At 33.4% G+C, this 71,520-nt stretch overlaps 7 protein-coding genes across 8 annotated transcripts in view; 2 read left to right on the top strand and 5 right to left on the bottom strand.

Moving 5' to 3' along the window:
• Positions 1-18,692, top strand: part of LOC149905198 (uncharacterized) — a 65,850-nt gene extending 47,158 nt beyond the window's left edge. The window contains exons 10-14 of the mRNA XM_090106287.1: positions 5,210-5,399; positions 5,837-5,970; positions 7,800-7,929; positions 9,666-9,756; positions 18,460-18,692. Of these exons, the coding sequence (XP_089962413.1) occupies positions 5,210-5,399; positions 5,837-5,970; positions 7,800-7,929; positions 9,666-9,756; positions 18,460-18,586 (672 nt within the window). The 3' untranslated portion in view covers positions 18,587-18,692. The remainder of the gene's footprint in view (positions 1-5,209; positions 5,400-5,836; positions 5,971-7,799; positions 7,930-9,665; positions 9,757-18,459) is intronic.
• Positions 18,693-20,462: 1,770 nt separating this feature from the next.
• LOC149905197 (facilitated trehalose transporter Tret1-like) lies at positions 20,463-23,420 on the bottom strand. The gene is made up of 7 exons (XM_090106502.1): positions 23,354-23,420; positions 22,893-23,122; positions 22,418-22,741; positions 22,055-22,187; positions 21,615-21,835; positions 21,015-21,209; positions 20,463-20,690 (listed from the first exon to the last, which is right to left on the bottom strand). Exons 1-7 carry the CDS (start codon positions 23,418-23,420, stop codon positions 20,463-20,465), a joined length of 1,398 nt encoding a protein of 465 aa, XP_089962628.1.
• Positions 23,421-24,211: 791 nt separating this feature from the next.
• Positions 24,212-26,580, bottom strand: PCID2 (PCI domain-containing protein 2). Its single transcript, XM_090106602.1, has 3 exons — positions 26,148-26,580; positions 25,470-25,638; positions 24,212-25,138 (listed from the first exon to the last, which is right to left on the bottom strand). Exons 1-3 carry the CDS (start codon positions 26,355-26,357, stop codon positions 24,330-24,332), a joined length of 1,188 nt encoding a protein of 395 aa, XP_089962728.1. The 5' UTR covers positions 26,358-26,580; the 3' UTR covers positions 24,212-24,329.
• A 1,582-nt stretch (positions 26,581-28,162) lies between these two features.
• LOC149905195 (uncharacterized) lies at positions 28,163-34,278 on the top strand. Of its 2 annotated transcripts, none has more exons than XM_090106601.1 (8): positions 28,163-28,317; positions 28,391-28,522; positions 28,916-29,093; positions 29,399-29,499; positions 32,571-32,632; positions 33,018-33,607; positions 33,950-34,012; positions 34,175-34,278. In XM_090106601.1, the coding sequence occupies exons 1-8, from the start codon at positions 28,237-28,239 to the stop codon at positions 34,258-34,260; spliced, it is 1,293 nt and encodes a 430-aa protein (XP_089962727.1). In that variant the 5' UTR covers positions 28,163-28,236; the 3' UTR covers positions 34,261-34,278. The 2 variants fall into 2 exon arrangements, with proteins under 2 accessions (XP_089962727.1, XP_089962726.1); XM_090106600.1 differs by having other exon boundaries at positions 33,018-33,614; positions 33,948-34,012.
• A 6,147-nt stretch (positions 34,279-40,425) lies between these two features.
• Positions 40,426-42,976, bottom strand: LOC149905194 (protein AAR2 homolog). Its single transcript, XM_090106598.1, has 5 exons — positions 42,669-42,976; positions 42,221-42,423; positions 41,738-41,995; positions 41,364-41,490; positions 40,426-41,212 (listed from the first exon to the last, which is right to left on the bottom strand). Exons 1-5 carry the CDS (start codon positions 42,869-42,871, stop codon positions 40,792-40,794), a joined length of 1,212 nt encoding a protein of 403 aa, XP_089962724.1. The 5' UTR covers positions 42,872-42,976; the 3' UTR covers positions 40,426-40,791.
• Positions 42,977-51,562: 8,586 nt separating this feature from the next.
• Positions 51,563-56,560, bottom strand: LOC149905193 (pyruvate kinase-like). The gene is made up of 9 exons (XM_090106163.1): positions 56,522-56,560; positions 55,995-56,127; positions 55,473-55,696; positions 54,707-55,036; positions 54,349-54,495; positions 53,846-53,947; positions 53,465-53,710; positions 52,285-52,507; positions 51,563-51,744 (listed from the first exon to the last, which is right to left on the bottom strand). Exons 1-9 carry the CDS (start codon positions 56,558-56,560, stop codon positions 51,563-51,565), a joined length of 1,626 nt encoding a protein of 541 aa, XP_089962289.1.
• Positions 56,561-57,964: 1,404 nt separating this feature from the next.
• Positions 57,965-63,894, bottom strand: LOC149905192 (pyruvate kinase-like). Its single transcript, XM_090106226.1, has 9 exons — positions 63,780-63,894; positions 63,424-63,650; positions 62,950-63,279; positions 62,570-62,713; positions 61,541-61,651; positions 60,989-61,231; positions 58,653-58,875; positions 58,209-58,404; positions 57,965-58,048 (listed from the first exon to the last, which is right to left on the bottom strand). Exons 1-9 carry the CDS (start codon positions 63,892-63,894, stop codon positions 58,036-58,038), a joined length of 1,602 nt encoding a protein of 533 aa, XP_089962352.1. The 3' UTR covers positions 57,965-58,035.
• Positions 63,895-71,520: the final 7,626 nt, after the last annotated feature.

Here is a 71,520-nt window from a genome sequence, read left to right as displayed (position 1 = left end):
TGAAAGTTTTGTTGGACATCCATTCAGGGGTATCTTTCTTGTTTCTAAATTCTATGGTACTTGTGGTTATTGCTCTTTCTAGCCAAGTATATTTCTCTTGCATTTCAGCGCCTTTTGTTTCTGTACTGTATTCCTTAAGTTTCGAGTTGAGCGAGTTGGCTACTTCTCCTATATTGTTTTTATTGATTTTTAGAATCCCTGGGCTTGTTTTTGGTCTGGAATTCTTTGGTTGGGATGAATTCAGTTCAGCCCTGACCATACGGTGATTAGTGTTGAAGTTAAGGTTGTTGATGACATTTATGTCAAGGAAAAATTTTTGTTTATTAGTCATTATAAAGTCGATTTGGTTTTTTGATTTGCCATCGGGTGACAGCCAGGTCCACATTCTATTTTTCTTTTTCTTGAAGACAGTATTTAATATGGTAAGGTTATTTTCCATTGCAAAGTCTAAGAGCATTTTTCCGTTTCTGCTTCTATTTTTTGAGTTGTATGTGTAGGGGCCTAAAATCTTGTCCTCTTCTTGCTGGCGTTCACCAATTTGTCCATTGAAATCGCCCATCACAATTATGTTTTTGTGGGCGTGTGTCTGTAAAGTTTTGTTCAAATTGTGATAAAACTGGTTAATTTTTTCAATATCTGCTTGTTCTGTGGGTGAGTATACTTGAATAATTGTCCATGGGTCCCTGTAGTCTGGCAGTTCTAAGTTCAATAATGCTATGCGCTCTGATACACCATAAAAACCTTGTATGTGCTTTGTTAGATGTTTCTTTACTAAAAATCCCACACCATATTGTCCTGGGGTCTCTCCTATATGATATAGCAAGTAATCTGGGTGTGCGACAATGTGTTCTCCCATTCTTCTCACTTCACTCATCCCGAGAATATCCCAGTTTGTGTTTTTTAGTGCTAATGATAGTTCTGATAGGTTTTCTTCTAATCTTAGTGTCAAAACATTGAGAGTAGCAATGCATATTCTTGTGCGCTTAGTTGTTGGAATCTCGATTTTGTATTTTTGATTGGGTAGAGTGCTTTTGATGTTGTTTGCTTCTTTTTGGTGTTGTTGATTTTGTATTGGAGGGTTTTGGTCTAATTCCCCACGGGGACCAACCGGATTGGGGAATGCAGGTGTTTTTTGTTTCTGTTGATGTTGAATATATGTTTGATTCCGGTTAGTATTTGAGATAGGTATTTTTGTCGGACATAGAGTAGGCTCGCTCGCGCATGCGTTGAAAAGCATCTGTCTGCTGGATTTTCTTGCTAGTGCTGTTGGCTTTTTCCTTGGGGCTTGGTGTCTCCGGCGTTCTTTTCCTTTTTTCATTTTCACGAAAAATATTGGCTTGTGCTTTGCGTTTCTCTATGGTTTCCTTAGAATAGTCATTTGTAATATAAGTGTTTTCTTTCATTTTTTTCTTGTTTCTTAGGATCTGGATTTTTTTCTGCATAGTCGTTAGTGTTAGCAAGATCGGTCTTATTTTTCCATTTTCCTTTATTTTACCCAGGCGATGCACTTTGTTAATTTCACTGTTTTCGAGAGGCACCTCCAAGTCCGTGATTGTTTTAGTTACCAGAGCGCTTAAATCTTCGTATCTCTCTGTGCTAGGTTCGGCGATTCCATGTAGAATGATGTTATTTTTCCTAGCGGTTAAATCTAATGTTTGTATCTTCTTGTTCAGTGTTTCGACTTCCCGCGAAAGTCTTATATTTTCCGCAATTATGGGCTGTATTTTTTCATCTACCATTTTAAGAACGTTTTCTGTTATTTGAATTGTTTGTTTGGTGAGCTCTTCCTTCATTTTTTCCAGAAGTAACATCATCTCGCCTGACATTTGTGAACTCATAATGGCGGCGGATAAAATTTTATTTCAACTGAACAATGCGAGCCCACGTTTTGAAGACAGCGTTTATGATGTGTTAGTTGTTACGTTGTTTGCCGTTTTTGTTTTTAACTTCTTGGGTTGGTAGTTTGGTACTTTAATTACGATGAAAAGTTAGTTTGATAAATTTCAAATGACAATCGACTTTTTAGGTTAAGTTCGTGTTCGTGCTATTTTTGATACACTTTTTTATTATAAAACGTGTTTTCCGCACTGAATTTATTTGCACTTGATGAAGTTCGACACTTGAATCAACTGGTTTATTCTCGCAATACACTGAACAACGACTTTTACACAGTTATTTTAATGATTTTCGCGGAGCTCGTTATCTGACTTGCTTACGACGCCATTACCGGAACCGGAATCGGTAATTAGATACGACAATCTTAATTGAAAATCTGAATTATAATAAACAGCCTCATCAATGTGTTGTCAGCTGTCGGCAACGTTGTCCACGGTAGCGAAGTAGCTTTATTTTACCATTTTGTTCATCTCTTTAGTACTTACAATAGTATATCTTGCAGTGACAGTTTATATAAGAGCTAGGTGATTATTTAACTCCGCCACATATATCATTAAAGAACTCGACAGTTTTATAAACCATTACAGCAGAGAAAAAGGAAAACTTATAAGTACGTGAGCCGTAAATGCATTATTCAAGATGACACCGAGATTTAACATGTTATACAGAGAAGTAGGTCAGCAAAACCTTATTAGTACAGCGGCCGGGGCGTATAACACAATGGGATATGTGGTTGCTCTCTACAAACTATAAAGCAGAGATTGATCATAAAACTGAATCACGACGCACAATAAACTTTATTGCTAGCGTAATAGGATTCGATATAGCGTGAAGACATCGATTTAAACTGCCGTTTATGTGTCAATTGTATGATATCACGTCTGTTAAAAGTTGTGAGCTTAGTTGTATACAAATAGACCGTAACAAGCACGTTTTATTTACCTATACGGTCGGTATACAATTACTGACGACAAAACTCGTTTGCATTTCAGAATAGTTAAGAGCATTAAAGGGAATGCTGGAATTATGATGATAGTTCATAAAATACATTTTTTATTTATTTTATAGAGATAGCTCGGTTTGTACAATACTGTATTTAATTTAGTTCATCCTATGATTAGTCATTTATTCGTGGTATAAAGCAAAAAAAGCAAAGTAAAGCATTTTCATTCATTAGTTCCCATACATGTGGTCAAGGTATATAAATGGAGGAGTGACCCATCCATTGACCCTAAATAATATGTCAACTATACATCATACTATAAACCTTGAACATCTATTATTTTTAAAGCGTGCTATGCTATTAGCGTTGACATTAAGCTAATAAAATTTTATCGCCGGGAAATATTTCCTGGCTTTGCCGAGATAACATTTTCAGTTTGAGAAAATCGTTTTAAATTGACAGCCTTATATTGGTTTGATAAACACAGTTTTGTACAGAATATTGGGTAATATCTATTACAGGCGTAGGTAGGTAGTGAATACATTTTCGGAGGCTACACGTACACAGGCTACACGTAGTCGAATATTAAATTAATATTTTAACTTAGCATGATATTATGATTTCATTATACTCTCTACTTAGCTTTGTTTAAAAAACCTGGAGTTACTTATTGATGGAAAAGTAACTACGCAAGATTTAATTATTAATCTTACACAAAATATACTACTTATATCAGGAGGAAACAGGATGGCCGGTTATTCTGTAATATGTAAATGTAATTATCAGTGCTTATTTTATTTAATGTTTGAAAAAATGGTATCTTAATACTTTTCAGTGATTTTAGAACTCCTCTCTCTATTTTCATTATTTATCACTCCCACCCAACACGAATAAACTTGCAAAGTTATTTATATTATGTAACTAAATGTTCAAGAAGCTCGCTTCTCAGCGTTGTTAAACAAACACCAATGTAATTAATGTTGCGACCCATTTATGTTTGTGTCTAACATTTTAAAGTTTTGCAGATGTAATTAAAATGGGTAGAGTAAAGATTAGAAAGTTCTGGGTGTTTCGTAATGCTACAATCTGGGTTATCTTTCTACCCATCTGTGTAAAGTTATTTAATGTAACTCTGACTGATGTGGCAATATTAATATCTCTTAAAACTGAAAAAAAGTGTGTTGTAAACACTGCGGTAGGTAGGTTGGAACCGTATTAGTGGTTCAGACATTTATTTAAAGGCTTACTTCGAATTATTATTAGTTTTAATTCAACTCACATTTCGTATTACACTCAGAACATTAGGTCGCTATTGGGAATATTATTATTTATTTATTTATTTACACTTTATTGTGCTGGCATACAAATAAATCCTTAAAATTAAAACTTATAACTAGTCCAGCACAGAAGGCGGCCTTATCACTTAAGAGTGATCTCTTCCAGGCGAGTGAAGTTTGTGAGTTCTAAAATCGCTCAAAAGTATTAAGATACCATTTTTTCAAACATTAATTCTTTTTTTCTCTATTAATATCATAATTGAAACAACCTCCTAGCTCACTCTTGTTAAACACGGTTACGAATATATAAATTCTATGTTTATCAATTTTCCACTTAGATTATAGTGTCTATTTATAAGATCGTCTGAATAAAACAACACTGTGATTTAATGCGAGTAATTGGTATTTCGTTCAACGAAGGCAATGCGATTACTTCGCCCACGCCAACACTTACGTGTCTCTGCATTAATATCCCACTAACTAACTAAAATATTTATTTTGTGTGCTAAGGCTTGGTTAAAAATGCTTTTAAATAGAACATTTTGTTTTTATATACTTAAGGCATAATAAACGTGGTTTTATTTAAAGAACATTGGGGATTGTATTTAAAGAACTATTTTATTTGCAATGTGATTGGTTTTTATAGTGGATTTATTGGTACATTATTGCATTCGTTTTTGTGTTTAAAATTAATGGAATTGAATAAATCTTTGAATAATACATGAAATACATAATAATATATTCTTTGCAATTGTCTGTGATTTTTTCAAAACATTAGCTTAATTGAAGTGAAACTTCATTATCAGGGTTGGAAAAAAATTTGGTGTAACATTTTTTTGTTACGCGTGACATTTTTCCGTTACGCGCCATCTTTTTCTTATCCCCACCACGCGTGATTCGACGTATTTTTGTAAAGTTGCATATAGTAAATTATTTTTTGAAAAATAAAGTCATAAAGAAGTTTCACTTCTTACGTGTGTACACGCACACATTTTTTTGTTTCTAGGCGTATCTTAAGATCTGTACTGATATTGATTTCCTGTTTTACATTAAAATACACCGCAAAAAAAAAGTTAATTAACCGACATTCCAGGAGCTTCAATACCGGCCGATGCAGTCATTTCCGTTCGGCGGCAGCCCTGACATAGTGCGCTCGATCTCCGGCAAGACGTGGGAGATGAGCAACAATCTCGGCGTAGTGCCAGCCCTGCCCGTGTCCACTGATCTGCGCCCGGAGATTGCGAAGCGCGCTTACGACCCTATGATGCAGACTAACGTTATTAGTTAGTATTTGCACGTGTTTGGACACTGTTTTATATCCTTTATATATTTTAATATTATTAATGAAGATTAAAGGAGATTTATTCTTGTATTCAAGTCAAGTTTTGTTTTGCTCTAAGTCAAGTTAAAAAAAAGTTTTGCTTTGCCTGCACATTTAAAAAAATATTTTGTTTATACAGAGGATTGCTGGCTCTTCAAATTCAAACTCTATCTCGTTTAAAAGAAAGGTTTACTGAAACTTATGCATGTTAGGCGGAAAATTTTTGCAATATCAAATGATATTGCAAAAATTTTCTTTATGTTATTATAAATAACACTATATTTAGACGCTAAATAAATGACATTTATCTGATTTCATTACATATTTTTGTATTTTAATATTTGTAAATGTATAACTAACTTTCTTTAGAAAGTATTTAAATATTTAATTTCGACACAGGCACGTCTGATTACGACCGCGATGGTTCAATCGTCAGCGAAGAAGAATACGAGGAAATGATGGAGAAACTGAGAGCCGCTGATACTCTCTATACTGAATACTCGTTGGAGGAAATCATTTATCAACTGGCTAAGGTATGTTTAGCCGCCTGTGTTAAAGAAGGTAGTGGGTTTATGTATACGTATTTATCTATATTATATCCTTATGTATACTTAATATTTTCGATGCGATCTAGAAAGGGATCCTACTAAAAAAGGACCTTTATTGAACATTACGATTTATTTAGCAATCCATTTGCATTTGTAAATCGTTTGATTTTTTTGTTGGCTTAGATACTCCATGATCAGATTTTTAAATACTAATTCCTTTGAATTAACAGTTATGGCACCAAAATATAGCTTTTAATTTCGATCATAACGTACATATGCGAATGTAATGATACGTTTCAAAGATAATTGCGTCGTATAAAAGCGTTATCCTGCTTTAGCTAAAGGGTCCTATAAAGAATTCATCGTTACATTGTAACTATAATAGAATTGATATGAGGATCATCTTTACTTCTATTGGATGGATGAAATATCTTATTTAATGCGTTATAGTATAGAAAAGGGGGAAATATGCATTTCAACTTGTAACTATTACAAACGATGAACGTATCCTGCAAGAGTTGAGCTTGAGCGAATAATAAAATTACTTTCACAAAACTATAAAAGAATGTATTTAAGGCAGATAAATATGTGTCGTGTTTAACAAAGCCAAGAAATAGAAGCTATTTGATCCTTATTCATGCTCTTTGCGTTCTAATTCCGAAGTAACATTATATTACGCTCGAATGATTCCGTATTATTTGAGAAAAAACTCTCTTTGAAATTTATGAAACTGGAGAAAACTTTTTATACTGTCCTGGAGCGTAACGGAAAGGAATATTTTATTCATGGACCTTTGCGATTTTAATGGGAAATACGAGTTAGGTTCACGTTACGTTGTCATCACCTCTGTAATGGTATACTACAGTTATCGAGTGCGTTCACGTCGGGTCTTACTTTTATCGAATAATAAGGGTGTTTAAATCATTTATGGAAAATAATTTATTATTTCCTTTTATTTATAATACATTATACAGCAATTAGGCCAATAATTAATTGATAAGTTCTTTATGAAATGTAACACAGTAACGGCGATGATTTAATAAAATTTGGGTTGTTGAATTGGTCGCTACTTGTAGAATGGTAAAAAAAAACTGAAAACTTATGAAGCACTTGCATAAGGTTTTAATGCCTTTAATTGTAGATTATGACTTACTGATTCACCTGTGCACTAAGTAAATAAATACATAGCTCATTTGTTACTCTATATGTAGATTTACTTGTAGTTGTAGTGGTTTTCACGTGGAAGAGGTACTAACATCCATACATACAGCCTTACTGGTATCGGAACCAGAGAGCAAATATCGATTGCTCTGGCGGGATCACGGGTGGACGAATAGGTCAGGCGACAGGCGTTTGGCCTGGATTGGCAAGAAAGACGCGAGTTCAATTCCCGCGCGCAATTTTTTTCTATCCTTTATAAGTATCACTCTTTCACTGGTTTTACGTGAAAAAGGAACAAATACAGGGTGTAATCGTTAAGTGTGCACAGGCAATAATTCCGTAATTATTACAGATATCAAAAAACTTTAAATTGAGCGTATGGGAGCGTTTAATGTAACATTTTTGGATATTTTTCGTTTTTTTTTAAGTGAAAACTTCTTTAGCGGCGTTGGGTATAAAATCTTAAACTCGCGTCAGGACACGTGGCCTGATCGAAAAAGCGTAACGGATGGATATCAAACATGCTCAACGTTAATAATCAAGTTTTCACTTCTGCCGGCACTCCCGGAGTGCAACCCGTATTTTTTTTAAATTTATTATGGCCATTTTACTCATTACTTACTACTTTTGATATAATTATTAATTGGTCACAGATGATGTTCTCCCAGTCTCTGTCCCGCGACCCGCTGTCCGCGCGCACGTCGATGCAGCGCTTCATGACGTTCCTCGAGCTGGAGGCCGAGCGGGGACAGCTCTCTAGGAACGTCGAGAAGAAAGTGCTGGGTACGTGCAGTTTTAGTCATACGTTCAAATAGCAATAGCACTTGTTATTTTCGATAAAGTAGATAAAAATAAAAAAAAAATTGGTTGTCTGTAAAGTCGGTTTACTGACGATAGTTGAACGTGACAACGTCTTATGGCTGGTTCACACTTTGATCAGTGCGAGTGCAGGTGATGAGTAGTACTACGTGTGGACAGCGACTGTTTAGTGCGAGTGTTTAGTAGGCTGTGTAGTAAAGTGAATAGAAGCGTGTTCTATTTTTTTGCGAGTGGACTGCGAGTAGCCACGTCCCGCGCGCCCTCCCTTCCCCCTCACTCGCAGCGTGCCTGCACTCGCACTAATCACCTGCACTCGCAGTCAATTGGACACTACTCGCACTACACACCTGCACTCGCACTAATCACCTGCACTCGCAGTCAATTGGACACTACTCGCACTACACACCTGCACTCGCACTAATCACCTGCACTCGCAGTCAATTGGACACTACTCGCACTACACACCTGCACTCGCACTAATCACCTGCACTCACACTAATCAAAGTGTGAACCAGCCATTAAGGCCGATAGTGCTTCTTTGTCGCACGTTCCGCGCTCTCGCTTGCACTTCAAGCCTTATGGCTGGTTCACACTTTGATTAGTGTGAGTGCAGGTGATTAGTGCGAGTGCAGGTGTGTAGTGCGAGTAGTGTCCAATTGACTGCGAGTGCAGGTGATTAGTGCGAGTGCAGGTGTGTAGTGCGAGTAGTGTCCAATTGACTGCGAGTGCAGGTGATTAGTGCGAGTGCAGGTGTGTAGTGCGAGTAGTGTCCAATTGACTGCGAGTGCAGGTGATTAGTGCGAGTGCAGGTGTGTAGTGCGAGTAGTGTCCAATTGACTGCGAGTGCAGGTGATTAGTGCGAGTGCAGGTGTGTAGTGCGAGTAGTGTCCAATTGACTGCGAGTGCAGGTGATTAGTGCGAGTGCAGGTGTGTAGTGCGAGTAGTGTCCAATTGACTGCGAGTGCAGGTGATTAGTGCGAGTGCAGGTGTGTAGTGCGAGTAGTGTCCAATTGACTGCGAGTGCAGGTGATTAGTGCGAGTGCAGGTGTGTAGTGCGAGTAGTGTCCAATTGACTGCGAGTGCAGGTGATTAGTGCGAGTGCAGGTGTGTAGTGCGAGTAGTGTCCAATTGACTGCGAGTGCAGGTGATTAGTGCGAGTGCAGGCACGCTGCGAGTGAGGGGGAAGGGAGGGCGCGCGGGACGTGGCTACTCGCAGTCCACTCGCAAAAAAATAGAACACGCTTCTATTCACTTTACTACACAGCCTACTAAACACTCGCACTAAACAGTCGCTGTCCACACGTAGTACTACTCATCACCTGCACTCGCACTAATCAAAGTGTGAACCAGCCATTACATGGAACGCTTCAGAGCGAGGTAACGCCGCATGAGTCATGTTTTTTCGTGCGTGCAGCCGACGCTATCGAATTATGAGACGTTGTCACGTCAAAGATAGTTGGAATAGTGGTATGGATTTCACGTTGAAAATTGTTTTGGTTTGATTGAAGCGGCAAATGTGCTGGTATTCGCTTCAGGTTGTGTACATCTTAGTGGTTCTTCAACGCGGTGGTTCTGCTTAATTTTTTATTCCTACTTCATGCGCTTCCTGTTCATTTATAAATTATAGGACGAGTATTGTCCATTTTATTTGTAACATATTAAAAATATGCATGTAATATTTATTCCTATTATCTTATCAGACATCATGGTCGCGGCTTTGACGGACACTCTGGGTGAACACCCAGAACTATTGCAACAAAGGGAAAGTTTTGGCGGCAATTCTGCTAATCGGTTTGTAGCATTTTATTACATACCTACTCAGAAAACAACACTTTTTTATATTTATTACCTACTAGCTTACGCCTACTGCTTTTTCCATTCTGTGGGATTTTCGGGATAAAACTTATCTACCTATGTCCTTTCTCAAGTCCCGAAGTATCACAATGCGAAATTTTATCCAAATCGATTTATCTACTGAGTTACTCTGTCTGTCTAGACAGAGTAACTTTCGCATTTATAATATTAAGATGATTCAAAACAATCAAATTCAAGTTCTTAATAAATAAAAGAGCTTGTGTGCCGAGAACACGTGTCGGAAGTGAAATTTCTTTGGCAAGATTTAAAGATACCAAAATCGTCGCCTTACTGCATGATGTGGCGGTATTGCCATGACGCAACCTCAAAATTTTAGTCTCCACGCGCCTAAAGAATTTTCACTTCGAAATACAGTTTCTTAATTTGTAGATGTTAATATAATATCAATCTGGATTCTGGACTGACTGGTTGGCTGGTAGTGATCCTGCCTTTAAAGCCTGAGGTCGTGGGTTCAATTCCCACTGTCCGATTGAATTGTCATTTCTAGTCGTAATTAAAGTATCATACAAGCAAGACGTATTTTTCTATATAAAATCATCATTCAGTATATCGCAATCTAAATTGAACCCTAGTGACCGTACATATGGCCTATAACGAGCCGGATAGTTTTGCGATAACGAGAACAATAGTGCATCGGGCCGGCGAGCAATCCTATACAGAAAAAGTTGTTTACGAGTTACAAGTTTGCGACGCTTTGTTACAATTGATGTCAAGACAAAAGAAGTTATAATTAATTATTGAAAATCAAGATTTTGAAGTGAATTGTTGCATTTATAAGAAGATAATATTTAAGAATTTAATAAAACATAATGGCTACTACTATTACTTCCGAACAAGAAAGTTATATTAACATGTTAGAAGATTTAGCATCGAAGTTACAAAAGACACAAATTAATTTTAAAAAATCACCTAAAGTCAGATTAACGGAGGGCTATATTAAAGCACGTTTGGAGTGTATGGAAGACTATTGGAAGTTATTTAATGAAGCACATTTGCAATTATCGAAACGTACGACGAGAGATCAGCGCGGCGTGATTCCTTATTTTTTAAATGAAGAATACTATAAATACGAAGATGTGTATATCAACTTTAAAGCGGACATGATAGATTTATTGGGTGCGAATAAAAACGTGATGCAACAAGGTGAAATGGGTGTTTCAATGGTCGAACCGTGTATTTCGGGGGTGAAACTTCCTCACATCGAGTTACCTACTTTCTCAGGAAGATACGATGAATTTTTATCATATCAAGATTTGTTCACTACACTTGTGCATAATAATTCGTCATTATCAAAGGTACAGAAGTTACATTATCTTAAGTTGAGTGTTACCGGTGAAGCCGCATCTTTATTGAAACATATTAATGTAACCGAAAATAATTATGAACAAGCTTGGGACACTTTAAAGAAACGTTACGGTAATAAAAGGATTATTTTAAACTCCATATTTAAAAGATTTTTTGGAATACGTAAGGTAAATACACAAACATCCATACAAATTAAATTCATTTTGGACACAACTAATGAATGTTTAAATAGTCTACAAAATATGCAAATTTGTACCGATACATGGGGTCCAATTTTAATTTATATTATACTACAAAAATTAGACCAGGAGACACACAAATCATGGGAAGAATATATTTATCAACAAGAATCGGAAGAGTTGCCTAGTTGGAAAGATTTAAATAAATTCCTTGAGTTAAAGTATCGCACCTTGGAAATGATAACATCGAACAATCAACAAACGATAAATAAAGATAGATCGTTAACACAAAAATCATTCCATGCCGCTAAGAATATTAAGAATTCACATTTAATAAGTAACAATCAGCCGATGTGTATCTTTTGTCAACAAAATCATTATATTTATCACTGCAACGAATTTTCTAAACATACTATTGAAGACAGACATCAATTTGCACTCAAGAATAAGTTATGCTTTAATTGTTTAGTTCCCAATCACACCGTTTCACATTGTAAACAACAAACGTCTTGCAGAATTTGTAGAAGAAGACATCATTCCCTATTACACCTAGACAAGAAGCAAGGGATTGATTACACAAACACAACGACTCCAACAAGCGCAACAACATCAGAAGCACAAGTCACAGCGCATTACTCAAGCGAAGCACAATCTAGTAGAAGGGTTCTACTTGCTACGGCGATAGTCTACATACAAGGCAAAGCAGGTGAACTTCACCGTTTTCGTGCACTTGTAGACCAGGGATCAGAAGCGTCTTTCATCACGTCAAGAGTTGTCGATTTACTAAACCTAAAGAAGAAAAGAGTACATGGTACAGTTTCGGGTATAGGTGAAGAAAAACAAGATTTGAAGTATAAGGTTCAATTGTCATTACACACTAAGTCGTCGCCTATCGAAATAGAAGCTTATGTGATGAAAACAATATCATCGATTCTGCCTGCCAAGAAGATTTCACTGCAGATGGAAATAGAAACTATCGATTTAGCTGACCCTACTTACGGAACGCCTGGCAGCATTGACCTTTTACTAGGTGTAGAAGTTTTTACAAAAATTATTGAAGACGGCATCATACGCCTACACAACGGTTTAGTAGCCCAAAAGACTAGTCTGGGTTGGATCTTGTCTGGCCAGACTACACATGCTGACCGTAACAATACGAAAACACTAAGAAGTATGTTCATCAGAGAAGACAATGACTTACTTAAATCTTTTTGGGAAATAGACACGTTCTTATACAACAAGAAGAAGATATTTACAAAAGAAGAAGAAGAATGTGAAGATATATATACAAAAACAACCCAAAGAGATCACGAAGGAAGATATATAGTACAACTACCTTTAAAGCAAAGTTTAGAAGAAACAATTGAACGAATAGGAAATACTAAGGATACTGCAATAAAGAGGTTCAAACAATTAGAAAGAAAATTTGCTAAAGACAAATCACTAAAAGAAGAATACGCTAAAGTTATAAAAGAATATATTAATATGGGTCACATGAAGAAGTTAGAAGATGATGATGATGACAAGAACACTATATACTTACCTCATCATGCTGTCATTCGACAAGACAAAGAGACTACAAAGGTCCGTGTAGTCTTCGATGCTTCAGCGAAGGGCTCCAACGGTCTATCACTGAATGATTTAATGCGAGTAGGTCCTGTTCTACAAAGAGACCTCCGCAGTCTTATTACTTTATGGAGAATTAATAAGATTTGCTTCATTGGAGACATAACAAAGATGTACAGAATGGTTAAGATGTCTGAAGACCACTCAAAATTACAATGCATTGTTTGGAGAGACAATCCAGACGCGGTATTAAGAAGTTATAAACTTTTAACAGTTACGTTCGGAACGGCCGCAGCACCATTCCTCGCCGTCAGAACACTGAAACAATTAGCAAATGATGAAAGTGTAGAATATCCTGAAGCTGCTAATGCGATTCAAACATCATTTTACGTTGATGATCTAATGGGAGGTCATGAAGATGTAGAAAAGGCAAAGAAGCTCTGTGAAGAAATAAAGATTGTATTAAAAAGAGGAGGATTTAACATGCAAAAGTGGTCCAGTAATGCTGAAGAAGTCATACAATACATTAAAGAAGATGATAATACAATTAGAGAAAATTTAGAAATCAAACTAGATAAAATAATAAAAATATTAGGCTTAACATGGGATAGAAGAAGTGATACATTTAAAATAACTATAGACTTACCTGAATTAATACTACCTGTGACAAAAAGGTCTATTCTTTCCGATGTTGCACGTTTGTTTGACCCTTTTGGGTGGTTATCTCCTGTAGTAATAGTGGCAAAGGTCATGATACAAAAACTTTGGCTTTGTAACAAGGGATGGGATGATGAGTTACCCTGCGACATAATAGAAGAATGGAAATGCTATAGAGATGACTTACTTGAATTACAATCGCTTGAAGTCCCACGATGGTTTCACACAGCTCCAAGAAGTAAAGTGGTGGAGATACATGGTTTCGCAGACGCTTCAACGAAATCATACGCAGCTGTCGTTTACCTTAGAGTCGTCGATGAAAGAGATGATGTCTATGTTACCATGATAGCATCTCGCACAAGAGTTGCTCCGTTGAAACAGCTTACCGTACCTAGACTTGAGTTATGTGCAGCAGCCCTTTTGGCAGAAGTCATTGAAGAAACATCAAATCTACTTAAACTGACGAACACGCAGATATACGCTTATACTGATTCAATGGTAGTTTTATCGTGGCTGCAATCTCACCCAAGTAAGTGGAAGACTTTTGTCGCTAATCGAGTGGCTGATGTTTTGAGAGTTGTGGACTGCTGCAGATGGAATCACATACGATCCGCTGAGAACCCAGCAGATATCGCGTCAAGAGGAATTAAAGCTTGCGAATTGAAGAGTGCGAATCTTTGGTGGAATGGACCAGAATGGCTGAAAGATAAAAGTAACACTATCACAACAAAAACGGATATTCCAGAAACAGATTTAGAATTGAAGAGTTTATACAACACAAAAGAAGAAGATTTTGAAGTACCAATTTGGGAAAAATTTTCGAGTTTATCGCGAATGAAAAGAGTTTTGTCATATTGTAGAAGATTTTTGAGACCTAAGGAAGAATGTCAGAAAGAAAGATACATACAAGTAGAAGAAATGGAAGAAGTATTAAGGATGTGTATTAAATATTATCAAGGACTTGTTTATAAAAAGGATTTGGAAGATATAGAGAAGGAAGGAAGAGTAAAACCCAGAAGTACACTAGTCAAACTTTCGCCATTTTTAGATAAAAATGGGATCATTAAAGTTGGCGGAAGATTACAGAAAGCAAATATAGAGGAATCTACAAAACATCCCATAATCATACCACAGAAGGTGCATTTAGCTAAATTAATAATACAAGATGCTCATGTTAGAACATTACACGGTGGTATACAGTTGATGATGTCATTTATACGTACCAGATTTTGGATTGTTAACCTTAAGGCTGCTGTAAGGCAATGCATTCGAACTTGCAAAACTTGCATAATTGATAAAGCGAAGATTAAAACTCAGAAAATGGGAGAACTTCCTGCTATGAGAGTCAATCAAAATAGAGCCTTTTTGAACTCAGGTGTCGACTACGCAGGCCCTATTTATTTGAAAACAGCAAGAGGGCGAGGTCACCATTGCACGAAGGGCTACATCTGTTTGTTTGTTTGTATGTCGACAAGAGCAATACACCTTGAAGCTGTTACAGATTTAACTACACAAGCATTCATTGCAGCATTTCGTAGATTCGTAGCTAGAAGGGGTCACTGTGAAAATTTATGGAGCGATAACGGCACCAATTTTGTTGGTGCCGCTAAAGAGCTTAGAGAATTATTTCATAAAGGACAGGCTAACATTACAAGTGAAGTAGCAGCTATGTTGGCAAATGATGGAACTACATGGCATTTTATTCCACCGAGGATGCCAAATTATGGCGGTTTATGGGAAGCTGGTGTACAATCTACCAAGAGACACTTGATAAGAGTAAACAAAGACGCAAAACTAACATATGAAGAAATGTCTACACTATTGGCCCAAGTAGAAGCGTGTCTTAATTCTCGCCCACTTTGTCAACTAGACGAGACTATCGACACACTAACACCACTCACACCTGGACATTTTCTTATTGGCGAACCATTGATTGGTGTTCCTGATGTTCATTATAAGCAGGCTGATGCTGGCCTACTCACAAGATGGCGATGTATACAAAAGATGACTCAGGATTTTTGGCACCGCTGGAAATCTGAGTATTTAAACACATTACAACAACGAAGTAAATGGCACGCCAACATTCAGTCACCAAATATTGGAGATGTCGTTGTAATTAAGGAAGAGGATTTACCACCTACTAAATGGTTATTAGGTTGCGTGAAAGAAGTCCATCCTGGCTCAGATGGTTTAGTACGAATAGTTACAGTAAGATGTAAGGGCAGTAAAGAGTTAAAAAGACCATTATCAAAGTTAGTTTTACTTCCAAATAAAATTGATTAAAAGGAATGAGTTATGTATTTACAAGCTAAATTAATATGTATTGATTCTTATTGTAACTAAATTATTTTATATAAAAAGCATAGAAGAAGATAAGAAATTGTAAACACATTAATTTTGAAGTTATTTCTTTGTATTACTTTACAAAAGGATTGAAGTACTGAGAATTGTTTAAGTTTTACTTGTTTGAAGATCTAATGTATGAAGTAAGAATGTTTATTTACCTAAGGTTAATGTAAGATTTTGCATAATATTTTGTTACTTTCTTCAATGTGATAGATTGTAAAAAACTTAATGTATTCCTGCCAAAACATAACATAATGTTATATAGATACAATCAAGTTATTAAGTAGTTAATGATTTATAGTTTTACAGTTATACAGTCCACTGTACTCAATCATAATTGTTAAGTTGAAGTTTTGTTATTTAAATGCTATCGTTTATTTTTGTTAATGAATTTAAGTTGAAAACAATATGTTTTGGTGGGCGGTATGTCCGATTGAATTGTCATTTCTAGTCGTAATTAAAGTATCATACAAGCAAGACGTATTTTTCTTTATAAAATCATCATTCAGTATATCGCAATCTAAATTGAACCCTAGTGACCGTACACCCACCCAGGGCAAATATTTGTGTGATGAACATAGATGTTTGCTCTGGTTGTTAATTATCTATAAGTATTTATTAAAATTATATTTATATACCTATGTTTATCATTCTGGTTTCCATAACACACTTAGAAAACTTAGTATGGGATCAGATCGTGCCGTGTGTAAAAATTGTTCTGAAATATTTTATTACTAGATTTCTGCCCGCGGCTTCGCCCGCGTTTTAGGTTTAAAGACTTTATTACTCATAAAAACAATAGTTCACTTAAAATGAGTTACATGCTATCTTATATATAAGTTAAGTTATCTCTAGTTTAAGGTAATACTCATACATTACAAATTTTACATATTTTTATACTTTATACAAAACAAGTTTAAGTTGTATTGTATTCTACTTTTCTATTCTAAATTACAGTGTATATGATTTTTAAGTAATTTTTTGAATACATTAAGACTCTTACAATTTTTTAATTTTTTTGGTAGTCTATTGAACATCTGTGCTCCTTCAAAGAGTATAGTTTTTTTCCCATAGTTAGTTCGAGTCGAGATAGGTTGCAAATCATTTTGATTTCTCAAGTTATATTTTGTTGATTTTTTATCTATTTGTAAATTTGATTTTGTTGTATTTGTTGTTATTTTCTTGATAAGGATACATGTAGAATATGCGTAAATTTGTGAGAGTGTAAATAATTTTGTTTTTGAGTATAGTGTTTTTGTAGAAGTAAGGTAATGATAGTTAAAAAGAGTTTTTATAATTTTGTTCTGAGTTCTTTGTAGTGAAATTAAATTTGTTTTGGAGGCTGATCCCCATATCTCAATTAAATAATCTAGATGAGGCTTTACTAAAGAATTATAGATCATTAAACGTTCTTTTTTTGGAATACACTGTGTTACTCTATGGAGTGATCTTAGTAGTGATGTTAGTTTACTTTTGATATGGTTAATATGTACCGTCCAAGTGAGTTTATCATCTAACCACAGCCCTAGGTATTTTTCACAGTTTGAGTATTGGATGATTTCCTTATCTATAGTAAGAATTGGGGTAGTGTTTGGCAGGGGTTTATTCTTTGCAGCAAATATCATGAATGAAGTTTTTTTAGTGTTGATTGTGAGAAGATTGTATTTAAGCCATGTAGAAAGTAAGTCTAAATCTTGTTGAGCTAACGATGTAATGTTATTTAGGGATTTATCGAAGTAGAAGAGACACGTGTCGTCTGCATATAGTGTCAAGTATCCTTTAAGGCCAATTTTATCGATGTCATTTATGTAAATCAAAAAAAGTAAGGGGCTCAAAATCGAGCCTTGAGGACAGCCATATGTTAAGTTTTGAACTGAGCTTGTGTACTTATCAATTTTGACGACTTGTCTTCTGTTATCTAAAAATGATGTAAACATTTTGTGGGCATTTCCAGTCACCCCTAGGTTTTCTAACTTTTTAAGTAGCTTTTCGTGGCTGACAGTGTCAAAAGCTTTTTTTAAATCAATGAAAATGCCTAATCCGAAATTCTTTTGGTCTATTTGAGTTTTAATTTTTGTTATTAAATCTACGGTGGCAGTAAGAGTACTAGATTTTGGACGAAAGCCGTACTGTTGATCGATTAATATATTTTTTTCGGTTAAGTATTGATAGAGTCGATTATGCAGTATTTTTTCAAATATTTTTGAAATAACGGGTAGAACTGACACCGGCCTGTAGTTACTTGGGTCAGTTCTACTTCCAGATTTGAAAATTGGACTGACTCTAGCCACTTTTAGAGAATCTGGAAATACACCAAAGGTCAAACATTTATTAATACAATGAGTTAAGTTTTCAAAGGAAAACCCGCATAGTTCCCGTTCCCGTTGGATTTCCGGGATAAAACCTATCCTATGTGTTAATCCAAGTTACCCTCTATATGTGTGCTAAATTTCATTGTAATCGGTTCATTAGTTTTTACGTGAAAGAGTAACAAACATCCATACATCCATACTTACAAACTTTCGCCTTTATAATAGTATATTAAGATTTATAAATATTTCCCCAGGATCATGAAACAATTCCTGGACGCAAGCGCCTCAGAGCCGGGCATGAGCCGCGCCATCTTGTCCGCCTACAAACACGACCTGCTCAAACGACCACCGCTACAGAAACTCGCTTTCGAACAAAATTAATTATTTCAAACATTGTTTTCGTTTCATTTATTTATGACGTGTTTTTACTATATTTTAGTATCAATTTAAAACCAGTTAAGTTTACAATTTTTAAGCTCAACCTGACCAAGTTAGCAAGCAATTATGCTTTCGGCGATGTCAAGAAATATGTAAACTATAAAAAAATAATTAAGTCCCTTCTTGTCTAAGAGATCTCAATAATAAAGAAAAGTAAAAATACACCTACATTTAAATTGTCTTTGCTTTTTAATGTAGCCTGTGTTTGAAAATAAGTATTTATAGCCAAATATTTATTAGTTCTAAAGAAGGATAATGTTTAATTGCTATTAGCATTAACTAGTATAATATATACAATTTTTTATCTATGGTAGCCAAATAACTAGGTTTAACTTTCACGAGTAGGTACCTATTAAAAAGTACCTACCTTAGAAAATTAAAAAAAATCGCTTTTCATTTCTGTTAGAAAATAGTCTCTATTACTTGATAGTGTTTCCTCAGCTTGCGATTTACACTTAATACCATTAGAAATATAATAGAACATTTAATATTTAGTAATTTCATATGCCTTTAAAATATCAGTAATGAGAAATAACATTATGTACGATAAATAATATTTTAATATACTATGAACAATTTATATACATATTTACATAATATATCAAACTAATACTTCCAGTAAAAAATAAATATTTTTGTTTATAATTCGCGCTTGTTTGGGTGCGGATCCATCGAGATAATATCTAAAGGCATATATTAAATTGTTCCCTATAATTCAACTGTAAACATAAGAATAGGGGAAACTTGGTTTTTGGTTCGACTACTGTAATTAGTAGGTAATTATCTCGCTTTGGCATGCTTTGGTCGTAGTAATGAGCCAAGTGTTGTATATGTATAAAATCTTAAATAAGCAATGAGCTCAGTTTAAACTTCTACGTCTAGTTGGATAAAACTTGCCTATTAAATCGCTAATGATACCGCACCCATAATCTAGGAAAACAAATGACAAATTTAATTCGATCTCATAAAATTAACATATCCAAGACCATAACGAACAAACAACATATATATTTTTGAATATATCCTCATTGTATACCTATAGATACTAATTATTGTTGAAAGTCAGAATATTATTTACACATTCCTTAGCTATAACTATGTGTCATTATTGGAATAAAAGACATAATATTAAGACTTGAATAGTGTACGGAAATTGGAATATTAATGAGACGCTGCATTAATGATCTGCAAAATTTAATATATTTGTAATATTCTTTGAAATATATTATGAATTTAATAAAAAAGTTTATGTCAGACGTGTTTTATTTCAACTTCACATACCTACTTTCAAAAATGTATAGAATAACTAGCAGTCCGCCCCGGCTTCGCCCGTGGTATATATGAAAAATAGATGTTGGCCGATTCTCAGACTTACCCGATATGTACAGAAAATTTCATGAGAATCGGTCCACCCGTTTCGGAGGAGTATGCAGACTAACATTGTGACACGAGAATTTTATATATAAGAGATTAATTATTATATTTATAAGAGACAGACATTGCCCAGTATCTGAATCTTTGTCTCTAAATTTATTTGTTGAGTAGGTACCCATTACGAGTTTTTCCTCTAACTATCCTCCAATATCTATCTATCCTCTAATAATTATTAATTAATTAATAGTAAAATAAAAAATAGAGATTACTAATAAATTTTTATTAATTTACTTGATACAACATGCACAGAAAATATACTTATCGTAATATCATTTTAACTCTAGAAAAATATTTTTTAGTCTGTATGATATTTTACATAATCAATATTTTCTCCCCTTTATTTCGCAATGCAATATGTTACGAAACAATCGACATAGGTATATATTTAAGACGTCTTCCCCTGCAATAACAACTTTTTGATTTCTTCCACATTTCGTCCCTTAGTTTCTGGGAGAAGTAGAGAAGATACAAGGCCAATAAAATTCATGAAACCAAAGAGAATGAACGTGAATGGAAGCCCGATGGTATCGACTAAATGTCCATACGCTAGTAGTTGTGTGGAGACCACCACCCAAGAATAAGCGATGAGAAGACCTATTACTTTTGCCCGAATCTGTAAATATTAATTGCAATCTAGATTTTCCTTCTATTTTCTTCCTTATCTAAAGGTTATTTCTAAAATAGCACCAAAAAAACGAAATAATTATTAGATATACATTTAGCGGTCTGCTCCGGCTTCGCCCGCTGTACATATGTATACCTATAGCCTAATTAGTAAGTACTCTCAGGGAAAGTAGGTACATATTATGAAACAGATCGAACGATCCTTGATGGAATAGATTCCTGAGATTAGCACGTTTAGACAAACAAACAAACTCTTCAGCTTTATATTTTTACATAAAACTTGTAGTACAGATTACAGAAGTGTAGAATTTACCTGAAAGCTGAACATCTCAGTGGCGATTATGGAGGGTAGTGGTCGGATCCCGCCAGAATACATAACGACAACAACTATCATCAATAGAAATGGCAGGAAGTTTGGAATGCAATAGCCGCAGAGATGAATCTTTAGACCAATGCCCAAGATGATAAAAGCTATCATCGTAACTGTGAAAGAAGTAGCTAGTAGATTCTGTAAGATGTTAATTAAATTACTTCTTACCGTTAAAGATTGATATAATGTTCAATACTAATATACCATTATTTATTTAATACCAATTATACCGCGTATATAGCTTTGCCTGCTACGAATAAAAAACACGTAAGCTACGTAAGCTCTACAAATGTAACTTTATAATTTGAGTACCTAGCGTTTGTTTGTTTGCTATACTTGTCCAATATAATATAGTACCTACATCAATATAATTTAATTAACAATGTTTAAATAGTAGAGCGTTTGTATTGGTAGAGTCACGGATAATATAATTCTGGTAGAGATAAGAAAAAGGAATAGATTCCCACAAGCTTTCAGGCGCACTGGAACTTTATTGATGAGCTTGTATTTTAGAACAGGACCATACAATAGCTTTATTCTTACCCGTCTGCCCCATTTTTCAGCGACACATATAAAGCAAAGCGAAGCGACAATCATACACGAGGGAAAGCTTATTGTTTGATATTCGGCACGTATGATATTAAAATGTCCCTCCTTTAATATAGACTCGGCGAACACTAATATTGTGAACGCTCCGTTCCACGCGTGTATCGTGAATACAACAAGACATATTAAAAAGCCCCGACGCCATGCTTTATCGCGCACTGAAAAATTATTGAAATGTTAGCTAAAAGGTAAGAAGTTGGGAGATAAAAAGCATATCGTTTCAGTAGGTACTGAGTATTACTATTAAAAGTAGATATCTAATAATTAAGAAATTACGCAAGTCACTATTGAATTACTTATGAAAGTTAAGCTTATTACCTATTATCTATTTACAAACTTTATCGCAAAAGATACTTATGATAATAAAAGTGACCTACGTATAACTTTAAAACTAATATTTGGCAAAAGCTTATGTTCATCTTCTATTCGTTTCATAAATTCAACGTCCGCTTTTACTATTGGATGGTCTTTAGTTAGACCTCTAAGAAAGGCAATGGTTTCAAGAGCGTGCTGAAATTAAAATGCAATTTGTTCATTTCGATATTAACTATTTTTACAGATCAATAATCTAGGTATGCCAGTGGGCAGTGGCGCAAACAAAATTGTTTACCTAATAACCATTATTCTATTATGAACATTTAAAAACAAATAATATTGGTATGGATTAAAATTTGGCTCTCAGGAAGTTAAATAAATAGGCGACCAATATACCTATTTAAAAAAATAATGAAAAAACTTACGTCTAATTTGTCATGTTTAACGAGATAATCCGGTGATTCGGGAATAGTTAGAAATAAAACTGCGCATATACAAGGCAACAATAGGAAGATCCACAACATTCGATAGTAATCACACGTAGCTTCTATGATAAACATTAACAAAAAACCTGAATTTTGCAAAAGCGTCGGCAATGAACCTAGTGTGGCTATTATATCATTCTGACTAATTTCCCTTAAGTATATTGTGATCACTATAAAGGTTCCACTAGCTGTGATCCCGGCTAAACATCGGGCAATAGCAAGAACTATTAGGTTCGGGAAAGCGAGTCGCATAATTATGGAAATCTGAAACAATAGCTGTTATAAACAGATGTTTGATGTTGTAGTGATCAATTTATTCAGAACATTTCCAACTAATCTACACTCACAAAATAAGTTTGTAACAGTTACTACCTATACAAATTAAGCTAGGTAGATTTAGTAATTTCGAACTTACTATTTGCGGAAACGGGGTAGCGAAAATGACCCATTTCCTACCGTAATTGTCGGCGGCATGTGAAAATGCAGGCACCATAAAAGCCGCTACAAATGAAACTAAACTCGCCAAAAACGATATAGCAGCATTGGATACTGGAGCTCCGAGAGGTGATCTTTCGGATTGTAGTTCATGCGTCACGGGCGATATCCATCCAGCTTCCATACCATATATTAAATAGTTTAGGCTTACTAAAATTTGTGCGATGAACATTATTTAGATAATAAAATTCTTTTGTTGTAAGTCTATTGAATTAGCTACTTAAATAAAGTACGGTATATCATTCAGATAGAAAGCATGGTTACAGCTCAAAAAAGTAAAACGATAGGCTTCCAACGTTCCTAAATAAACCTCGAATGAGCTACTCATATACATAATAATTATATAATAATGCTTCGATTTCATTTAAGACTGATAATTACCTAATGATGCAAAGGTCCACTGCCAGTGAGTTGTGCCTTTAGCAAGTTCTGGCGGAGGAGGTATCATTTTATTAGGTAGGTACCTTTTATCCTGTTTGAATTTCGACTACCATATATTAATACGACACATATTTGTTGTTTACCGTATGTACTGTAACAATATTTAAATATGCTGATAGTTGAAATTGCAATATCCTTTAAATTGTTTGTAATGACCAATTATGACAAGATTATAATTATTATGACAGATTAATTTCTGATTCCTCTATGGTGTGAATCATCGAGACAAACGGAGACAAACGTGGTATACGAAAGAGTTATATCTGCTGACCTTTGACATAGTACCTATTGGAATTGGGCCTGGGCTCGTTTATTTGTTTGAACGCCCTAATCTCAGGACCTACTACCTACTGGACGAATTTAAAAACTTCTTTCACTGTTGGTTGTACGTAAACGTAGTACCCGAATGGCTAAATATGAATCAAGAGCGAAGCCGGGGCGAACCGCTAGTGTAGGTACTATACAATGCAGCGAGAAGTATTGACATCAAACCCGGGTACGAAATACGAAAAATAGTTGAATAGAACTGTGTTGACTTACATAATTAATCTTCTTTCTTATATATAAAAATAAATCGCAAAATGTGTTGGTAAGCGCATAACTCGAGAACGGCTGAACCGATTTCGATAATTCTTTTTTTATTATATTCCTTGAAGTACGAGGATGGTTTTTATGTAGAGAAAACGTAAATATGTACCACGGGCGAAGCCGGGGCGGACCGCTAGTTAAGTAATAAAAACTAACAGTATGTAGTTACATTATTTAATATTTTACAGTTTTCAGGTGCAAATACCAATAATCTTCTGGTAAAATTCTATAACCGATCAGGTACCCACTTATGATTTTTTGGTGGTTTTCAGTGTAAATAATAGACAATAAAAATATAGAATGTATAAAATTTATTTACATTATACACTTAATATAAACTTGATAATGGTGGGAACGCATTTTGTTTGCTTACAACAACCTTCTTATGTTGATACGAAATGTAACCTTTTATTTTTCCATCATAGATTAGATTAGCGACGATACATTGAGTTTCTTCGGAATCCACATCCTCTTGGCCCATAATCTGAAGTGCGGCTTGAAAACTCGCAATATCAATTTGGTGCGTATTTTCAGCCAAATAAACTTTCCGGAACAAATTCCTGTATGCAGTTATTTTTAGCTTTTCCACAATCAAGTAAATTCCCGCTTTAATGAAGAACATTTCATGCTCTTCCATGACCTGGTCAATACCACGTAAATCACCATTCTTCACGGCTGACACCAAGTCCCAGAATTGAAGCAGATCATATTTTTGTAGCAAATCTTTAGCTGGCATAAAACCCAATAACATTTTAACTGGTACAAGATAAGTTAAGATGAGTCTTTTATTCTTAATGCTTTGGTAATGGCATCTTTGAAATGCAAATGATAAATATTCATCTGCCGATCTGTAGTCTGAGTCGAACATGGCTTTACGTCCTACAAAATACCTATATGTAATCTGTTGAGCTAAAGGAAAAAGGTCCTTGAATGGTGAGGAGTCTATAGCTCTTATAAGAGGTTTACACAAATGCAATTTGTTTATTCGAAAATAAACTTTAAGTAACTGGTTCACAAGGTTCAACATTCCTAATCTCTTTGTATCTTCATCTGATGTTCTATTATCAGCTGCACATACTCGGAAACATGCCAGCAAACTTTCTGCAGCCTTTTCTAGAATCTTGCCATTGCTTTGAGCTGAAAATAAATAATTCATAGTATGAGCTTTTATTACATTTTTCATTCATTCATCATCAACTTTAAACAGACAATTGAAATATCAATTAAAACTCTCAAACTGCTGAACGAAACTGATGTTATTTGGTCAATGTTTAAACATTTCAAGCAAAGAAATTTCATTATTTTTACTCATAAATTTCCTTATAAATACTAGTATTCCAAAATCTAATAGTGTAATATATCACACTACTTTTTCACATGATAACTTATAAGCTGTGCAAGTTAACATTAAAATTTTTTGTGTCAGAGTTATTTAAATTCAAAAATACAGATAATAAATTGTACTTACGATCACGCATCTCTGCTTTTTGTGCAACTAGCCTTAGATCCAAACAGACTGTGTACATGAGTGGTAAGGTCCAATTCTCCTCTTTCTGGGCATGTAACAGCTTGACCACAGCAGCAACACATTGACTCTGGTGGCTATATGCTGCCATATAATCATGTTGGAAGAGTGCCTAGAATAGACAAGATTTTTGAAGTAAAACTTCTTTATCGGGGTTGGACAAAAATTTAGTGTAACATTTTTGTGTTACGCCGTACGTGTGACATTTTTGCGTTACGCCGTACGCGTGACATTTTTGCGTTACGCCGTACGCGTGACATTTTTGCGTTACGCCATACTCGTGACATTATTAAGGTCATAAAGAAGTTTCACTTCTTACGTGTGTACTCTAGTACACGCATACATTTTTTGTTCATTTCCATATTACAAAGGACTTATTATTATAGTTAGTTCATATTATATAGAGTCCATGGTTAATATAAAAAGCATTTCGTATTATTAGCTCACTCTTGGGAGCGGGTTCTGCATGTTAACACAAAAAAAATTACATCAGAATGAAAAATGAATTAATTTCCCGTGTCATCTTGCAAATTAATTATAATAAATTGATTAAGATCTTGACAGTTTTATTGATATACTGAATAGCACTCTAGTATTGCATTATATGTATATTTTTATTACCTGAACACACAACAGGTGGCAGATAATTATTTCGTCGAGAGGCGCTACACAATTACCGTCAACAATTGCGGCTACATCACTGGAGCGAAGGTTTCTGTTTGTGATGTGTTCATCCCTCAAAGATAAAAGGCGAGCTAAATTAATTCCGTTAGCTGTCCTAAACATACGCTCAACGTATTGTATGTACTGATTTAAAGTGCCGGTTGCCATTTTTAGGTTGGCTACTCAATTCTTGTTATAAATTTCGCGCTGAACTTCCTCCGATATTAATTAGTTTAGTAAGACTTCTATGTCATTGAAATAACAGAATATTTTGCTTATTTTAGGAAATCATTATATCGTTTGAAAATAAACAATACATTTAAAATGTCAAATTTAAAACATGAGCTGTCAATCGTCACTGTCAGTTGCTTTTTTTTCCTTTTTTTGGCAATAAGTTTGAAGTATGAATTACTATTTGCCAGTAGAAGGCTGTGGTAAAAGGTAAGGAATTAATGATCTAAGGTAAGGAAACATTGGGAAACATAATCTGTGATTATCTACTTTCTTTAGGCCGCCTATCCATCTGCAAGAAAACTTCCGCAAGAAATGTCCGATAGTCTGTCTGACAGCAGCTTTCAAGTCTAATTCCGCGTTTCCATTGGTTTCCACCTGCAAGTAGACTTGCAAGTTGCTGTCAGATAGACTGTCGGACATTTCTGGCTAACGGATGAGACTGAAAAAGGTGGCAAATTCTAAAAATAAACGTATGGCAACTTAGGTTATAGTTGCAGATTCTGTGATAAAATTCAAGTTAATCTAAAATTTCGAGACTTACATTGTAATCTTTTTTGTTTGTTTGTTTATGGTATAAAATAACCAATAATATTGATTATTGGAACACAACCGTAGAGCATGTGTGTATAGGCAAATTTTATTCATTTTTGTGATTTTTATGCACTCTTCACGAGAACACAAATCATAAGGCTACTTGCAGTTGGAAACGCGCTTAGATCATTAAGTAATGGATGGAGTACGCCTGTGGAGTACGCTGGCAAATGTTCTAACTAAACTTTCTGCTGATTTTGGTGCGGGGAGGGTAACTCACACTATTGAAACACAATCACACATTCACAAAAATAATTTGTGTCACGAAAGTCGTAAAAATTTACGACCTCTTAAGCGACGAGTTTATAAATTCAACTCTATCCCTAAGTTCAGAAAGATTAAATTTGTATTTCAATCCAAGTTGTCTCGTGGGGAGTGCGGTTCAATATCGCGTTCTAAATTCAACTTTATAACTTAGATCATAAAGATTAAATTTTTATTTCTTTAAAAGATAGTCTCGTAAGGAATGCGGTTCATTATCGCGTTTTAAATTCAACTTTATCTCTTAGTTCATAAAGATTAAATTTGTATATTTTCTTTCCATGATAGTCTCGTGGGGCCGCATCAATGATCGAGTAAACATGACTCGATTATTTGTCTTGATCATATCGCTAAACGATACATCGACGATTATTAGAAATTGCATTTAATTATAAATGTACGTTAAAAAAAATAAAAAAATATACACAAATGAAAGGTTATTCCATCTTTTTTAATATTCGACATGTTTGAATTGCTTCTGCAAGACTTGACAGTGCAATACGGCATTTTTAGCGGAGCACTCGCAGACGTCCTTTCGATGTTTTACGAATACGCAGAGTGTTTGTAATCGATTACGCAAGTAGTTTTTATGAAAGCATAAGATTTTTCGATGAGAATAATCTTATACCTCGGCAAAAGGGGAAACGCCTGCGAGTGTTATCCATTACTTAATGATCTAAGGAAACGCGGAATTAGACTTGCAAGCTGCTGTCAGACAGACTGTCGTACATTTCTTGCGGAAGTTTTCTTGCAGATGGATAGGCGGCCTAATACTGACAACAAAATATTTTAATTCGTTATCTGTTCCGATTCTTTGTCATTAATTGACATTCAGTGTCAACTGTCATCGTCATGTGTTATCTCAGAACAAAGTGTGTTATTTTAGCTGTAGCTGTGAACTGTAGTTTGCGAGGTTAAAAAAAGTTTAATAATAACGATTTCAAATAAAAATTTAAGCAAAATGGAAGAAAATGTTGCTTTAGATTCAAAGAAACAGAAAGACTTCGTGAAGTCTGTTAAAGGAATCAAAAAACTGATTAAGGTAAGAATTGTTTGTATTTTTTGCGGCGTGATATTTGTATTGATTATAACATAATAGCACGTTTTATTTACAGAAACAAAGTAACAAAGAGAAACAAATTACTAAGCCAGAGTCTAAGCCCATTAAAAAAGGGAAGATATCAAAGAGGAAACGTAGTCCCAGAGGGCTCGTGTATTTAGGACATATCCCACATGGATTTTATGAGGTTATAATTTATTTTAATATAAGTAAATAATGCTTTTTAATATTTTTCGTTTCGTTTAGAAGCCGGTGCAGATATCCTTTGTATATAATTATGAATACATAACAGTAGTGTTTGTGGTTAGCGATCACTGAATATGGAACAACTTATGTTAAATAAAAAAAAAGACGTGTGGCACTCGGGGACTGCCGCGGTAAAGCTATTCAATTTCTGGATTCGGTCCCCGCGCTCAAGGCCCGCGATAGAAGCTATGCAATAGCTTAAAATAAAAATAAAATGTAGTTACATAGATATTTAATTAGATGAATAACTGGCATTGTTTAAACTTGGAATTATGCTATAGTACGAGGCCTATCCCTAACTGACCTTTAAATATAATATTTTAATATTCTACAGAATGAAATGACCCAGTACTTCAGACAGTTTGGTATGGTTACCAATGCAAGAGTAATTCGTTCCCCAAGAACTGGCAACTCGAAAGGTTATGCATTCGTAGAATTTAAAGACCCCGCCGTTGCTCAGGTTGTTGCTGAAACAATGAACAATTATTTAATGGGGAAAAGATTAATAAAAGGTAAGATAAGATTAATTTTTACTTATTCGTTAAATTATAGTTTGTATTCACAAACAAAGTAATGTACACACGAATAAGCTGTGTTTCTCAAGAAATAAACAGTTTTCTTTCAAGCAGTTTTGTGTTTCAAATTTGATAATGATAATGTTTTGTATGCCTCTTGATGCATTTATGTTGTTAGCTTGCCACATAAAAATATATTGCTGAATATATTTATAAACAGGGCTCATAATATATTATTTACTTGCTGTTTAATTCATTGAAAATTCTAGTGATAATAATATTTAGTTTTATTTCATTTTCAGCTGCATATATTCCTCCAGAAAAACAAAAGAGATTTGCAAAGAGGAAACACTGGTCTTTCGAAAATAATCCTAGTGTACAAAATAGGAAAAAACACAAAAAGGTAAAATCACATAGTGAATTTAGTAAATGGTTTTTTATTTAAATCAATTACATAACTTATACAATTTTTTGTTGTATTATTCTGGTTATATATGACAATGAATTGCTTATAATTAACGTAACGGCACCAGTCTTGTACAGATTAAGGAAAAAATTGAAGTTTTTTGCAAATTTCTCGTAGGTTTTTTAACTTTATTAGATATTGTTTAGTTATACCTTTAGTTCAATGTTAGTTTAACGTAACCAATGTTAGAAAAAAGAATACAATGCATAAATAATGAAGTTATTTATAAATTAAAAAAACACTTTTTTGCACCAGTGTTGGACAGTGAAAAATCTAATGATGGACACCCCGTTTTGGACAACATCCAGTTATGAACACCCATTTATGGACTGTACCTAATGTCGTTTCTCCAGTTATTTACACTTGGAGAAGACTTGTAGTAGTTATCAATAGAATCTTGAAAATGATGATTGGAATACAATAAATCGGGGATGTATTTATAAAAAATAGTACTTATAACAGTCTTAATTTCCATTTTCTAGGCAAAAATTGGACAAATGCATCGTTAAATACGAGTTATGTCCGTTAAGAAACACCAATATGGTTTTTTTTCTCAATAAGTCAGGGATGAAAAATATAACTAAAAAAAGTACTGCCATTCCATCCATTTTGGGACTTCTTCTTCTTCTTCGTCATATCACTATAGGGGGGTAGATGTTACCCGCGTCACGATGCTCCGCCATATCTCTCTGTTTCCTGGCATTCCGCTACACTCGTGAAGTGAATCGCCAATCTGAATCCGCCAGCAGCCTTAATCTGATCGGTCCATCGATATGGATTCCAAATTGTAGCACGAGGCAAAAAGCTTTTTTTAAACTGTTGTCAAGATGGTGTGGATGAAATTTAAGCGTGTGTGCTATATGGTGGTGGAATTTAGCAGCTGACAACGATCCAAACAGTTCATTAGAGAACTCTCTATGATAGATGCGTTACAATACGCATAAGTATGCGACTTCTCTACGCAGTGATAGAGAATGAAGCCGAGAACGAGTCGCACAGCACATAATGACCCATTGTTCTAAAATATATTCTTCATGTTTAGATAGATACCTAGTTCACTCTAAAAGTTTTGCGTTACTGGCCACCCATAAATGTTTGAATTTCGAATGTTATTTTTTTTTAACATATGAAGTCTCATTAGTAGAAGAAAAAAAAAAACGGGAAGCGCTTGTCAATTGTTTTTTATCCCAAGTTGAAGTTCATTGTCCGTAGCAAAAATGGAACTTACACGAAAAGATTTTAGGGCGATGATTTTTTATGATTTTAAAAGTTCGCTTTCTCCACAAGATTGCACTGCTCGCCTTCAAAATGCTTTTGAGAGGGAAGCACCACATTTGAGCACTGTAAGGCGTTGGTATGTTGAATTTCATCGCGGCCGTGTTTCTCTCTATGATGAAATTCGTGAAGGTCGACCCACAACTGCGATCACGGAGGAAAATTTGGCTACCGTCAGACAACTAATTGAAGAAAATCGCCGTATCACTTATGAGGAGATTCGAGGACATTTGGGGATTGGTATGAGCCAAATTCGGAAAATTTTACAAGAACATTTAAAAGTTAGGAAGCTTTGTTGTCGGTGGATCCCTCACGAACTCACTCCAGAACAAAAACGGCATCGAGTAGATTGGTGTAAGGAAATGCTATTTAAGTACAATCACGGACGTTCTAATGCTGTGTATGACATCGTGACAGGAGATGAAACATGGATATATTGTTATTCTCCAGAAAGAAAGCAGCAATCTTCTGTATGGGTGTTTGAAAGTGACAGCAAACCAACAAAATTGAGGCAGGCGAGAAGCGTCGGCAAACAAATGATTGCGTTTTTTTTCTCCAAGACGGGTCCTGTCTGCACTATCCCACTTGAGCAACAAAAGACCGTTAATGCTGAGTGGTACACCACTATTTGTTTGCCCAATGTCTTTGAAAAAATAAGGGAAAAACGACCTAGATGTCGCATCTTGTTGCACCATGACAATGCTTCGGCGCACACCGCGAAGAAAACAAAGTCATTTTTGGTTTCTGAAAACATAGCGCTCGTGACCCATCCAGCACACAGTCCAGACCTAGCACCGTGCGATTTCTTTGTATTCCCAAAAATTAAAGATTTAATGAGAGGTTCGACATTTACGGGGCCAGAAGAGGCAGTGATTGCTTTCAAACATCATGTAGAAAACATACCATCGGACCAATGGTCCTCATGTTTCCAGAAATGGTTGAACGAATGAAAAAGTGTTTAAAATGTAACGGAGAATACTTTGAAAAGCAGTAAATATAATATTATAAAAATAAATTGTTTTATTTATAAATTACGCAAAACTTTCAGAGTGGCCCACGTATTATGTTGTTGGACCCATTAGTGTAATTTTAACAAAAAATATCAATGTCCATTATAGGAACCAAAGCAAATCCAGTCATGGACAATTGTTGTACAATATTGGAACCCTTTGTTTGAAATGGTCGTGATAGGTATATTATTAATCAGAAAGAAAAGACAATACAGAAAAGCGCATGTAATTAATACCTTTAAAAAAAAGTTTATTTTCGACATATGTCCATAAATGGATATATCCATAGAATTAAATCCAGATATGGACACTGATGTATTTTATTTAAACAACATAACCTATCATGATACTAAATCGTGTAATATTTCGTACACTTAACTACTATAAATAAAAGTAATATCAAATTTTGCTGACATTTATACAAAAATTCTTATAACCAAAATTGTGTCCTCACTTCCTTAAGGATTTTCTTAGTAAAAACGGATTTCTTCGAAACGAGTCGCAGCATCTAAACATAACGTTCTGCCATCTTCAAACATTTTGGCCGAATAAGATGAAATGTCGTATTTTGATAGCTTATGAACCAAACTTTTATTTTAAGTATTGCCAAATGATATAACGTTAATTTTGATCTTAATATTTAAATTTAATATTTATTTTGTCCATTACTGGATGCTTGTCCACGACTGGTGCCGTTACTATAACATTTTTTTTTATTTATAGGAACACAATGCTGAAAAATCAGAAGATAAAGATCTACAAATGGCTAGGAATATGCTTTCAACGTAAGTATGAAAAGTTGTATAAATTGCATACTTAACTAGGTTTCCACACCTGTTCTTAATAGCCAGAGCTAGAGCTAAAAAGAAAATCTTTATTAGGCTATATTATGTTCAAAATGTACAAATTACATACAGTGTTATTAATTACTAGCGGTCCGCCCCGGCTTCGCCCGTGGTACATATTTCGCAATAAAAGGTACCCTATGTTCTTTCTCAGGGTCTAAAGATTATCTGTGCCAAATTTCATCAAAATCGGTCTAGTAGTTTAAGCGTGAAAACCATACATACATACAAACCTTTCCTCTTTATAATATTAGTATAGATTCTTGATTGTTATATTTTTATTAATTAGAATTTTTGAAGGTTTTATAAAAAATGTTTTTTACAGCCTTAACAAAACGAAAAAGAAGTTGAAAGAAATGGGTATAGACTATGATTTCTTTACGCCAGTAGATATTCCAGAAGGTATAGAATTAAAAAAAGATGATCAAAGTCCAAAAAAGGCAAATACTAATGAGAAGAAACCTATTGTTAAGAAAGAAGGTAAAAAAGAAAAGGTTGACAAGAAAAAGGTAAAAGTGGAAGAAACAAAACCTGCAAAGAAGATTATAGAAACAAAAATAGTTGATAAGAAAACTAAAAAGGAAAAACCTAATAAAAGTGAACAGACAATTAAAACTGACGTCAAAGATAAGAAAGAAGTTAAAAAAGGTGACCTAAAGCAAAAGGCAAGCAAGGCAACTAAAAGTGATGATGCTGTGCAAAAACAGAAAAGACAAAGTTTGAAAGATTCTAATGTTAAATTATTGGAAGATTTTATCAACATTCAAGAAGATGATGGTGACAGTGATGGTTCTTTAGAGTTTGATTCTGATGAATTTGAGAAAGCAATGGGTGAAGATGACTCTGCTGGGTCTAGTGATGAAAGTGATGAACCTTTGGACAGTGAGGTTACCTCCGATGAGGAAGAAGAAAAGGAAGAAAAGTAAGTGTTTTATTTTTAATTGATTATATTTATTATAGTCAAGACTTTTCCTGAAAACACTTCTTTTATTTTACTGAACACTATACATTTCAATCAAGCTAAAGTTCTCATTACTTTCAGTGTTAAATATTATATATTTCTAAGTATGTTTCTTCCAAAAAGTGGTTTTAGTTTGATGAAGATATTTTCATAGATAATTATTTACTCAATGTTCGGAACATAATTTCCAAAGTGAAGCCAGAATCCCTAGGGAATCTAGATTTTGACCCACAATAATTTATTTTCTGTTTATTTTGCGTGGTACCTGTATTAATTTATGTTATTTGTTTTCAGGGTACAAAAAATTGTACAAGCTAAACCGAAACCTGTGGTAGCTATTAAGAAAGCAAAAAAACAAAGTAAGTGGTTTATATCATAGTGAATTTAAAATTACCCTAATAAATTTATGGAAAATCATTTTTATCTTTTAAATTATATTATAGAATAACTTTACATAGCAACTCTATTATCTTTATTAGGAAAAATCTGAAAATATGTACTGACCTTATTTTTTTTTTCAGAAAATGTTGTACCACCTAAGAAAGGAAAGTTCGAAAAGCAAACTAACAAGAAAACATTGAATAAAGTGATAAAGAAGAAAAAATAAAATTCTTTAATACTGTAATATTTTGTTTTATTTATTTGTACTTGCCTGCCACTCTCTACTCTGGTATATGCTCTAAGCTGGTTCCATGCAATCATATTATAAGTAGAAAGGTGATTTCAGTTGTCTTGTTTTACCTCAATATAATTTGATCAGATGATTGATAATAATTTAATCATGTTGTCTTACTCTTCTATAATCGTGTATGTGCGGTCCTATGGTGCGGTCACTGTACGGCAGTATTTGAATTTTCGAATGTTGTGTTGGTCACTTATTTACATATTATTTACTGAATGGAGCCATTGCCATGGCCCATGGGTGAAAAATAGATTCTTAAATATTTGAAGCATCTATCAAGTCCAAATTAAACAATTTATAAGCCTGACTACACAGACATACATAGTGTTAAACCCACTACCACAATTCCAACCAGTAATACTAAATACCTTTCAAAGCAGGAAATAATTGTGTTGTCAGATAATATTGGTCAGGGATTTGGCGCTATGCTCAACAACTTAGGGCTTAAAGTTACTAATGTTTGTACGCCTAACAGTTCATTTAAATATATAATCAAATCACTGGATCATTTCAGCTTTAATAAGAATAATATTGTAATTATATTATATGGGGACAGTTTAAATATAAATAATAAGGATATTGATGTAGGATTAAAAAAAATGTTAGATATTAGTAGTAAGACTAAATGTAAATTTATGTTGTGTACCTTGCCATACCTACCTGGTTTGACACAAGAACAAAATAGATTAATTTATAATATGAATTTAAAATTGTATAACCTAACAAATCATCATCGTGATGCATTTATTTACTTTGACATTAACTCATGTATTAAATCTTTTACTTTGACAAAGAATACAGTGTATCTGCCATATAGATATAAGCGTGAACTTGCTATGTTAATAGCATATAATATTAACCAGTCTGGTACATGTTCGGTATCAGACCATCGATCTACTATAATTTTATGTAGTAGTAATTTTATACATCAACCTAGATTAAGTGTAGACAGACAATCTAGCCCTAAGCTAGATTTAAACTAGTATATAAGACAACAGCTAAGCAGTGTTTTTCCATTGTGCATCAAAATATTCAAGGCTTGGCTAGCAAATTGTTAGAAATAGAATTGTTTCTGAATGATAACAATATTAAAATATTTTGTGTAACAGAACATTGGCTTAAACAATGTCAGTCGTTAGTAAATATTGAAAATTACAAATTAAAAAGTATATACTTTAGGACACAGGCTATTCACGGAGGTTCTGTTATTTTTGTACATGATAGTGTAAAATGTAAAGAACGAACTGACATTGTTAGTCTTTCTGTAGAACGGACCATTGAACTGTCCTGTGTGGAGCTGGAGCGTTATATTATTGTTTGCGTTTATAGACCCCCTTCCAGTGACTATAATATGTTTGAGACAGTCATGGAAGAAATATTAAAGCGTCTAAGCAGGAGTAAAAAAAAAGTTATAGTATGTGGTGATTTTAATATTGATTTACTTTTACAAACACAAACGGCTACACGAATTGTTAATTTGTTTCAGTCATTTAATCTATATAAACTTTTTAACGAACCCACACGAATTACACCTACTTCTGCAACTTGTATTGATAATATATACTGTGACTGCATCTGTTTAGAGAAAAATATTCTCAATACATTGACTTCGGATCACTGTGGCCAGAAAGTAGTTTTTGAATGGGATTGCATACCTACATTTAAAAGGATTAATGTTAGGCCTATAACTAAAAAAGGCATTAATAAATTTAGGAATAATATTAATAAAAACCTGCCCGTACTAAATGATCAATCCTATCCTAATAGTCCTTGTGAAATGTTTAAAAATCTTTTTAATTTAGTACATAAAGAATTTGAAAAAATATTTAAAGTTAAATCTTTAAATATTACCAAGGATTTACCATTTAGTAAATGGGCGACAGCTAGTATACATAGGTGCAGGAACATTCTTTATGAATTATATGGTATGAAGCAATATAATAAAGACCCATCTTTTCTTAGTTATGTTAGAAATTACTCAAAAAAATTTTTAAAAAAGTTTGTTTCACTGCAAAGCGTTTGTATATCAAAGAAAAAATACGCGACTCTGATAATAAAGTTAAAACAGTTTGGTCAATTAGGTGAAATGGGTAAAAGCAAATCAAGTAATACCATAAAACTTGTAAATAATGACAGGGTTATTGACAAAAGTGCTGATGTTGCGCTTGCTTTTGAAGAATTCTTCAGTAGTGTCCCTGCTACTATTACTAATAGTTTAAATTCGTCTTCAGCACTTGCAGAGACCTTTTTGAGGGACCATGTTGCGGAGTGCAGTACATTATTTGAATTACGACACGTAACTGCTAATGATATTGTTACTGCCTTTAAGACGCTTAATCTTAAAAATACTTGTGATCTTTGGGGAATGTCCGTAAATTTAGTTAATAATATAATAGAAAATATTGCGAAAAATTTAGCTTCCATATTTAATAAGTGTTGTGACTATGGTACATTTCCTAATTTACTAAAGCTTAGTAAAGTTATACCTTTATTTAAGAAGGGCGATCAAGAAGACTGTAACAATTATAGACCTATCTCTATTTTACCAACATTAAGTAAGGTATTCGAGAAGTTAATATTAAACCAATTGAGTAGTCATTTTGCAAATAATAATTTACTGCACACCAAACAGTTTGGTTTCACAAAGGGGCGCTCAACCACAGATGCTGGAGTTGCACTTCTAACACATATATATAAGGCATGGGAAAACTCAAAAAATGCTCTAGGGATATTTTGTGACCTCTCCAAGGCATTTGACTGCGTTGAACATTGTACTTTGTTACGTAAACTTAATCACTATGGAATTAAAGGAAAAGCCCAGAACCTCATAGCGTCATACCTGCATGATAGGATACAGACTGTAGTTGTTAATGGAGAACGTTCTAGCGGTGCGTCAATTAACATTGGTGTTCCACAGGGGTCAATTTTAGGTCCCTTCTTGTTCTTGGTATATATCAATGATCTTCCCTATTATTTGCAGGATAGGTGTGAAATAGTTCTGTTTGCAGATGATACCTCATTAATTTTTAATGTGGATAGGCATGACCCAAATGTTGACGAAGTGAACAGTGCTCTTTTACACATATCTGAATGGTTTACTGCCAATAATTTATTATTAAATGCCAAAAAAACCACTTGTGTTGAATTTTTACTTCCTAATGTAAAAAAGTTGAACAGAGATATTACCTTGAACGGGGAGGTATTGCATCCTACTGAGTCTACTGTATTTCTAGGGTTAACATTGGACGAGAAACTACAGTGGGGAGCCCATGTCAACACCGCTGCAGGTAAGCTCAGTTCTGCTGCATATGCAGTCCGAAAAATAAGGCATCTCACCGATGAAGATACGGCCAGATTGGTTTATTTCAGCTACTTTCATAGCATTATGTCCTATGGAATTCTACTGTGGGGCAGGGCTGCAGATATAGAAACTATATTTATCTTACAGAAAAGAGCCATTCGCTCTATATATAATTTACGTGCTCGGGACTCACTAAGAGATCATTTTAAGAATACTGGTATCCTTACTGTACCATCACAGTATATATTTAATAATATTTTGCATGTACACAAAAGCTCTGACTTACACACAAGAGTAGGAGATAGACACGATTATGGCACAAGGAACAAGAATAGAATTGAAATGCCATTTTTCCGATTAGCTAAAGTTAAAAATTCATTTATGGGTCAAGGTATACGCTTATACAATAGAATTCCTCATAATATTAAAGAGTTTAGTAGTACTAAATTTAAAACTTACATAAAAAATGTACTAGTTCAGAGAGCGTACTACAGTATTCAGGAATATATGGACGATAAAGACCCATGGAGGGTTGTCGCGTAAAAACCACAGGACAGTTCTTTGGCATATTATGTAGTTAGGTAGATATAAGTTACATATTATGTAAATTTATTGACATTATTTAAAAGAGCAACTATGGAGTTTCTTGCCGATTCTTCTCCATAGATACTGCTTTCCGAATCGGTGGTAAATGTTAAAATACTATGTAATGACGATTCGAAAGTGCTACTAAATAGTAGTCTAATTGAATAAATGAATGTTTGAGTTTGAGTTTGAGTTTATATATAACTTGATTTTCGCTCGCGGCTTCGCCCACGTTTTCAAAGAAAAACCTGCATAGTTCCCGTTCCCGTTTGATTTCCAGGATAAAACCTATCCTGTGTTAATCCAAGTTAGTCTCTATCTATATCTGTGCAAATTTCATTGTAATCGGTTCAGTAGTTTTGTCATGAAAGAGTAACAAACACACACAGTTATATATACACATACATAATATGAATATTAGTAGGATAGGATAGGATTGTAAAGGCTTAAAAATGTATTGAAATAAAACAAGAATAGTGCAGGTACACTTTTATTTACTTTGTAAAACATCTAATAGAATATTTAGCTAAAGAATAGGTATTAGCTATTTTTTTCTTAAGTTTTTCACTATTAGGTACATTAAAATATTAATAAGACATTTAAAAATTTGTAAACATACAATTTTCTAATAAAATATATTATGACATCACCTTCATAACATAGTTAGGTACTATCTTAAAAATTATTTATTGCTAAATTAAATTTTTGTCAGCCTTCCTTTCGTGTAATATTTTAATGGTTATATATATTTATTATTTATATAAAAATTCTATAAAACAAAGCAAATGATTTTGTTAAGTCAGAAATAAATAAATAAAATGCGCATTTATGGTAACTTGTTGCATATGAAGATGATGCCTGTGATAAATACCACATGTACATAGAGAAGTCACATCTAACACCAATATAGGTTTGAATTAGCTAATATTGCTTCCACTAGAAGTAGGTACTACATAATTATCTAAAAACACGGTAGATAAACGATAGTATTAAATTCTCTTATACAACTTTGAGTCAAACAACCTTTTAGTATTCTACCAACATTGCAAATAAAACCAGATTTATAAATTATGCCCACTGATCAAAAAAACATTTTTATTATTTTTCTCTTATTCTACCACAGACCTACCATTTTTTCGTATATGAACTATTCTGAAGTAAAGAAATATTAGAAAGTATTACTAAAAGAAGATATACACATAGTCAGATATAGTACGACAACATGGTAATATAATATGATCTCCTTTATACAACTAGACTCACCTATCGCCTATTATAAGGTTTTAAAAAGTATCCCTTGGTGTATATAAAGTATTCATTCAAATTGACATCTTATTTCGTGGAAATTTTGTTCCAAGTCTATTGTCATTATAAAATTGACTTCATTACGCGGAGGCAGACTTTTGCTTTGGACTATTTTTAGCGTGATAGTGAGTCTAATAGTTTAATGAACATCAAATCAAGTTCTCATATAAAACCAGCCATATAAAGATGATTGATCAAAATAATGTATTTGATTAGGGCAATGATGTGCAAACAGTTTTCAGTTTTGATTTTAACTTAACATTGATCAGCATTTATTTGAATAATACTAGAATACTGCACATTAATAACTATGTCTAAGGGTTCATACGCACTATGCGGGTAGCCGCATTACGGGTAGCCGTCCGGCTGACCGCAGGATGCGGTTGCGAATGCGGCCAGCCGGACGGCTACCCGCAATGCGGCTACCCGCATAGTGCGTATACGCTCTAAGAGCGTATACGCATTGCGATGCGATGCGGCTACCGCAGACCGCATAGTGCGCATAGAAATGAATATTACGTACATAATTGTGCATGCGGTCAGCCGGACGGCTACCCGCAATGCGGCTACCCGCATAGTGCGTATACGCTCTAAAACTTAAGCCTCTACTTAAAAATAACTTTTAAAAAGTAAAATAAACATAACTAAGTTGTCTTCTCTCTTAAAGAATAATTAAATAACGCGAATTTAAATTGAGGTATGAACTGTTATTTAACATTTAAGGAATTTTAAGCTTCTATAAAAAAAATATGTACTTAACGCATTTAAGATCAACACATTATGAGAGATTGCTTTAAATTTTCCAATTAAATGAAATGATAATATGATTGCAGATTTCCTTACTTAATCACAAAATTTGTTTCATAAACAAAAATTTAGTAATAGAATATAATATTATTATAGGTATTACATTATTTTTCAGGATTAGGCATCCAGTTGGCAAAAAATTGTTTTATTAATATCAAGACACAAATTATAATATGTTAGGAACATATTATAATTTGTGTCTTGTAATTTCACATTATGCTTTCAGCATTTATAATGAATTGGATTTGACAATTTATGATTTGAAAAAATACACATATTATTATGGACACATCACATGCAATAAATTATTTTATATTTTTAATCGAAATCTAGCAAAATTTTGCTTATCTAGAAGACATCTTGAAAATATGTCTTTTTGGCTTTGATAACCTATTTTAGAAAAAACATCAATTTTTATGACTACATTAATGTATTCGTGCGTACAAACCAGGAATGTCTTAATCGTCTTCTGGTTCATCAATTTTGACGATAACTGGTCGCTCATCCTCTTCATCATTATCAAGTCCCGTAAAGTCCCACTGTAGTTTGTCTGTCAAATTCTCTTTGAATCGTTCAATCAAAGTGAGAAGACGTCCATCCACTTTGCTCACATACGCCGTTCTGAAGAACTCCCTGAGTTTCTTGTAAACTAGATTCTTATTCATGACAATATCAGCCAGAAAGTCTTCCGGCATTTCTTCAATCTGTATTTCAAGTGTGCGTATGAAGTGAAAGAATACCGTGCGGTATTTGTGTATGGCGTCGTCACAGGAGCACATCAGGATGACGAGATTCTTCCAATGTTCAAATGCTTCTAAGGAATGTCCGATGAGGAAGCATAAGTATGCAAATTGCAGCTCCCCAATTATGTGTAATGGTCTGTCAATTCAAAATAAAAATACTGCTGTAAAGGTAAGTTATCACGATTTCTGTCTCCAATAATATCAGTAACTATCTTACATTTCTAAGTTAAATATCTAGATTCTAGAGAATAATTTATGATAAAAATCAAATATAAAATGATACTTACTCAACTTGTTGAGCAATCATAAGCTCAAGTGTGTATGACTGGTCTAAATAATGTTTGGTAATTTCTTCAGGTGTGGACCCAGGTGGGTATTTATCCCGAGGTATTTCTGTAAATCTCATTGCCGCTCCTGGAAATATTAAAAATTGCCTATTTTAGATAATTAGAAAAATGACACAATACACTACATTCAAACATTTAGAACTAAATCATAAATGAAAGTATTATTTTAAAAAAATATTTGTTATTCGGCAAAGTTATTCGACAAATGTTATTTGGCAAATATTATCATTAAAATATGTAATAATAGGTACATACAGTTAATGTAAATTTGAAATCATATTATTAAAAAATTCACCCTTTTCTACAAATCTTACCAGGGGCAGGTTTTAAGTTTGGCAACATAGCTTCTTCACGTTCTGCAGCTGTGACTCTTTTGGCTTTTTTAGCATCTGACTGACCAGCCATTTTATCATCCTGTTCCTCTGTCGACTCATTCATATCTTCAATTGGTTCTGTGATCTCAATTCTTGGTGATTTCACTCCCCTTGGTCGTTCTGCGTCAGGTGTAGATAGCAGTTCCACTGATGCTCTGATCAATCCACTTTCTGGTGATAGTCTTTGTGCAAGATCCTCTGAAAGTATATGGATTTTATAAGGTAAGAAAATTTTATGTTACATATATTCTAAGTTATGGTTATATTTATATATGAGTTAAAATGTTATTGATATATTCAACAGAGATATTAATAATAATTTGGGAACTTTTGATTATGTATTTCCTAACAAACACTTACTAATAGCATTAGATTAGCAATTACAATCTAAAAGATTTTATGAGGTAAGCTAGTTAATATTACCTGTGACTTGTGATGACAGTAATTTCCATTTCTGCCAAATTTCATATGGATATGGTGCTAAATGTCTATCCAAATTGAGCAAGTTATCTTTCAAACGTTGAATGCTCTCTTCAGTAACTTCATCTTTACTTATGTCTTCATTGTTTTTATCCCACAATTTGACCAGGAATTCCTTTTTTTGAAAGTAATGCATGAATCCAGATCTAAAAATAATACAAAAATTTATTGTAATGTAAATAGATTAAAGATATTCATTGAAATCTTATTCTTACTTTTCACTACTTTATAAAGTTGAGGTATCTCATAATGTGTAAGGTGAAATCATTTTCAAAATAATTATAGTCATAGATATTACGTACACAGCTTAATATAGAGTAAATTGTAATGTTTTTAATACTTGTATGTACTCATATTAAGAATCAAAAGTTCATTTTCATTATTTAGCTACCTTGGTGAAACATCGCCAGTCCCTTTGCTAACAGCAGAATAGTGAATGTAATGTAAGCCGGGCGGAATCATTTTTATTCCGCGAAAATCCTCTTCAGTATTCCAGCATTGCATATCAATTCCAAATTGCGTCTCTTCAGGCACTCCAAGGAAAACGAAGGTTCCTCCGTCTACAAGGAGCTTCTTAGCTGTTTCTTGATCCATTTTGCACTGCCAGGCTTTGGCGCTTGTCAATAATTTGTGTTAAAAATAAAACAAATCAATATGTTTACATTGCTATTTACTTCAAGCGAGGTGATCGATGGGTGAGAATGTAGACCTTTGTGTCAGGCGTCAGCTGTCAGTGTCATTAAAAATGAGTGCAAGTCTGTTCCACTTTCCAATATCGGAGAATAAACAATTTTTGTCTCAATTTACTCATCATTTTATTCATTTTATTTGGTTATATTAATTGTACATAGAGAGATGGAGTTTAAATAAGAAAAATTGCTACTTAGGTATATCAGATTTAATTTAGTAGACTGTAACTTAGGATAATAATTATATTTCATTTATTATTAGGGCATCGCCAGCAAAGATCGTTAGTAGCTTAGGTTAGTAGGTCAAGTAAGACATGATGCGTACCTAATAATTAATATTCGATCATTCAATTTCGATCAAACAATTATTATTAAAAAATATTATGTATGTGGTGGTAAGTTATGTACCTACTCATAATTAATAATTATTATTATTAGCACCTATTAGGTACTTTAAGATTCACACCGTTATAATTTGCATTATATTGAGACACTTTTGATTTTTAAACATGCGTGGCTTAAATCTTAATGCGAGGTAGGTACTTGCTCTTGTGGTACCTATTATCAAGACTTGCACTTAAATATCTCTCTAAAGTCTAAATAATGCACATTGTACAGTGTACATGCTTGACTTCAGCTGTTAACAATTATTCGGCTTTTAAATTATAGGCCCTGTTTTCAGCTTAACCGTAATTGCGTTTGAATAAACATGCCTGAAATATAAATTAAAACTTTATTTTATTTATTCGCTACTTTTCATTCTACTCGAGTGCCGTGCGAACATATTCCGAATATTTTCGGTTCACTGAAAAATTCCAACCGAAAGTTACGCCTGATATTTCCGAGTTACCGTCGAGTGCTTAACACAGAGCACAGGCTTTACGGTAGTGTTAACAGCACCTGATTTTTTGTTTTAGGTACAGATTTTTTTGCCTAATTATTTTTCAACAGGTGACGAATTCCTGTCTCGAGCACCACTACGCCGCGGTAGCGGTAATCATGAAATACCCTTAGTTTAGCTGTCGTATGCAATTAGTGAAATTACTAACTACATGCCTGTGAATAGGAATTGTCGGGTTGCAATATTAATTAAAAAGAGACTGAATTGTGAAAAGGTACAAAAGGTCAAAATTTCTTGCTTTTACAAAACCTTATTACTTTGTACTTGCTTAAGGATTTTTGCGAGAAATTAATTTTAATGCATTCAAATTTCAAGTGTATTCTTTATGTTAGAGGCGTGTCGGTGTCTCGCATGATGATGGGCGACATTAGGACGTCTCTGTTGATATAATCGCGCGTGAGCCCTTTTATAATTGCAATTTACCTTTAAGTAGATACCTACGTCTAAGTATGTAGACACTTTGTTAAACGTGAATTGTAAAAACGGATGCTTTCGATTTTGATACGACTGACGAATAGAGTCTCACCGTAGGACTCGCTAGGGAAATTAGGATGTAAATTTCCATTCCGCTCTTGCGAACCTATATTCACAAACTCTTTGTTTTCGTCAGAAATTTAAGGATACGCGATCTCGCGGGATCTTTGTGTCGGGATATCGAAAACATTCTATGAAAAATCGTCGATGTCGTACCTACCGTGGATATTGTTAAACGTATGAAAGGTGAAAATAAAATAGATACGTTTGTATAGGTCCACATGGGGTTTGAGCATTATTTTTGCAAAGACACCAAAGAAGTTATCGAAGCGGTGGGTTAAAATATCTCAATGATAGAAACATACCTACCTTTATTATACCTTCATAGAGTTTTCGATTCTTGCGAAGAAATATATGTCATAACAGGTCTTTAGGTATATAACCCGTGAACAAAATGATGTAAGTACATAGTTAACAATTACTGTTTAAAAGTATTTAAAATATGAATGAAGTAATAAAAAATTACTTGGTAATAGGTTTATATATATCACAAATAGGTAGGTATTAAGATGGATACTGAACATAAACTAACCGAGGCGTCCGCGTCGGTCTTACGAAGTTGCAAAAGTTTAATAGTGTTTTTGTCTCTAGAGCTTCGAGACGTGTCACATGTACCCACAGCTTATATAAAACCTTCTGTCCATATGCATTCACTGCGAATACGAATAACCGATGTAGAATTCAAGTATTGGACGATTGTAGTAAATGTTATGATAGCTAGCATATCTATTAATAATTGATTTATAGACTACAAGCCGGTATAGGAAAAAAATATGGGTCATTTGAACCACCAGGTGACCTATCTAGAACGATAGAAGAGCATAAAATAATAAGATTCAGCACTATGCCGTCACTTGTAAGCTGTCCAACTGAATGCAGATGAGAATTCGAAAGTACAGGTAGACTCGGTAAATTTTGGTCATATATTTTTGTACGGCATTCTTAACAATAATAAGAAAACGCTCAGTGCCGTACAAAAATGGTGGTCCATAAAGTCGCATAATAAAATGCAAAATTTTTTGCCCAATACATCATGAAATAAATCTATGCAAAAATCATTTCACAAATCGTTCCATCCATGAAAGTATCTATCATCTTCTTTGCACAAAAATTCCTTCATTTATCCTCAAAGTCCTCGTATAATAAAATCAATGGTTAAAGCTTGTGGCGTCGTATCAATTCTTTACAAAATTGTATTCGCATTTGTAAGGATCCTAGATTGGGGATGGAATCGGACTGAATCGGACGTAATTTAACCAATACACAACAATGTTTAGCAAGAAAGTCGGACTCCTTAGCCATCCTATACCGGGTTATTGTTTTTGTTATTGGCGCGGAGAAAATTGAATTTGTCCACAATCCACGGGATTGCAGTGCGGCGTGTGTATCTGGATCAAACAAATATTCAATTTTCCAATCTAGTTTTTACATTTTACAATAGTAAACGCCGACCGCAACAATGCAAGAGTTTCAAACGGCGATGAAAAGATTTTTTTATAGGTAAAGTAAATTTTCTGTATTTCTATGCTTTTTAAAATTAAATTTAAGATTTTTTTCAAATACCATAGAAAATGTTTTATATTGCAGATTATTAATATAATATCTACATATTATTATTATGTGGGTACCTAAATAAATTGTGATCGAGGAGGTAGAGTTTTGTACGTATGAATTAATAATTAATATCTACATAATAATATGTAATCGATTTACTTTATATAATATCCATGTCATAGTTGATTATATAATTAAATTTGATGATTTGTGAATCATTAAAAATATAATCAATAATAAGACCTTATAATATTGAACTTCGTTTGGGTAACAAGGTGCTTTGATACCGAATTTTCAAAGGTAATGTAATCTATACTAATATTATAAAGAAGAAAGGTTTGTAATTATGTATGTATGGTTTTCACGCATAAACTACTGGACCGATTTCAAAAATTCTTTCACCATTAGAAAGTTGCATCTTCACTGAGCAACATAGGCTATATTGCATTTAAAAAAAAATAGAGATCCTTACCAAAAATGCAATAATGTAACCAAATGTGTAAAAAATTTCTTAATAAAAATTCTGTCATGGTGTGCTCTGCGGAATCTATTCCTTGAAGTACGAGGATGGTTCTTCTGAAAAAAACGTAAACATGTAGGTACCACGGGCGAAGCCGGGGCGGAACGCTTGTTATTAATTATTATAAAATAAATCGCTCACGTAAAAGCACAGCTTAGGTAGAGTATAATACCTAAAGGTTAGATACACAAACAGGTAGCTGTAAAAATTCTTTTTGTAGAGTCAAAGTTATCATAAAAAATGCGGAAGCAGCGTTGCCGTTAAGTAATTAGACATTTTTTCTTTAGCAGTGGATATTTTCTTGCAAGTTATATACTTATACCTCTTACAACATCTACGTGTTCTTTTTAATTGTGCAAAAAATTTCTTTTCACCATGTTTTTTCGACTAAATTTACATTTAAAACGAATGGACTTAAAACTAACACCTAATGCTAAATTCTTTTCTGTGAAACGTGATGGAAATGTAAAAGGGGTTTGAAATAAAACTCGATCTAGTTAATTAGTGACGACGTTCGTGGAGCACTAATTGTGTCTTTTTGTTCGAGCTTTTTATTTGACACAAAAGTCAAAGTGAATGGTCTCGTTACGAGGAAAGTCTAGAGATTACTTCTTTTCTTATAAATATTCTGTACAAAAAGTTTAAACTTGGTTGAGGGTGAAAAGGCATCTTCAATTTGTTTAAAGTGATCAAGCATACGCTATAAATACATTGTTCAATTGGGATAACTTTAATTTGGAATTTATCTTTATTTTAAGACAGTTTTGCCTGTGCGGACTGTGATAGAATAGCATCTTGTTGAAAAAGGGGTCCAATCTACTATTAGAGTAAAAAAAATTCAATGTAGGTACTTGTTTTTGCCAAATCAACGTTAACGTTAAGACATAATCACAAAATATTGCTCCAAATTAGCCTGCATCTGACTATTGTCAAGTCATTCACTCGTGATGAACAAGCAAGCAACTTCATTTAGCCGTGGTTTGCTCGAGTGGCCAGCCAAAGATAGGGCACAATCCCTACTTCACTTGTAGCGCCTTTGTTCGTGAAAGCATTTTGAAATGCAGTAAAATTCAAAATTGTGCTTAGCCGTATTTATGTAAAGAATTAACCTCTTGACGTACTGTATCTCGGTATGGTATAACGATCTGATGTTGAGTGACTAGGGTAATGTATCATTGAATAATTTTTTGTTATCAGTTTTTCTGAATTATCTTCGTTTAGAAAAACTGTATGGTTAAAGTATCAAATATTAACTGAATCTGTGAGGGTAGGCTATAGGCTGATGTAGTTTTCAATAGCTTCTGTATAGACAGAAGTAAATTTCGAGTATAGACTTGAAAATGTAAGCAGTCATCTTTTCGGATTGTAATACCTGTATACCAACTGTTACACATTTAATTTTCTTTTCGGAGACGCTTAATTTAAATGTAACCGCCAATCACAGTGATTGATATATACTCAAGTATACAACTATCAATTGTTAATTTTATATACTATCAATAGTTAGGTACATAAATGGATAGATATTTCAATGTAGATTTAAAATCAATTAGATAGAGTAGTCTAACAACTACATCCATTCTAGTTAAAATAAAAGTTAGTAATAATATTTTCTATTTTTAATTCGCAGTTTCTTAAACCCATTTCTGCATATTTAATGCGTGCATTTATCACAGAAATATAAAATAAACAAAGATGACATGATAAAATGCTTGCGATGGGTCTTATCTTGCTTCCCTTCACAATAACGCTAAATCCTGTGTATTTACGATTCAAAGCACCTAAAATTAAATTGATAGGAAGAGATAAATATTCTATCTTGTACTATTTATAGTTGGTTAATAAGAAGTTAAATAAAGAGGTATTATGTGGAATAAATATAATAAAGGTCATTTAAAATTCTTTCTATTAATGTGAATTTATTAATCTTCTAATGTACTAATAGGGAGACGATATTATATATTTATTCAACATAACATTATATCATATCATTTATCATTTATCATTTATCATTATATCATTTATAATATTAGGTATGTACCTTTACTTACGAATAACGATTACAAAACTATTCATTTTCTTAAAAAATTATACCGAAGGTTTTGCAGATACCATGAGCTCATATGGCCAACATAATCTTGTTAGACTAAAGCACACTTCAAACGCTGTAGTGGACCTTTTAAGGGTGATTGCATTTACATCAATAAATGCATATTCCTTGTGATACCGACATAGAGTTAAGTTTTGAATATATATTTTATGTAATGTAATGTTAGTGCAGCAATTTTGATCATTTATAATTGCATTATAAAAATAAATAAAAAACAAACTGTAGGTACCTATTTAATGCATACTAATTACGATGAGTAGGTACCTAGTTCAACGATGTGTACCCAATGTGTGTGTAGGTATTATATAAAAAAAGTCGTTTGAAGCTTAAAGCAATTAGTTTTTAGTTAAAAAAACCCCTTTTGATAAAGCAAATAAACGGAGCAAATAGCGTGAAATTTCTAAATTGGCCACAAAAAGGCGGACTGAAGTTATGAATAACTTTCTTCCTCATCTAATTTAACTTGTAAACATTACCATTTAACCATTTCTACTCGATCCCACTAAAACGCCATTCGCTAGCTTTATTCAGAGAATTTGTGTTTTTTATTTCTCGCTTAGCTCGTTATTTCCTTCCCACTAACCCTGTTTTAGTACTGTTTACACTTCAAACGCAGTTTACTTAATAAATAAGTAATATTATCTTTTTACGCAATTGCAGCTTAAACTATTGACATAAAAATACTAAATGTAGATACTAACTACGTTTTAAATTTGTAACATTTTGAACACAGATTTTGAATATAATCTAAACCCCAAAGTCCTTTTGAATTTGATATCATATTATGAATGAAAAAATGTTCTATATGATTACGAAAGACGAAATTTTCTTTATTTAAAAGTTTAGCATACATGTTTATCCTTTCAAATTTTGAATGGTTTTTTCTAAAGGTTTTAAAAACATGCTTAAAAATGGACGAAAAATGAATTCCCTTTTCTGAACTTTTGATAGATTAGTGTACAAGAGGAATATTGGATCGAGCTTCAAAAATAGCAACATGTGACAAATGTGTCAGGAAACACGACAGTAAATTGATTAGTCCTTTGAAAGATACCGCGTTGGATGAGCCGATAATTGGGACGGGAGTTGGGACGGTCTGACGACCAAACTTCATATTCACTTATTCGCGAAGTATTTCATTATCTGCACGCGGTTATATACCAGAGTAGTTTGAGATAGAAACGAGAATCGAATGAAGTACAGGAGATTTGTTTGTAATGATCGATTTCCGTGCTTCGGAAGTCAAATTCGTGTTTAATAAACGTGAATGCCGACTACTACTTCAATTACCAGGTAGCGAACTAATGAAAAAGTTATTGGAGAATGCCATCACACAATAACGTGTCCGTTATCAAGTTATGAGATAGACTAAGAGTAAAATAGGAATAAAATATGATATTTTTTTATTTTATTTTATTTTATTTTATTAGTTTTTGTATATTAGCTAAGTGTATAAGACATTGTAGGCACTAGGCATAGGCATATAATTAACTTTTAGGCGCGCTAGGGTCTACATAACATTAGATATTCAATAATATAACTCAACTGCTTTAACAAATTTCGTGTTCGTAATAATTTCATAACATATCGAGCTTTTGAAATCGCAGTTACGCAAATTGTCCGCCGTATATATTCATACCTACCTTTGTCAATGCAGTCAGCATTTGTCCAGAACGGTAACTGCTAGTAATTGCATCCGTTCGAGACGACCTGTTCACTTCACGCCACCTTTCTAGTATCCTTGGAAGCTATACTGATTTTAATCGACTTCAAAGAGGAGCGGGTTCTTCTGAAGACATTTAAAGTATGTTTGGATAACAAGTTTTACTGTGTAAGTGGAACGTAATGTACCTAACGACGTAAATTGTTGTGTTATATTATTTCGTTGAATTGGTTTTAGAATAATTACATGTTAATGTCTTATTTTAAAATTGATAAGGGCACGAAAAATGAATACACAGCCATTGCAAGTCTACTAATGTAAAGCCCAGTAACACCCCATTGTGTTTTAAAATAGACTGCAGTTTATTCAACACCACTCCAATTCAACTTTTTTTTAAGTTTTCAATCATGCCTAGGAATCATGCCATCAAATACAAATATAATCCTTCATACTTAAATGATAAAATATTTATACTCGCAAAATTAAATGCACATCTATCTGACCCCTGTCTTGGTTTTGAAGTCGGAAAAGGGTACTATGATACGATGAAAACGTTTGACCTTTTGTCGAATATGTGATTAATAGCTTGATCAGCAGTACTTAACATTCCCATGCAACATAACACTAAAATTCCTTTTGAATTTTAAGTTCCTGCTGCTGATCAATATTTAAAATTGAAACTAAACTAGATGCATGTATGGCAAAGTCGAGTAATGAATGAAAAAGTCGAGTAAGACATTAAAATAAGTTCCTTTTTACAAATGTATTATACATACCTCTTACAACAGATCAATTACTGTTATTCATTCAGCACCAAGATCGAGCTAGGTAGGTACGCATAAATTTGCCTCACCTCACTACATTAAAATAACATACATGGCATCTACCGTTATTCAATTATTCAATAAAGGCTTACATAAATTCTATTTGATTGCCTCAGTGAGTTCTACAAATTGGCTGACCGGCCAGTAAGCGCAGTTAGCTCTTTGCCGCTGATCACCGATGTTTTGTCACCTGAATATTCCGATTCACTATGTAGACACCGCCAAAGGACGTCTAGAGCTTTCGATTACGCTTTTTGATTTTAAATTCCACTAGTGCTTTGACTTTGAAATAGAGCTGACGAGACTTTGACTAGACTACTACAAGTTAAACAAACAATTCTTGTAAATCTAATCATTGTTTATTCTGTAAGTATGTAGTGTAAATTATGAAAATTAGGGTACTACATAGATTACCTATACATTTTACAAAGAACTTTAATGTTGTATTATTATGAGATAGGTAATGATGATGATATTCATAATTTGGTTTTTACACGTTATCAGCTTCAGCATACATAATTCTCATAGTATTCGTGTAACCTGCGCCCTGTCGCCATCCTGAGACAATGATCAAGGGATCGCCAACTCGAACAAAGCCCTGTTCCATGGCCCATTTTGTACAAAAAGTCACGCGGTTATTTAGATCCGTTTGCCAGTCTACATCAGGAGCCGCTACAAATAAAAATGATACTAAAAAGAGCAGCAAAAAACTAATTTGGTAAAAATAGGTCTGGTTCTAGATTGCTTGCTTGCAATCCGTTAATGATATTAGGTCCCTTTCCATTATTACAAGTTTCTACAATAACAGTGTTCTGTACACTGCCTTTTAATACTGTCACAAGAGCAATAATTCTGTGTCGGAATGTGCTCTCTCGTTGTCGGAGTTTTTTTCCTATTTCAATTCCTTTGACAATTAGGCATTCTGTTTTAACACCTGACTTGCTGGAACCGGCTGAATTGGACTGAATTATGTGTTGGCATTTGGACCTTTGCACCCAATAAAGATATCTAAAGTGACACAGTCGTGGACAGCGTTAGTGTTATGTAGTGCAACAACATTTCCGAGTTTCACTGGACTATATATTGAGAAGCTTTTTACAAAAAGGGAGGTTTGATACTGGTACGAAAATTGTAAACATACAATAATTATCCTGGCTATACATCTGACATACATTATGAGTGATTATTCCACTGCTAAAATTAAACAATTACCTTCATAAATAAGAGGCATAATGCCCCTCCATAAATGCATCTGCCTTGCAATAGGCCCGTATCTGGTGACTGCAATGATGGGACATCGAGGCTTGTACTTGGATACGACTTGTGCGGTTTTGCCTGACGTGGTCACGACTACTATGGCGGCTGCGATGGCACGTTGCGCTGCGAGTACAGCAGCTATAGCCGCTCCAGTTGATTGGTCGCAGGGTATTGGCGTCTTAAAGGAAAGAAATTTAACCAACATGAAAATTCTAATAAGCAGAAGCAAATACGGCTCTAGTACATAAAAAGGAGCGTGTGTGTGCAAGAACACGTGTCAAAAGTGAAACTTCTTTGGCAAGATTCAAAGATACCAAAATTATCACCCTACCCCATGACGTGACGGTATTGCCATGAAATTTTACTCACAACGCGCCTAAAGAATGTTCACTTCAAAAAATATTTCAATGCTTAAATATTTTTTATTGAGTGTCTTAAAAATTACAAATTGTAAGTACGTACCTACTATAAATACAGAATAAATTTACATTGTTTATGTGTCTGAATACTTTATTAAAGCTTTCCTTTATTGCAATATGAATTAAAACAGAATAAAGACACATGGAACAATATAAATAACGTTATTCGTTCGACTTAATGCTTATTTATGTGCTCAGCTGTAATTTATTTTTGATGCCCACAGTGTACTGTAGCTGATAAAAGAGAAATCGAAAATAATGACAAACACGGAGAATTACTGGATTAACCTGACAAATAATACTTTATGTGGTTAGCAAAAAATAAAAACGGGAAGCTTTTGATAGTGACATTTTCGCACAACTTTTAAATACTTTTTGTCGTGACTTTCTGGATATACGACCCAATATTTACTAGACTATTATGTTTTGTTAAATTATATCATTCTACGTTAGTTTCAAGCTTAAAATATAACAACATACTTAAATTGATACCTATAAAAAATATGTAAAATTATTAGAATTATGTGTTCAATATCTTCTTGATCGATTATTATTAACTCTTGTCTATTATGAAAAGATTGACAGGCCGTGATAGGATTATAGGGACTCTATTAATAAGTTTGTATTATTTATCGAGTATTCATCCCTATATAACATAGAGCAAGATAGAACAAGTAAAATAAAATCTTATTTATATAAAATAAAGACGAAAATACCTTATCCACTAAATCGTGGAAAATTTGTTTAGTCCACATACAAGCTTCTGCTTCCTTGCATGCGCTGGCTAGGCACATAACCGTGTCCACGGGAAATTGGCCAACCGCTGTTTCAGCGGAGAGAACCAGGGCATCAGCACCGTCGAGGATGCAGTTCGCAATGTCGAGGAGTTCGGCTCGAAGAGGTACGCTCTTATACCTCATGCTACTAAGGAGATGTGCACTGATACAAATAGGTATGTTTGCCTGTCAATAAATAATAAGAAATATATAATAATATGAAGAATGATACTTTTGAATGTTCAATTCATAAAGTCAATCGTAAAATTTGTATCGTATAGGTTATATATTATTTAAAGAAATGAACTGAAATATGAAAACCTTGTTAGCACGTGCAATCATATTTTTCTGAGCAATAACCAATTTTTTTGGTGTGATATCCGATCCCAATTCTTGCCTCGTAATCATTATTCCGTTGCTGATCTGAAAAATAATTTAATCGAACAAAGAGGAAAGATGAAATAAAATTAACAAATTCATTATTTTTTAATATAATATTCAACATAGTTATTACAACATAATTGTAATCTGAATTATTTCACAATATAAATAAAAGAGGAAAATTGATAAATAAGTTCCCACTTGAAATAATAAGCAATCAGACAAACATCTAAAGAACTAAAATGTTGCCAGATAAACTTTTTATATTATAACCGTACTTTCCAACTATCCGAGTCAATGAGAAACTTTTGCGATTGAACAAATATCTATTCAAACTTCCACATGTGACATGACTAAGATGATTTTTCTAAGAGCATCGTGGTGACTACTTGCATTAAAACTACGCGAAAGTCTGCCACAGTATTCCATTAGTTAGCACTTACCGCTAGAATGTCGTCAAAGTTGCGGAAGCCTTCAATAGTTTGGATGTTGGCGACAATGGCTATTTTCCTTCCCTTCTCACCCATTAAATGCCTGAGTTCCGTAATCGCATTAGCCGAGTCTACGAAAGATGCGATAAGAATGTCCAGCTGAAGTGAGAGATACCTTCTTTTATTTAGTATACTTTGCTGCAGTTTTAAGGACTTTGTTATTTTATATGACACAATAAAATAATGGTTTTATATAAAAAGAAAGTGATATTATCTAGATGTAATAATGGTATCTAGTTATACCAAAATGGGGTTGTTCAAATTAATTATTAATCAACAAATGTAAAGTTAAATGTATTCTTTCTCTTACTTGATTAGATATAGCCATGCTGATGTATTCTTTATCTTTATCAGTATAATTCGGCATATCTAAGGAAACGTTCGGTACAAACACATCTTTATAAGAGCCTAACAATCCACCTCTCTCAATTTTACAAGTCAGTGTAGTAGCAGAAATCATTTCAACTTTAAGCATTATAGTTTCATTGTCCAATAGGACGTAGTCTCCCTTTTTTACTTGATCCGAGAAGTACATGAAGTCTATATATATCGTGTAAACGGAGCATCGATCTTTATAAGTTTCGTCTGTAGTTAGCCTTACTGTATCTCCTGTTTTTAATTCTACTGTCTCTCCGTAACTCTGGAAGCAATCCAATACTTGGAATCTAGACGCATTCACTTAAGCGGCGCTTCATTAATCTTGTTAGGACACTTAATATTCGGAGACTTAATTCAAGAAATTTCAATGCTGTGAAGGCTTGATAATTAGTTTAAATGAAATACAGAGTAGTTATCTCATTGGCTTAAATACATTAAGTAGGTTACATTACGTTAGGAAAAAATTTAACTTTCAATTCAACCTCGATTAATATTTATCTTTTTAAATACTATCTGTGATAGATAATAATTACTTTTACAAAAGCGTTGTTTTAAAATAGCCCGAAATAGCCTATTTTGAAAATTAATTACTTAAAACTACAATTACCGTTTAATAATCTAATAAATTTTTAAAGTTACTCGTCTAATTTAACATGAATGTAGGGACGAGCGGCTAGCGAAATAATTATACAACATACGTCAGCAATGGTCCCCGTTCTGATCTTTCGACCAGGCAACCTAGCTGCTATGGCTAATGGATAGTTACGACCCATTTGAATACTGTAGTTCTTAGCTGCTTGTCTGAGCATTTTTATAGTCTCTATGTGTTCTTCTTTCGTTCCAAAATTCAAGTTCAACAGGGCAATATTCATGCCTGCTGATATCAGTTTTTCTAAAACTTCGATGCTATTTGTTGAACGACCTAAAATATGAATTGAAAGCTTTCGGTAAAATGTAGGTATAGGTGTAATTCCGTAGTATATTTAAATTTGCATTTGGTATAGTCATTTAAACCCTTGAATAACACGAAGGATATTATTATTTTTTTATTTTATTTTTTCAAGGTAACCTGGTAGGTTTCAATCTAAAGATATATGTTCTCAAAATACAAATGTGGACCAAATATCAATGAATACGTAAGCAACGTTTGTTAATCCCACGTGACCCTATTTTTATATAAAACCCTTCTAATAAATATAATTTCCAATAATACTTTTTACCCATTGTAACGATAATGCCCGTGAGACGTTGACATCCCGGCGGTGCCTTTATGTCGAGATTGAGTAAATGGTCGAGCGGTGTGTACGCATGCGCAGCCGACAGTTGCTGGCCAGGGAGCTCCAAAGCATCGAACTGTCGGAAATTTATAAAAATATAAGCTTGACTTTAATAAGCATTTATCGGAAATTCCACTGTGAATTGGATAGCCCACGTTTTAAGCAGGTAATTTTATACTTAATTAATTATTGTTTACGCGAAAATAACTACATTATAGACAGACAGAAAGTAAAGGTAATGTAGGGGATAACACACAAGCCTTGAAAATGAAAAGCTACTAACGCAGTTCTTGTTGAACTGATTATAACTATGTCAGTAAGTACTTCGGTGTCTATTTAAATCTTGATTGAAATCCGAAACAAGAATTTCTTATGTCTTCAGTTGAAATAACAATAATGTGAGTGACTGTTAGACCTTTTGGGAACAGTAATGAAATGCAAAGCTATAGCTGTGTTAAGTAGTAATATACCTCGTCAAGTTTTATATCGTGTTCAGTTGGCCAAACCATGATAATTTCTCAATATTAAAAATATAAGATACAAAATAAATCCACTTCTAAAACGCACGTATATTTTGAAGTTTCAAAATTATGACAAGTATCTATCAATCATAAAGAAGAATTAGTTTTTTTAATGTCATAAATTTTATTATAGAAGATTTAGAGCGAGCGCGCACGAGCAACTTTGTCTCCGCAACTATTTTGTCTCCGCAACTATTTTGTCTCTCCCACCTATGGGCTAGTATGAAAGTGCGCGCACGTAGCGACGCAACTCCCCATACAAATTGATGGGAGAGACAAAATAGTTGCGGAGACAAAGTTGCTCGTGCGCGCTGGCTCTTACGGAAATTTAGGTAAACCACAAGACGTAAACCCATTACCTGTGTTTTGTTCATGATTTTATTTCTACACCGCAGTCGTATTAATGTTTTTAATATGTATATTCTTCATTCATTCAGGTGTGAACACCATAGAAAACTTGGCCGGAGGCTCATTTCCTTATTTCCTTCTTACTCTTCCTATTCTATTATTTTATTCCCGTCATCAATTCTTTTATAATCCTTTAAAGCGAGTACCACATTTGAAGTGGCCCTCCTATTCAAAATTTCAAGGTGAGCGGTGGTCGCTTACTATCAGGTGAACCACCAAACTCGGCTGATCGATCAAACATATAAAATCATTAAGATTTCTTATTATCTTATATTACGATGTCTTAACTTTACTACTTTTACAAACAAATAAGAAAATGAAACTGTTCTCAAGCCTTAAATAGCTGTATTTCATTTTAAATTTTATTTCAAAATTCAAAACGGATATCTTTTTATCTTGAATGTCACGGATTTTGCGTCGTTTAAGCAGAATCGCAAACAACAAGAGCCGCTGCTAACAACGTCAACGTAAATAAACACGGCTTGGAAAAATAAACAAAGGCTTGTTTTATTTGTGGTAAAACCATTAGGGGATCAAAACGGGGATTGAGATAAATAAAAAATAGGGAAAACTCGGACGCTCCAGAGGGCTACCCTTGACAAGGATCGCTACAAATCTTTATGCTGTGCGAATTGTTCTCGGAAACAAATCAAATCTTCAGTGTGTCCGAATAGAAAACTGTACAATCGGTTGAATAGTAGTTAGAAATTGAATAAAGCTAGATGTATCGTGTGTCAAAAAGCAATTTTTATTTTGACACGCGCTATTCGCTAATATCTACAATGGTCTACGTAGGTTTTCTATTCGGATATATTTTCAAGATTTTTAAAATAGTTTTAATACATACTTAGGTAATATGTATTATTGTGTACTGATTAAGACGTCCATTGCTTATTAAAAAGAATGTAAAACATTACCTATGTCATACTTTATTGCAATAATAACAAAACGCTATTTAAATGTAATGTATAGATTAACAAAATACTGTAAGTCACATCGGTATCTAAATTCAAAAAACTATAAAAACATCACAAATTACGTTCAACCACGTTTGTTTAGTCGTTACATCTGTAAAAAAAGAAAAATAAAAAGAGTTAAATTCGATTAAGCGTGAGATCTGAAAAGAGTTTCCTCCCGGTTTTTTTAAAAATTATCAAGCGATTATTTTTAAACGTAATTGATACAGAAAATTCTCTAAAACCTTTTACCTATTTGAAATCATACTCACTCAACCAACAGTTTCTTCGAGACGCGTACTATCCACACCCTGACCGTGTCACAGAACGAACTATCATCGGACCCTCGCTGAAGCGTCACGTACATGTCCCCGTACACCAACCAGCCCCTTTGTACCGCGTATTCTATGGCGTAGTCGATTCGCTTTTCGATCGCTTCCTGCCAATTTTTCGATGACTCTGGTGGTTCTGTTGAATATTATAATCTAAAGGTTAAGTAAAATGGTATGATCAGGTATTTACAAATTATTCCGAATCAAGGATCAGTTTTTTAGTTTCAAGTTAAACTAGTTAAACATTATACATATTTGTATTGTTGTTATCCTGTTACCTTGATGATATAAAAATATGACCGTCAACAAAAAAATTTGTAGGCATATTTATTTCAAACAATATTCATATGGACTGGCCCTAAAAATTAGGTAACTCCTACATGCCTTTATACATGAGCGGCACAACGCTTCTATACGTATGTAACAGCCTCAAAACACTGATCTTCTTGCTGAGAGAGATTACTAGGCATGCGGGTCTCATACGATGAAGTGCCTTCAGGGTTTTGCCGGTCACTGTTGGTACTATTATAACTCGTGAGTTTGTCTGGTTGGCGACTAAAGCACACGACAATACGACAGCTTCGGCTGCGTTTGTAGGAGATTTTGCCTTAAAATATGAAATTAGAATTGTTAATTAGTTTGTGATTATTTTAATAGAATGTGCATTTGTACATGCAACGATTTATTACAAATAATATATAAAGAAATGTGAAAACAGTGAATTCATAAATTAACGAAGTTTGATGGATATTTTTGAGTTCTATGAATGCGTATGTCAATTTTCTAAATACATTTCGTATATAATTACTATTTATTTATTTATTTATAATTCTTTATTGAACAAAATATGAGAAAACAATAGTTTGCAAAAAGAAGTAGAAATACAAAAGCATAATTTGCCCAAAAGGCGGCCTTATTGCTAAACAGCAATCTCTACCAGGCAACCTGGCGGGAGAGGAAATGCAAGAAGATTATGGGATAGTGCAAAAATACAAACAAAGTATTAATGCAAAAACAACAAAAATAAATATATAATTATATAAACATACACCTACATAAAAATAAACAAATACAATATCATAGATACAATACTACAAATACATATAATATTAAATATATATATATATACATATACACATATATACCTATACATACACATACTAAATAAAAGAAAAATAAAGATAAAACTCAAATAAATGTAATGAATAAAACAATGATTGGCTTCAGAAGGCAAACAGGAAAGCAAGGGAAAAAAAAAAAGAATATGTAGTAACAGAAAATTGAAGAAGCTACTGTTGGGATAGGTAATAGTCTTTAAGTAGCTTTTTAAAGGAGGAGAGTGATTGTGCACGTCTGATATTTTCAGGTAACGCATTCCACAGCTGAATAGCGCGCACTGTGTAGGAATTATTAAAAAAGTTAGAACTACGGATAGGAGTACTTAATAATAACAGATTAGTAGATCGAAGCGAGATAGAATGATTAGAACTTAAATAATTGAATTTATCTTTTAAGTACGGCGGAGTCTTAGGGCTAAATAGTATACAGTATAAGAGATGAAGCACGTGAGTATCCCGGCGATAACGAATAGGAAGCCAGTTTAACCTTTTCCTGAACTCTGAAACATGGTCAAACTTGCGTAAACCGTAAATGAATCTTATGCAGAAATTTTGAAGCTTCTCAAGGGTGTCCAGTTGATATTCATAAATATCAGGATAGCAGGAATCGGAAAAATCGAGGAGAGGAAGGAGAAGAGATTGTGCCAACGTAATTTTGGTAGAGATTGGAAGAAAGTTCCGTAAGCGCCGTAACGAAAATGCAGATGAAAATACCCTTTTTTGCACTTGTTTGATTTGCTCGTCCCAAGAAAAGGTTTGATCGAGCGTCAAGCCTAAATTTTTAACCTGAGTGGAATAAGGGACAAGTACATCATCAACGATAACATTAGGTAAATTGGTCCAGTCAATTTTTGAGACTAATTGCCTACTTCCGAATATAATAGCTTTAGTTTTTGTTGGATTAACTGTTAAACCATAGTTCTTGCACCACTTGACAATGGTTGCAAGATCCCTATTAACTTGTAAAATCGCTTCAGGTAGTTCGAGAAGAGAGGCATGTTTATATAACTGGAAATCGTCCGCATACATGTGGTAGGATGATACAATATTAGTGGAGATTGTGTTGATGAAAATGGAAAAAAGGAGGGGAGATAACACGCCACCCTGAGGAACGCCAGCAGAGACATTGCACCATGTCGAAGCTAACTATGTACCCAGTCTATGGCCGAGGCAGATAAATTAAGAGAGCGTAGTACAGCTAACAATACATCATGATCGACACTATTGAAAGCGTTGCTCAGATCTAGCAGTGTGAGTATTGTAAGCTCCCTGTTGTCGAAACCTCGGCGAATATCGTCTGTAATTTTAATCAGTGCAGTAGTAGTGCTGTGACCTGGTCGGAAACCTGACTGGAAAGGATTAAGGAGTTTGTGATGATTAAGGAAAATACTAAGTTGCTCCTGTACCAACCGTTCAAGGACCTTGGATAAAAATGGCAGGATAGCAATCGGTCGGAAATCGGATGATATAGAAGGATTCGGTTTTTTGGGAAGAGGGACAATGTGAGCATTTTTCCAATCACTCGGAAACTTTCCCGTCGATATAGAAAATACTACTATACTATGTACTTTTATATACATAATCTAGTATGATATACTTCACCTCATCAAGAAACCTCCAAAAATTACTCTTACTAGCAACAATGGGTTCAACAAAGTAGCAGGTCTCATTAATAGCATGCAGGACTTCATACGTATTATCAACGTTGAAGCAATCTCTGAGAATGAAGCCACTAACTCCGTCCATAAGTGCATTCACTACGTCTGATATTTCATTGTCGTAGAATAATCCAGTCTTCAGTGCTTCCTTGAAAACTCCACCGGATAAGTAAAACGGCTTACCTGCCTACAAAAGGAGCTGATTTAACGTATGTCCATTATTAAATAGAAGGAGACTAACGAATACACACAAAGGGAAGATAATTATACAAGAAGAACATGCACGGGTTGAGAAAAATTACTACCTACATGAATTTTTCTTTTTTAAATGGTAAGTATACAATCTAATTGATCAAATACAAATAAAAAAATTGTATTTTAAAAGTATAAATATACACCTATAAATTCAAGAGGAGGTGGATCACGTATTTTTTTAATATTCATTCGGATGTTTTATAAATCATGGTTTGGGATTAAGTAATGAAATAAATACTACCTGCATACATTTTCCGCAGACCCATTTTTGTATATGGGCTAAACGAAACTTTTGCGATACATCTATTTCGAATGGTAAAAATTCCCTCGATAGTATAATACCGTCACATTCCTGGAAATCAATTTTACTACTTACAAAATAAATATGGTCTTTGATAAAAAATCTATGAATTGTTTTAACAAAGCCTTAGTACCAATAGTCTTTACTAGTTTTTGCACTCTTTACCAACAAATCTATAGAAAGTCTGTCCACAGAGAAGGCAAGTTGAACATACTGTCTAGTGAAGTTGGGTGAAGCCACAATGCTTGTTCCATAAGACCATCGTTCTAAGTTTGGTGACCTCTTGTTAGTTGTTAGGTTAGGTGTTCGTACAGCGCGTTTACAGAATAATATATTATATTGCGTTTATGGAGTGTGTTTGCAATAGAACTTTCAGCAATTTATTTAGTATGATGTATTGTGGTATGATTAACGTATGATCTTTTTAATTAACTGATAAATAAATGTTTACCCTGATAAAGTGACTTCTAAAGATGTTTATAAAATAAGTGGATTGAAAAAATTAGGGCCGAATAGATGTTGTTAAATATATTACATGTATAATCAGTTTATACCATTACATACCAAAGCATTAAGCTGATTGAGTTGCGCTTTTATAAATAATTACAGGGATAAAGCCAAGCTTTGCTTTCACAACTAAATGTAAGCCAATAAAAAACAACAGCTACAATCCGATTAAATGTTTTGGACATCTTAATAGTTGATCAAAATATGAGAACATTCTGCAGGATAAATTTTCGTATGAAGCCAATTTTTTTGTGTGGTTGAAAAAGATAAATAAATGTTAGTATTGTCATTGACGGTAGCTCAATAGTTTTTATATAATTTGAGGTTTAATAATTGTGGTTTGTTCATGTAGACGTGGGGAAGTTTATAATGTAGTTTCTGATCCCTAAAGCTTACAAGCTTTGCGACATCCGTTCTGAAAAAAAAAGACGTTTGTAAATTTGAAGAAATGTCTAATCCAACCTTCATTATATCATCGATGTTTTCCAGACCTTCTTGAGTACAAACACCACCAAATATCAAAGGCCTTATCACATTTCCCATGTACTTCTTTATTTCTGTTAAAGTCTCTGCTTTTCTCACGTAATTCACAATTATCATATCGATCTTAAAAAAAATACAATATAGCTTTTACTTACTTTTATTTACTTACTTACTCCCTAGCATAACGTCTGTCACTGATTAACAATGTAACATTTTTAAAAGGTGCAGAAAATCAAACATCACCTTTGAATTAAGGTAAAAATTAATAAAAACTTAAATAAAAGTGACTGAATTTTTATTTTACGTTACCTTTGGTATAAAAATTTATTAAAGCATCTAAAAAATAAATTAGTACTTACCTGATACTGCAAAGCAAATTTAACCATATCTAGATCTTTCTTACTAATAACTGATATATCGTGTGCAACACCTCTGGCACATACGTTACAGACATTCCCCAACTGACCACTTTTGACTACAATACATTTAATATTCTCTTCGTCTAGAATAGCTTCACATTTCAATATAACTTCATCAGATCCAATGGAAATCTCTGTTCCTTCTTTGATGTCTTTAGCTAAAGTGGGATTGTCGACGAACACCTTTTTTAGATTACATTTATTGTAATCTGATAGTCTGCATGTAAGAACTACATGCATTCCTTCTTTAAATGCTATAAAATCTGCATTCTGAAAAAAATTAATAACACTCCAGGTAGCCCGCACTTCATTCAAATTTTATCGATAGATACGATTGTCTGCAGTAAACTGCGAAATGGAGATTTTAGTTTTGGCTAGAATTATTAATAAAACATTTTATGCTATTTTACGCACATTTTCTAGAAGTCCTGTTTTAACGATACACGTTTTCAGTTCGATGCAAGTAGCTACTGGCCAATCGTGAACCCCGAATTTACTACAACACGCTGATGCAGCTTTATCCACTTTTCCGAGCATTCGAATCCTGTCTCCTTTTGTTGTGAAGGACATTTTAAATTTCGCTACATTCATACCCACTTCTAATAATTTTTGGATTTCCACAGGGGTAATTTGAGTGTCCGCTACAATGTGGTCAAATTCAGATTTGTAAGTTATGAATATTATATTAACATGAATTAGTATGCTTTCATCTTTAAAGTTTTAGAAAGTTAATGCATCTTGTTCCCTCAGAATATGCTCTGAATACTCACATAATGTGACGATAACTGGACATCTTCTAAAACGATTGCAAGGGCGTTTCAATATATCAGGATGACTGATATCAACATCTGTAAACTCGATTTTCTCCGGAAATTTCTCTGCCATTTTAATTAAAAAGAAAATAGTTCAAAATAATAAATATTATTTTATAAATAAAATAATTTCAAACTCAATTCATATGACTTGTGTCAATTAAAATTGATAGAAAATGGATAGAAATCAAGATAGAAATAGAAAAGCGACAGGTTCATTTTTGTTGCAATCAAGGTCGCAATCAACACAGATAATATTTCTTGACGTTTTAAAACTTTCGTAATCAATCTTTATATTAAACCTAGCTATTATAGGAACTACCACGGAACTACTGCTCTTACTATTGTTTATCACAGTAGCAATGGTATAATTTTCAATTCAGAACTTTAGTAAATTTTTAATGAAATCTATGTACAAAGCTATTCAAAGCCAGAAAATTATTGGATGAAAAAATTGTCGAAATATAAATTAGTAAAATTACGGACTTTTGCATTTGAATCTACGAGTATTAAGAAGATGAAGTGAAATCTTTACGAATTTATTTAGTCTTTAGATTTTAAGCACTCAGATATTTAATGTTGATTACAAGTCGTAGTTGTATATAATATTATTATACAGCAGCACAGACAAGATACACGTAAATGTTAACTAATCTAAGACACCTGCTAGGGCTTACATAAGCAATTTCAAGGAAGCTTTCGTACAACATTTACCTTTTGGCATTTCGCATTAATCTGAAGTTCAATAGCGTGCATACTTCGTGCATACTATATTTGTTGGTTATTTGAAATGCCAGGAACTCATGAGCGAATATGATACCATCTGATCCCTGAAGCAATCAACGAACGAGTAAACAATAATAAATCGATAATGGATTTTCTGTCTTAAATAAACAAGTAAAATTTGAAGCACTGAAACATGTGCCTATAATAAATATAGTTTAAAACTTAGGTTTAAAAGAACTAAAAATACGCTTACGTAAGTGTACAAAGTTTAAATTAAATAATATGTTTGATTAATGAGTCAAAATCAACTCTAAAGAAGTAGGTTACGTAAAGACATAACATAAGCATACAAATAAACAAACGAAACTAATATAAGTGTATAAAAGAATAATATGCGGTTAAAAAATAAAATTACTAACAAATAATATATTACCATCACAAACCTGAATAATAACATAAATGTTATCCAAACCTTGTTGATCGTAAATTGTGCTTATTATAAGTGGATTTAATTCCATCGGAAACAGATTTCTGACTCTTTGTGCGACATTGGGGTGACGAACGTAATTAATGGTAACTATGTCGAGCTGTAATACGATTATGAACAAACAATATTCATCAATTTTCAAACATAATTCTCTTGTAAAATACTAGGTATCAGATATTTCGTTGCTGAATGTTTTACTTCATAAATATGTTTTATTTCAATTATTTTGCATTATTTAAAGGTTGACCTTTATTAATTTAGTTTGAAACTTAAAGTCTTTTAGTTCAATGTTTATTTCTACTTACTTGACTGTAGTTAGATTAGATTAAGAAATAAATAGCGTAGTACCTCAAATTCCGTAGCAAATTCAATCAATATGAGATCGATGGCTGCGATGTCTTCTTTGGTTTGTTAATGCTCGAAAAATAATATGTTTTCTATTTCGAAGACAACCACCCATCATAACTTTACATTTAATGGATTTTGGATTGATTTCCATACAAAGTAAAAAAATGTCTCTGTGAACTATTGCAATTTCTTAAACTGATTTAACAATTTTCAAAGTGTTCGGATTGTCGATGTATATTTTTTCGGCTGAGCATTTGTTTCAATAATAATCGTTACTTGTGATTTCAGTATTATCGTTCTCTTTCAATGTTATACAGTTACCTGTATCTTAAATGAACGAAATTGCTATTTAATCCATAATATTATAATAGGGGAAAATTATAATATACTTATGTCAATAATTTTAATAGACGATCGACAGAATTACATAATGTATTGACATTATTTAATTCTGTAATTGGAAAATCAGATGTAAGTTATTCATTAAAAATTTGCGTAAATAAATATGTAATCAAATATAAATTATTTACACGTCGTATAGCACCGGTTTGGATGCTGGCACTTGGCAAATCTATGGATATGGCTATTGGCCAAGTTGATACGTCATATTTTCTGCAGGCACCCTTCACAGCGCTCTTCAGCATCGCCAGTAATTTTATTTTGTCTGTTCTTGTCACATTGGACATTTTAAATCTGATGATGTGTAGACCCAATTCAATAAATTGCTGTATATCGATTGATGTTAATATCCCTTCACCTGAAAATAATATGATAAGTTGTTCTGCTTCGATTAATGGTAAATTCATACAGAATTAAGGAGGCTTATAGCCACAAACCGAGTTCTTTTGGAATCAGTGACGTGTGATCCTTTGTTGGTCTTTTGTTTGAGAGCTGTAAAAGTTATCAAGCTGACTGAAATATCAAGGCTCTAACCCTTAAATTGTCACCCCTAGATAACTTGTGTTTATAATGTAAAAATTTGGAGGATGTGTTGGAATTAGGATAGAAAAGAGGAAAATGAAAAAAAAAATTAAAAATTTTAATTTTTTCTATTGTTTTCACTATGTCACATAAAACGGACATTGCCAATTATATGTACATGTTCGAACCGTCACATATAACGGACATTGCACATTATTCCTGCAACCGTGGTACATGAATACAATGCACATTTTCAACTCTGTAATTCAAAATTATTATCAAATTATAATTATGAACGATCTAGAATAAGCTTTTCAAACATCTGTTTTAAAATGTTGGTTAGAACTTTAACGATATCGTTAAAAATAATGGATTTTAAAAAACGACACTACCAAAAATCACAGCCTAAGAATATGCTAAGAATTGGAATAGAAATAGTATTACATAGCCTGAGAACTTATCTAATATACCAAGAAAGTCCTCTTCCCATTCCTTATATTGTACAGATTGAAATGTGTTTGCTTCATCGTATGCAAAGAAGTCGTATAACATGCTTGAGGTACCAAAACAAACAGGAAATTTAAATCGCTTTTTTTTGGATTCTTTGGCATAATATATTATATCCATTTTCTGCCAGTTTTTTAATTTGTAAGGTATTATTATTTAAATTTTCAAACATTGGATGGTATTTCTGGTAAGTAACATCATGCTGTGGCTGAAGAACTACTGAGAAGTAGGGAAGATTCATCTCGCACCGCATGTAATGGCTGTAATTCTGCAGCAATAATATTTTGTTGATGGTAAAAATTCTGACTTTTTGGGTCTTCATTGTGTCTCAAATCAATATGTCGTATAATTCCGAAGGTATGGTGCTGGGGGTAAATGATTGACACTGTTATCATAGTGAAATCACTCCCGTAGGTCTACATTTCCTTCAAAATCGTCATCTCAACTCAACGCCAGACTCTTCAGCTTCCGCCAGAGGTAGGGAGGGAATTTTTTCAATAGAGAAATAGGAAAAATAGAGAAAAATATATCAAAATGATGACGTTGAAAATGGAGGGCCTTATTGGCAACGTCCGTTACATAGGACATGTGAAGAATACCCTAGTATATACTCCAAGTTGTCAACGTCCGTTTTATGGGACATCGTATATAAACTAAGATTTGTATTCCAAATATTGTATAATATGTAAAAATTATGTCAAAATACTATACTTACAATCGTATTCTAACTAATAATATAACATTATAAGCAAAATAGCCGAAATACTTACAGTTATTATCAATTTTATCGGGAGAGTCAAGAGATCCGTTTTTTGCAATTTTCAAATGGTCACCATTCGCGACTGTACTTCGCTTTGGTAAAAATACCTACATGTACGCGAAGGACATAGCTAGTACCTTCCCAATATACCGATTAGCAAAGCTTAGGTCTGCTATAACAGCGCCAGCATGTGTGTAAATACTATGTCCTTTAAAACTGACGAAATCAATTTAAGGGTTGTAAATATTTACATAATGTGCAAAACGTAACGTTACATATTTTTATAATGCTGAATGGTATCGCTTAATAATTTCAATGGGTCACAAATAGGTATAATTAAAATTATTATCTTAAATATTTCATGAAATTGTGCTCATTTCTTAAATAAATAGTATGGATAAAATTTTATCTAAGTAGTTATCCCGTCTTAACATTTTAATATATTGTGTAAATACATCGTTCCGAAGTGCCTAATTCAATGCATAATCTACACTAATATTATAAAGAGGAAAACTTTGTTTGTTTGTTTGTTTGTTTGTTTGTTTGATTGTAATGAATAGGCTCATAAACTACTGGACCGATTTTAAAAATTCTCACCATTCGAAAGCTACATTATCCACGAGTAACATAGGCTAGGTTTTATCCCGGAAATACCACGGGAACGGGAACTATGCGGGTTTTTCTTTGAAAATGCGGGCGAAGCCGCAGGCGGAAAGCTAGTAATATATAAAATGCGAGTCCCAGAAGCGACAACATTGGTAAGAGACTAATGATAGTAATAAGTAATAACTTACAAAAAGTAACGATAAAGGTAGTTAGTCTATAGGTACGGTTTTTCTAGCCGCTCTGAGAAAATTGATTTTTCATCAGCCAAAGATATAGATGCTACTGGAAGTGTCCCACGCTTGGTGCTAGAAGTATGATCAGTTTATTTTATGATTTTTATACACAGTCACATTGCACTTTTTTGTCGCTATCAATCCAAAATAAAACATACCTGCTATCGTTTTTTTAAATAATGTAAAAGTTTATAAAATGTTATCTGTGATCTAATATTAAAATCTAATTAAAAAAAAGCTTCAAAAATTTATGCAAAAAAACATGTCGTAAAAGAAAAAGGAGGTACATAATAAATAAAAAAAAGTATGTGAACAGATTAAATATTTCAATGTCAAATTCCACAAGTAAAAAAGAATAAAAACAATTTACATCTCAGAGCAATTTTATTCCTCTGAGATTTACATATTGTACATATTTTTACTGTTCTGTGGACATGTTCCTTTAATTAATAATATTGACAAATCTTGGACCTGCATTTTTATAATTATTATTATAATGGTTTAATTTTTAAGAATATTAGGTACCATTTTTTTAATCCAATTTTACTGTATAATAAAAAAAAACACATTACCATTTTACATAATAAAACGTAATTACTGTATAAATAAATAATAAATAAATAAATAAATAAAATAAATAAAAATCTTTATCTTTATTATTAACTTTAAAATAGTATTTAATAATCGTTAGTACTTTAATCTGTGGTATATGTTTCATAGTATCGTTACATTACAAAATTAAAAAAAAAGTTAAAAGTATTCCCAATTATTCGATTTTCAAAATACTACAAAAGAAAAATACCGTAATAAGCTTCAAGTACTGGTCAAAATCTTAAGGAGGCCAAGAACAACGAAATATTTGGCAAGAAATCGGCGTGTTTGCTTTGATTCTGTCGCGGCAGACTAATGGACAAACAAGGGTTAGTTGTTCAATGTTGATTTTCAGTTACTTTTCCGCACGCGGCATTATTGTATCTTTTAGATTCATTTTTGTTTGAACTTATTACGATATCGGCTCATTTGCAATTTAGCAATATTAGTGGAATTTTTTAATATAAGTAACATTGTTACATTTAATAATTTACAAACAATATCTAGAGAACGTTTAATAAAAACAAGTCAACATTTATATTATTACTAGCGGTTCGCCCCGGCTTCGCCCGTGGTACATATGAAAAATAGATGTTGGCCGATTCTCAGACTTACCCGATATGCACAGAAAATTTCATGAGAATCGGTCCACCCGTTTCGGAGGAGTATGCAGACTAACATTGTGACACGAGAATTTTATATATAAGAGATGTTGTCATTTTACTTTGGTAACAAAGTTGTCTATATCTAGAATTATTATTTTCTGTTGAAACAATAAAACGATTTTAATAAATCTTGCAATTTCGCTCAGTTCATCAGAATACATAATCGTATCTAATGAAACAGAGATATTATTATGCTTTTGATATCTTACACAGGAATAAAGCATGTAGAAAAGAAATAAATCCCCAAAGGCGTTGAAGTTTTGCTAGCGATCTCAACGACATCAAACTACTCATTCCTTTGGGAATGGCCCATGAATTATGGAAAAACTTGGGTTCACAAAATCATTGTCACTGGTTGGTATCTATTTCTATGAATTCCCTGTGCAATTTTGATTGTTAACAATGCTACGGATATACCTACATAATGCTTTCGTGTCTCTTATTTTATTGTTGAAGGAAATTTAATATTTCTATTAGGTACCTACTATTTAATATTGGTCAATAATTATCCTTTAGATAAAATATAGGAAGTTTATTTTTTACTTTCTTATGTATTCTACGTTTAAAAGGCCTGTAACGTTTCTGAGTTGGTAATTAACTTTTTTATAAACAATCAATTAAGACATTGTGTAAGGGTTTATATTGTTATTTTAATAATTGACTACTCTATTAAACAGCACGAAACTGACAGCTAGACGGCATTGATTTCTAGGTCAGAGTCGAGTTACAGAGTATCACGTATTATACTACCGTTGTTCTATTAACATCACTAGAATGAATACCCGTCCGCCCAGCAGCGTGTCACAATATTAATGGCTGAACAGTTTTGATTTAAAAGTATGTTATTACTCGACTAGGATAGCAAGGAAAACAATGTTGAAATTGCAATGAGGGTGTTTTGGGTAGTTGCAACGTTAACTCTCAAAATGTTGTTTACTCAACTTGCGCTGTTCGCACGGTCCCGTCGTAAATTGTAATCATATTTTCCTTTTATTAATTTTCGATTTGATAACGTCTAAACGTTCGTGTAATGGGGTTTCGATTTAATTAGTGTTGCGAACGCTTTCGTTAATGTGTGACGCGCAAAATGTTAATAATTCAAACAATTGTCTTTAGTTTAAACATTTCAGTTAATAGGCTTTCTATGAAATAAATATATAGGTAGGCAATTCTATTGTTCAAATAGAATATTAAAAGTAAAAACTGACCTCAATTATATTTTTTTATTTTTAATGGGCACAATGAATGGAAAATATTTTTGGCTTTTGCTTAATTTTTAAGACCATTAAATGCTTTTGGCGTTATTATATTAAATTCACATAATTGAGGGATACCTAAATTATGAATGCACTAGGATAAATGAAAATATTCTTTCTTGAATTCTTTTTCATTTTTATCCAGCAAATAATGCAAGCATAAACCAATTAACCAAAATAACATTTGATGCAATAGGTAATATATTTATGTATACATACTTCTAATCTATATTTACCTTGTGTTTAAAGTATAAAAATGCAGTAGATACTACAATATAGACAATAATAACAACTACATTGTGTTGTGCCGTGTAAAACTTTTAGATAACATTCTCTTCAGGAATTGTTGGAGGTTGTTACTTATTTCATTATAGGAATTCCTCCGAAGGCGAGCAACGAGCCCCCTTTACAGCCAAATAGCTATTAAGAGAGATTCGTGCTTTTGTAAATATACGAAAATATATTTTGTACGAAAACGTAACAGGATTGTCGCGTTTTTAATTTGTGTATTCTTTGTGAATGGCATTTAAATAGTTCATGGTTACTCTATGTATATGTTTAAACATGTTTATGTAAAGTCAGAATGTCTTTTTAAACAT

Source organism: Colias eurytheme, chromosome 10 (genome assembly GCF_061535395.1).
Source record: "Colias eurytheme isolate Ceu_HAF_F1 chromosome 10, ilColEury1 Martin Lab GWU primary, whole genome shotgun sequence".
NCBI classification, from domain to species: Eukaryota; Metazoa; Arthropoda; class Insecta; order Lepidoptera; family Pieridae; genus Colias; species Colias eurytheme.
Note: the sequence above shows the minus strand (reverse complement) of the source record. Positions and strands in the feature narration are given on the sequence as shown.

Excerpts from the sequence above, each read along its gene's own strand:
- LOC149905195 (XM_090106600.1), top strand. The coding sequence starts at position 28,237 with ATGGAAGAAAATGTTGCTTTAGATTCAAAGAAACAGAAAGACTTCGTG. Across the intron at positions 32,633-33,017 it reads GCTAGGAATATGCTTTCAAC|CCTTAACAAAACGAAAAAGA; the intron begins GTAAGTATGAAA and ends TGTTTTTTACAG. Across the intron at positions 33,615-33,947 it reads GAAGAAGAAAAGGAAGAAAA|GGTACAAAAAATTGTACAAG; the intron begins GTAAGTGTTTTA and ends ATTTGTTTTCAG.
- LOC149905194 (XM_090106598.1), bottom strand. The coding sequence starts at position 42,871 with ATGGATCAAGAAACAGCTAAGAAGCTCCTTGTAGACGGAGGAACCTTC. Across the intron at positions 42,424-42,668 it reads ACTGGCGATGTTTCACCAAG|ATCTGGATTCATGCATTACT; the intron begins GTAGCTAAATAA and ends TATTATTTTTAG. Across the intron at positions 41,213-41,363 it reads ATGATTGCTCAACAAGTTGA|ACCATTACACATAATTGGGG; the intron begins GTAAGTATCATT and ends TTGAATTGACAG.
- PCID2 (XM_090106602.1), bottom strand. The coding sequence starts at position 26,357 with ATGGCAACCGGCACTTTAAATCAGTACATACAATACGTTGAGCGTATG. Across the intron at positions 25,639-26,147 it reads GCCACCTGTTGTGTGTTCAG|GCACTCTTCCAACATGATTA; the intron begins GTAATAAAAATA and ends TGTCTATTCTAG. Across the intron at positions 25,139-25,469 it reads AAAAGCAGAGATGCGTGATC|CTCAAAGCAATGGCAAGATT; the intron begins GTAAGTACAATT and ends ATTTATTTTCAG.
- LOC149905197 (XM_090106502.1), bottom strand. The coding sequence starts at position 23,420 with ATGATACCTCCTCCGCCAGAACTTGCTAAAGGCACAACTCACTGGCAG. Across the intron at positions 23,123-23,353 it reads GTGGACCTTTGCATCATTAG|TAAGCCTAAACTATTTAATA; the intron begins GTAATTATCAGT and ends CACAAATTTTAG. Across the intron at positions 20,691-21,014 it reads CTGAGATGTTCAGCTTTCAG|ATTCGGGCAAAAGTAATAGG; the intron begins GTAAATTCTACA and ends TAATATTTACAG.
- LOC149905192 (XM_090106226.1), bottom strand. The coding sequence starts at position 63,894 with ATGGCAGAGAAATTTCCGGAGAAAATCGAGTTTACAGATGTTGATATC. Across the intron at positions 63,651-63,779 it reads TCCAGTTATCGTCACATTAT|CGGACACTCAAATTACCCCT; the intron begins GTGAGTATTCAG and ends ACCACATTGTAG. Across the intron at positions 63,280-63,423 it reads AAACAGGACTTCTAGAAAAT|AATGCAGATTTTATAGCATT; the intron begins GTGCGTAAAATA and ends AATTTTTTTCAG.
- LOC149905193 (XM_090106163.1), bottom strand. The coding sequence starts at position 56,560 with ATGGTTTGGCCAACTGAACACGATATAAAACTTGACGAG. Across the intron at positions 55,037-55,472 it reads GAACGGGGACCATTGCTGAC|AGTTACGGAGAGACAGTAGA; the intron begins GTATGTTGTATA and ends GATTGCTTCCAG. Across the intron at positions 53,711-53,845 it reads TGATTGCACGTGCTAACAAG|GCAAACATACCTATTTGTAT; the intron begins GTTTTCATATTT and ends ATTTATTGACAG.